At 46.1% G+C, this 67,858-nt stretch overlaps 2 protein-coding genes across 2 annotated transcripts in view; one reads left to right on the top strand and one right to left on the bottom strand.

Annotated features, from left to right (window-relative positions):
• Positions 1-8,951: 8,951 nt before the first annotated feature.
• Positions 8,952-18,962, top strand: si:dkey-175g6.2 (neurosecretory protein VGF). The gene is made up of 2 exons (XM_031808704.1): positions 8,952-9,187; positions 14,672-18,962. Exon 2 carries the CDS (start codon positions 14,703-14,705, stop codon positions 16,659-16,661), a length of 1,959 nt encoding a protein of 652 aa, XP_031664564.1. The 5' UTR covers positions 8,952-9,187; positions 14,672-14,702; the 3' UTR covers positions 16,662-18,962.
• Positions 18,963-43,822: 24,860 nt separating this feature from the next.
• inpp5kb (inositol polyphosphate-5-phosphatase Kb) overlaps positions 43,823-67,858 on the bottom strand; it is a 60,611-nt gene continuing 36,575 nt past the window's right edge. Inside the window, exons 8-12 of the mRNA XM_031809090.1 lie at positions 49,772-49,997; positions 49,482-49,619; positions 48,673-48,753; positions 48,402-48,506; positions 43,823-43,963 (exon numbers count right to left, since the gene is read on the bottom strand). Coding sequence (XP_031664950.1) covers positions 43,895-43,963; positions 48,402-48,506; positions 48,673-48,753; positions 49,482-49,619; positions 49,772-49,997 — 619 coding nt within the window. The 3' untranslated portion in view covers positions 43,823-43,894. The remainder of the gene's footprint in view (positions 43,964-48,401; positions 48,507-48,672; positions 48,754-49,481; positions 49,620-49,771; positions 49,998-67,858) is intronic.

Below are 67,858 nucleotides of genomic sequence, written 5' to 3'. Positions count from 1 at the left end.
AGTGGAATATTTTAATTTATCCCGGGAGAATAAGTATCTTTCCTACCCAGAGGTTCATTTTAAACATTTCCCTCACCCCTGAATCCCATGGCAGACAGATCAGCGCGTCATCAACACGGCACAGTGCATCGTCAGTAGAGATGTGGGCGCTTTCCTTCTTTAGATTATAGATCTCTCTTTGATAGAACATTTCCTTATCTAACTACCCACCGAGGCCTTCAAATGATACTTCACTGTGACATCAGCGAAACTGTTTCTTCCTGGATTGAAACTAATCGGATGTTTAAAACGGTCCAATCTTAAAGTCACATCGGCGCATGAGGCCACTCCATATTTAGAGGCGCATGAGGCCACTCCATATTTAGAGGCGCATGAGGCCACTCCATATTTAGAGGCGCATGTAAAAGTGTTTAATGTTCCTCGTGGGACCAGCCTATTGAAGCAGTCAGGAAATGTGATTGGGTGAGATTGTTGTCGGCTCAATGAGATGTTTAATGAAAGGGGAATTGTGAATCAACTATAATGGTATAGAAAATTATTTTGTTATCAAAAATAACATTTATAAAAAATATCTTGTTCAAAAAATATAGTGGTGTAGTTCAGCCCATTGTATAACAAAATACTCAGAAGTAATTAAAATAATTAATTTATTAATTAAATTTAAATTGTATTTTCCAAATAATTGTAATAGAAATTCTGCCCATCTCTGATCGTAGATCCATAACTCAGCATCAACAACCCAACCTGGCTCTGGCAAGCAACACTGAGGCATGCATGAGAGCACCAGCTGTTCTGGATGACTGTGTGATCACGCTCTCCGTAGCCGATTGTGAGCAAGACCTTTAAACAGGTCAACATTCACAAAGCCGCGAGGCCAGACAAATCACCAGGACGTATAACTCAGAGCAGGCAAGCTACTTCACTGACATTTTCAAACTCTCCCTGGCTGTTCATTGACTACAGCTCAGCGTTCAACACCATAGTGCCCTCAAAGCTCATCACTAAGCTAATGACCCTGGGACTAAACACCTCCCTCTGCAACTGGATCCTGGACTTCCTGACGGGCCGCCCCCAGGTGGTAAGGGTAGGCAACAACACATCTGCAATGCTTATCCTCAACACTGGGGCCCCTCAGTGGTGTGTGCTTAGTCCCCTCCTGTACTACCTGTTCACCCACGACTGCATGGCCAAGCATGACTCCAACACCATCATTAAGTTAGCTATCGACACAACAGTGGTAGGCCTGATCACCAACAACGATGAGACAGCCTATAGGGAGGAGGTCAGAGACCTGGCAGTGTGGTGCCAGGATACCAACCTCTCCCTCAACGATGAGACAGCCTATAGGGAGGAGGTCAGAGACCTGGCAGTGTGATGCCAGGAGAACAACCTCTCCCTCAACGATGAGACAGCCTATAGGGAGGAGGTCAGAGAGCTGGCAGTGTGGTGCCAGGACAACAACCTCTCCCTCAACGATGAGACAGCCTATAGGGAGGAGGTCAGAGAGCTGGCAGTGTGGTGCCAAGACAACAACCTCTCCCTCAATGATGAGACAGCCTATAGGGAGGAGGTCAGAGAACTGGCAGTGTGGTGCCAGGACAACAACCTCTCCCTCAATGTGAGAAAGACAAAGGAGCTGATCGTAGACTACAGGAAAACGAGGGCCGAACAGGCCCCCATTAACATCGACGGGACTGTAGTGGAGCGGGTCGAGAGTTTCAAGTTCCTTGGTGTCCACATCTATCATGATCCAAAACCACCAAGACAGTCGTGAAGAGGCCATTTCCCCTTAAGGAGACTGAAAAGTTCTGGCATGGGACCCCAGAGCCTCAAAAAGTTCTACAGCTGCACCATTGAGAGCATCCTGACCGGTTGCATCACCGCCTGGTATGGCAACTGCTCGGCATCTGAGCCTAAGGAACTACAGAGGGTAATGCGTACGGCCCAGTACATCACTGGGGCCAAGCTTCCTGCCATCCAGGACCTCTATACTAGGCGGTGTCAGAGGAAAGTCCAAAAAATGGTCAAAGACTCCAGCCACCCAAGTCATAGACTGTTCTCTCTACTACCACACGGCAAGCAGTACAGGGGCGCCAAGTCTAGGTCCAAGAGGCTTCTAAACAGCTTCTACCCCCAAGCCATAAGACTGCTGAACAACTAATCAAATGGCCACCGGACGTTCTGCCCCTGAACAGGCAGTTAACCCACTGTTCCTAGGCCGTCATTGATTCGATTTATTTACTTTAGTTTATTTAGTCAATATTTTATTACCTCTATTTATTGAACTGCATTGTGGGTTAAGGGCTTGTAAGTAAGAATTTCACTGTAAGGTCTACTACACCTGTTGTATTCAGCATTTCACTGTAAGGTCTACTACACCTGTTGTATTCAGCATTTCACTGTGAGGTCTACTACACCTGTTGTATTCAGCATTTCACTGTGAGGTCTACTACACCTGTTGTATTCAGCATTTCACTGTAAGGTCTAATACACCTGTTGTATTCAGCATTTCACTGTAAGGTCTACAACACCTGTTGTATTCAGCATTTCACTGTAAGGTCTACTACACCTGTTGTATTCAGCATTTCACTGTAAGGTCTACTACACCTGTTGTATTCAGCATTTCACTGTCAGGTTTACTACAACTGTTGTATTCAGCATTTCACTGTAAGGTCTACTACACCTGTTGTATTCAGCATTTCACTGTAAGGTCTACTACACCTGTTGTATTTGACGCATGTGACAAATAACCTAATGTGTTCTGTCTACCCACAGGCTCCACAATATCGCCTAAACACTACAAATTAAAAACAGATGTGTTTGGAGGAACTGCATTTGGAGTCAAATCCACCCTCCTGGCATTACACCTAAATCCACCATGGCCTCCTGGCATTACACCTAAATCCACCATGGCCTCCTGGCATTACACCTAAATCCACCATGGCCTCCTGGGTATTACACCTAAATCCACCATGGCCTCCTGGCATTACACCTAAATCCACCATGGCCTCCTGGCATTACACCTAAATCCACCATGGCCTCCTGGCATTACACCTAAATCCACCATGGCCTCCTGGCATTACACCTAAATCCACCATGGCCTCCTGGCATTACACCTAAATCCACCATGGCCTCCTGGCATTACACCTAAATCCACCATGGCCTCCTGGCATTACACCTAAATCCACCATGGCCTCCTGGCATTACACCTAAATCCACCATGGCCTCCTGGCATTACACCTAAATCCACCATGGCCTCCTGGCATTACACCTAAATCCACCATGGCCTCCTGGCATTACACCTAAATCCACCATGGCCTCCTGGCATTACACCTAAATCCACCATGGCCTCCTGGCATTACACCTAAATCCACCATGGCCTCCTGGCATTACACCTAAATCCACCATGGCCTCCTGGCATTACACCTAAATCCACCATGGCCTCCTGGCATTACACCTAAATCCACCATGGCCTCCTGGCATTACACCTAAATCCACCATGGCCTCCTGGCATTACACCTAAATCCACCATGGCCTCCTGGCATTACACCTAAATCCACCATGGCCTCCTGGCATTACACCTAAATCCACCATGGCCTCCTGGCATTACACCTAAATCCACCATGGCCTCCTGGCATTACACCTAAATCCACCATGGCCTCCTGGCATTACACCTAAATCCACCATGGCCTCCTGGCATTACACCTAAATCCACCATGGCCTCCTGGCATTACACCTAAATCCACCATGGCCTCCTGGCATTACACCTAAATCCACCATGGCCTCCTGGCATTACACCTAAATCCACCATGGCCTCCTGGCATTACACCTAAATCCACCATGGCCTCCTGGCATTACACCTAAATCCACCATGGCCTCCTGGCATTACACCTAAATCCACCATGGCCTCCTGGCATTACACCTAAATCCACCATGGCCTCCTGGCATTACACCTAAATCCACCATGGCCTCCTGGCATTACACCTAAATCCACCATGGCCTCCTGGCATTACACCTAAATCCACCATGGCCTCCTGGCATTACACCTAAATCCACCATGGCCTCCTGGCATTACACCTAAATCCACCATGGCCTCCTGGCATTACACCTAAATCCACCATGGCCTCCTGGCATTACACCTAAATCCACCATGGCCTCCTGGCATTACACCTAAATCCACCATGGCCTCCTGGCATTACACCTAAATCCACCATGGCCTCCTGGCATTACACCTAAATCCACCATGGCCTCCTGGCATTACACCTAAAGCGGACATCGCCATTGGCTGCACGGAGTCGCATTAACAGAAATGTTGTGCAGCTTTGTTTACATCTCGATTAGGATGATAGAAAACCGTCTCGTTATTTATTTTAATGATGTTTCAAATCGTCATTATTTCTATAAAGCAAATGGCCACCCAGACTATTTACACTTTCTCATTCTGAACTTCTACCGCGAGTGAGGCAGGTGTGGCTTTGTGGCAATGATCACAAGAGCAGCTGCTCACCAATTTGACAACCACCAAAACATCCGCTATGGGGGTTTTCTGCTAACACTTGATCTGATTGAATCTCGGTCTTAATCAAGACTGGAAGTATGTACACACACACACACACACACGTACACACACACACGTATACACACACACACACACACGTACGTACACACACACACACGTACGTACACACACACACACGCACGTACACACACGTACACACACACACACACGTATACACACACACACACACACACGTATACACACACACACACACGTACGTACACACACGTACACACACACACACACCTATACACACACACACACACACACACGTATACACACACACACACACGTACGTACACACACACACATAAGGAACGTTCACACACACACGCACACACACGCACGTACACACACACACACACACACGTACACACACACACGCACGTACACACACACACACACACACACACACACGTACACACACACACACGTATACACACACACACACGTACGTACACACACACACACACGCACATACACACACACACACACACGCGCGCGCACACGCACGCACGTACACACACACACACACGCACATACACACACACACACGCACACACACAAACACACACACACACACGTACACATACACGCGCACATACACACACACACACACACACACGTACACACACACACACACCTATACACACACACACACACACACACGTATACACACACACACACACGTACGTACACACACACACATAAGGAACGTTCACACACACACGCACACACACGCACGTACACACACACACACACACACACGTACACACACACACGCACGTACACACACACACACACACACACACACACGTACACACACACACGTATACACACACACACACGTACGTACACACACACACACACACGCACATACACACACACACACACACGCGCGCGCACACGCACGCACGTACACACACACACACACGCACATACACACACACACGCACACACACAAACACACACACACACACGTACACATACACGCGCACATACACACACACACACACACGCACGTACACACACATACACGCACGCACATGCATTAAATACACACTTAGTGGACAAAACATTAAGAACACCTGCAGTAATAATAGTATTGTAATATTACACTGAGTGGACAAAACATTAAGAACACCTGCAGTAATAACAGTATTGTAATATTACATTGAGTGGACAAAACATTAAGAACACCTGCAGTAATAATAGTAGTGTAATATTACATTGAGTGGACAAAACATTAAGAACACCTGCAGTATTAATAGTATTGTAATATTACATTGAGTGGACAAAACATTAAGAACACCTGCAGTATTAATAGTATTGTAATGTTACATTGAGTGGACAAAACATTAAGAACACCTGCAGTAATAATAGTAGTGTAATATTACGCTGAGCTGCTCTTTCCATCACATAGACTGACCAGGTGAATCCAGGTGAAAGCTGTGATCCCTTATCGATGTCACCTATTAAATCCACTTCAATCAATGTATATGAAGGGGAGGAGACGGGTTTAAAGATGAAGGGGAGGAGACAGGTTTAAAGATGAAGGGGAGGAGACGGGTTTAAAGATGAAGGGGAGGAGACAGGTTAAAGATGAAGGGGAGGAGACAGGTTAAAGATGAAGGGGGGGAGACGGGTTTAAAGATGAAGGGGAGGAGACGGGTTTAAAGATGAAGGGGAGGAGACGGGTTTAAAGATGAAGGGGAGGAGACGGATTTAAAGATGAAGGGGAGGAGACAGGTTAAAGATGAAGGGGCGGAGACGGGTTTAAAGATGAAGGGGAGGAGACAGGTTAAAGATGAAGGGGAGGAGACGGGTTTAAAGATGAAGGGGAGGAGACAGGTTAAAGATGAAGGGGAGGAGACGGGTTTAAAGAAGGATTTTTAAGCCTTGAGACATGGTGTGTGCCATTCAGAGGGTGAATTGGCAAGACAAAGTATTTAAGTGCCTTTGAACGGGGTATGGTAGTAGGTGCCAAGCGCACCAGTTTGAGTCAAGAACTGCAACGATGCTGGATTTTTCACACTCAACAGTCCCTTTGTGTATCAAGAATGGTCCACCACCCAATGGGCGTCCAGCCAACTTGACACAACTGTGGGAAACATTGGGGTCAACATGTGCCAGCATCCCTGTAGAACGCTATCGACACAAGGTAGAGTCCATGCCCTTATCGAACTGAGGCAGTTCTGAGGTAAAAATGGAAGGGAGGGGTGCAACTCAATATTAGGAATGTGGTCCTAACATTATACTCTGAATATATATAGTGTCACTGTGGTTTCCATTTGAACTAATGCACTTCTCCATCGTTTTAACAATAAAGACACTTTTTTAATGTAATTGTTAATGTAAACTGAGAAATTATAGAGTATCTCTTCCACCTCAAATTGGTTGTTTCTGTTGTGGTGTGTTTTCTAACAGCAGAATTCATTATATTCCATTGACACCATTTGCTGTCTCTCATCAGTAGACTAACACTGTGTAACTTGCCCTTTAGCCAATCACAATTTTAAATGTGGTTATATTTATTATTATTATTATTTTATAGTGCTATTTACAATTGACCTAACTACCAAAGAACAACAATTTTCTTTAATTGCACTATGACCTTTTCAAGTAGTTACCAAATGTGTGTTTTATTGTTTTTTAACACACACATTTGATAACTAATTAAAAATGAATTAATTTAATGTCTTCATAAATGATCACCTGAAATAGTATAAAATAGTATTAGGAAATATATACTGTTATTATAAAATGTCTGATAATTATTAAGTTATAGAAGAAAGCAAATGAATCAAACATAAATTTGTGGTGTGGTAAGCAAGATTGAACAAATACATAAATAACCACGATATGTTTCCCACTATAATACATTATATGATGTAGAATAAAATGCAGAACAGAGTAGAAAATAATAGAATGAAATAGAATTGAATAAAATAGAACAGAATAGAACAGATTAAAACAGAATAGAACAGAATAGAACAGATTAAAACAGAATAGAACAGATTAAAACAGAATAGAACAGAATAGAACAGATTAAAACAGAATAGAACAGATTAAAACAGAATAGAACAGAATAGAACAGATTAAAACAGAATAGAACAGAATAGAACAGATTAAAACAGAATAGAACAGATTAAAACAGAATAGAACATAATAGAACAGAATAGAACATAATAGAACAGATTAAAACAGAATAGAACATAACAGAACATAATAGAACAGATTAAAACAGAATTGATCAGATTAAAACAGAATAGAACAGAATAAAACAGAATACAACAGAATAGAACAGAATAGAATACAACAGAATAGAACAGAATAGAATAAAACAGAATAGAATAGAATAGAACAGAATAAAACAGAATAGAACAGAATAAAACAGAATAGAACAGAATAAAACAGAATAGAACAGAATAAAACAGAATAGAACAGAATAAAACAGAATAGTAAAGACCGTTCCCAGTTGGGTTAGTGTGTTTTTCAGTGAGAGCACCGTTAACACATTAACATCTGAATCAGAAAGGAAAATAGACACACATTCAACTCACTGATCCGCTCAGAGCCGGGGTTAATCACCCTCCATTCACTGCACCACGCATGTGTGTGTGTGTGTGTGTGTGTGTGTGTGTGTGTGTGTGTGTGTGTGTGTGTGTGTGTGTGTGTGTGTGTGTGTGTGTGTGTGTGTTTGCGTGTGTGAGGGAGGGAGATAACTGGTGATCAGAAGACCCGTCAGAAGTAGAAAGGGTGGCTGACAGATGGGAGGAGAGCCAGAGACAGTGCGAGACAAAGAGCAGAAAATTGAGCGAGCCCAGAAAATTGAGAGGAACAGAGCTGAACCGTGTGCAGCCCGCGCGGCCCTTCCACGGAGGATCAGTGACATATATATATAAAAAGAACCGTTAGGCCGCACAGGAGAGGAGAAGCGGCTCGGGAAATAGCGCTGCACGAGCCCGGGAATGGAGATGCTCAAGTAATTCGGTCTCTGGTGCAGGTTATCAAATCACCCTAATTAATAAGCTACCAGAAAGGTAAGAGTCACTGTGCCTTTCCCTGCTCCTCCTTAACTCCACACGTATGTCTGGGGAGGAGGGGTATCTATAACCCAACCTAACCTAACAACAACATCCTAGTCACAAAATGGCTGCCGCCCCTCAATCTTTCCACAGCTTCAATGTTCTCCTTGCTTTCATTGAAGGAAAAGTACTATTTCATTCATGCCATTTCCGTTCATTCATCAGCGCGCAGGCCAGCATACCCTCCGAGTTCCATCTCCTCTTATCAATGGAGCTGACGTCAGTCGCGCCGCATCACGAGGTCAGGGGGGGAATATAAAGGAAAGTTGCGCTGGCCGTGGTGCTGAAAACTCTCCTCACGACGCACAGATGCGACAAAACTAAAAGTGTTTTTGACAGTTGTTCGTTGAGAAACAAACACATCATATAAACTGTTGACCCAAAATAAAACACCAATATCACTTTTCCACATAGTTGATAGTCCAGTCGCCCGAGAGAAGAGGTTGAAGACGTTGAAACTGTTTATTAATCATTTATAAAGTGTAGGCTGAGAGACTACCAGAGGCACAAGATACAGCACTTCTCCCTCGCAGGAATACAGGTGAGTTACAACATCTTTTTCTCTCTCTTTCCTTTTCTCTGTTTCTCTCCCACACCAGGCGCGGTAACGGTTGCCTGTTGATATTATAACTAAACTCTCTGGGGAATGAACACGTCAGGAGTATTAAAGGACTCTCCATAGTTGGGAACTATAATAATGTTGGGTTGATTTATCTAAAAGGAGCCGTTTACAGAACAGAGTGACTTGAAGGCATCTAAAGGAGTGCGTAAAGACGGGGGGAGTCAGTGTGGGAATGTTCTGCTGGAACTACGTCAACGATACTGTGTTTTAATACATTCATAATTAGGTTGTCAGAAAACAACTCTCGGTTTGTCTCCTGCTGTGTATTTGTTTGCAATTAAAGGAACGTTTTATTGTATCTTGAACAATCTGGATAGACTGTACGGTTGAAGAAGTTCTGTTTTCATTTGGTTGGAAACTCTGAAGAAGCGCAGCGACGGTGTGGCAAAGGACATGTACAATTATAGGTAATATCGCCTGTAATGGGCTAGACACCTTCAAATGTACAATTATAGTTCTAATATTAAAGGCTATAGGTTAGGCTAAAGACACTCCACATTTTAAAGCGGTCTAGCGAATTAATAGGCTATTGTAAAAGAAAAGAAAAAAATATTAAACTTAAAAATCCCGACCTAAATATTTTGCCATAGCAAATGAACAAATGATTAAATGTGTGTCTCCTTGCTGCTGTTGGTGTGTAGTGCCTTATTTCACAATATCACCATATTTGGGTATAGGATATTTATTATTTGCTTTCCTCACAAGAACGAAATTCTCTCGCAATTGGTGCCCAACTCGTCATGGTTAGTTTGAAAATTCAAATGCGCATTTATAGCGTTGGCTATATAGACACATTTATCCGTCACCATTTTGGCTACGTGGTGAATATATCAGATTTGCTCTTTTTTAAATAGGCGGAAAAAATCTAGATGCATTCTTCTCTCGCTCCTCGACTGAATGTGACCACCCCCCAAAAAAACAGCACAGACATCATTTCACACACAGATCCGGAAAAAATTGAGAGAGACCGTTCTTTCTGACGATCTACATACCATTAACGCTCTTTCTGACATTCTACATACGTTACCGTACGACTTCGGACAGCGACGTGAGGTGTCATAATAACGAACTCAGCGGTGAATAGTTGAACGGAACCAGAGAGCGGGTTAACATTAACAACGTGGCTCGCGGTTTTACGCATGGCTGTCCTGGTGCGCAGCGCAGGCAGACGAGTCGGGCTCGTGTCCATATGGAAGCATCGGAATGCAGCTGCGCGTGTTGCTGCCGCTAGACAAAATAAACAGAGCACGAACAGCTTCATAATGTCGGTGTTGTACGGTCGCTGTCATTATTCCGCATGTATGACGCTTTGAAGCCGGTAATCCGTATGTCTTGTTTTGGTGGATGAGTTGAGGACGGTGCTTTTTTTTCCGGGAAAATATGGGAGAATAATGTCAATGCAATTTAGATACCAACTTTGACCGTTTTGAATTTACAATTTTGTACTCCAAAAATGTATAGATTTGAAGCACATAGGCGACATGGCTACACATACCCATTTTGCCATCTGTTTCTCCGGCTGTACCAAAACCAGTACAGAGTATTGATTTAAAGGCTCCTTTAACATCTGTTACAAATCAACAGAAGCCTCCTGTGGAATTGCGTCTGATGTCATCATATAATGTCACATAGAACTCGATAGAAACGGCTGGTCGTCAGATAGAATTCGGTAGAAACGGCTGGTCGTCAGATAGGATTTGGTAGAAACGGCTGGTCGTCAGATAGGATTCGGTAGAAACGGCTGGTCGTCAGATAGGATTTGGTAGAAACGGCTGGTCGTCAGATAGGATTCGGTAGAAACGGCTGGTCGTCAGATAGGATTCGGTAGAAAACGGTTGTTCGTCAGATAATCTCTCGTGGACAGATTCTGTGTGTAAACAGCTCACCTAGAATTATTGGTTTTCATCATTGATTATTTGTAGCCTATGAACCAGGATTCGGCGACGGCTATGCTAAAAACTGGGGAGGTGATTTCAAGCCCGTGTGCGGATGATAAACGGTTTCCACTAGATTCCACAGCCACAATGTCGAAATTGGCAACATTGTAGGGTTAATGAAAACAACAATTATTTTTTTGGGGGGGGGCATGATAAACACGGTGAAATTAGTGGAAGGGATGGGTTTGGCCGAGAGTTTCCCTTTGCGAGGGAGGGAGACTTCGCTTCCACAATTGTTAGCAGCACCCCCCCCCCCCCCCACACACACACAAAAAAAATGACACATTATCATTTTACTCCTGGGTAGCCAATATTAGTCATCAGATAATGTCCTTTAGAGTGGGGTAATTATATGTGTCCTTTTTCACACATGTAAAATGTCCCCTGAGACAGGTTCGGAGATTGGGGTCATTATGGAGCGTTTACATTTCAGTCATTGAGCAGATGCATATATTGTCACATTGGTCCCCCATGGGAATCAAACCCACAACCCTGGCCAACTGATCCACACGGAACCAATTAGGGTGAAGTTCCTTGTTTAAAAGGTACAGATTATTCACCTTGTTGGCTTGGGGATTTGAACTGGCGACCTTGACGAGTTACTGGTCCAACGCTCTTACCGCTAGGCTATCTGCCTCTTACCGCTAGGCTATCTGCCTCTTACCGCTAGGCTATCTGCCTCTTACCGCTAGGCTATCTGCCTCTTACCGCTAGGCTATCTGCCTCTTACCGCGAGGCTATCTGCTGAATGTGACAGCCAGTAGGAAGCAGATATAAGGCTAATAGCTGCCGACAGCTGCTCTCCGCAGGGTTAACGCTGCTGCTGCTACGGCCTGTATACAAATCGAATCAAATTTATTTAGAAAGCCTTTCTTTACATCAGCTGATGTCACAAAGTGCTGTACAGAAACCCAGCCTAAAACCCTAAACAGCAAGCAATGCAGGTGTAGAAACACCTACACAGCTTCTACACCACAGAATACATCTCTCTACTCTTTATATTTTTCACATGCATTGTTCATTTGTTATTTTTTTATATATATAGATATTTATCAAATCATGATTTATTTGTGCATTTTACATGTCTCAACACACTTTGCAGAAAAAAATAATTAAAAAGAAGAAAAAAATAAAAAATAAAAACCATGATTGTGGTAATAAATGAAAAAACAGGAACCAACAAAAAAGAACAGAGAAACACACGCGGGACAGAAACACGCACAACACGCGGGAATCCAATAGGACAGCGTGACAGGGAGTCCAAGAGAGAGGGAGGTTCTATACAAACGGCATCTATACCAAAATATATGATAAAACATTTAAAAAAAAAAATATGTTTATTTATTATTTTATCTGTAATCAATAACGCTATAGAAATTAAATTATTATTATTATTATTTGTAGTGCTACTGTGTCTTTACAACATCTACACCATTAATTAGAGAACAGACACAGTGGAATACACAGAACTATATTGACAGTGTTAAATGGGATGTGATTTCCTGCTTTTCTGATGCCATTAATTAGAGAACAGACACAGTGGAATACACAGAACTATATTGACAGTGTTAAATGGGATGTGATTTCCTGCTTTTCTGATGTCATTAATTAGAGAACAGACACAGTGGAATACACAGTACTATATTGACAGTGTTAAATGGGATGTGATTTCCTGCTTTTCTGATGCCATTAATTAGAGAACAGACACAGTGGAATACACAGAACTATATTGACAGTGTTAAATGGGATGTGATTTCCTGCTTTTCTGATGCCATTTTATTCATCCATCATTTAAATGGACCTACCCATTTAAACAGATACGGTGAGATTCTGGCAATTACAATAATACATAATAACATTTAATTTGTATAGTGCTTTTCCTTACAGTGTTTCTCAAAGCTCTACATTAAAAATACTAAAATAAATCAATCATGATAACAAAATAAAAAATGCAATATAAACATTATTATACATCTTAAAATTACTTTACAGATTAGGACTTGAAGAAAGACCGTCTGTAGAACTGAGTTTTATGGCCCGTTTTTTAAAAGGTCCTTGTGATGGAGCGCCTCTTAGATGGTCAGGGAGAGCCATTCCATAGGCGAGGGGCAAGAGAGCAGAAGGCCTCATAGTACGAAGATGTGTCATGGGGACTTGAAGCAGTGGGGCGTTGCTGGAACGGAGAGCGTGTCATTCTGGAGACGTTGTAGGGATTTGGCCGGAAGGCCCCCGAACAGAGCGTTTGCCGTTGTCAATCCGGGAGAAGATGAAGGCATGGACGAGTTTCTCTGCATCTGGCTGGGAGAACGATGCTTTGAGCCTGGGCAATGTTTCTTAGATGGAAAAATGATATCAAACTTGACTCCCGGGTTGGGGTGGACAGTGACTTGATCGTCAATTTTAGGCCAGAAGTTTCCAGCAGTACTGACCTACTTGACCCAATAAGCATAGTCACAGTCGTGCTGCTGTTCAGCTGGAAGAGGTTCTCTTACATCCATGCCCTGATGTCATCTAGGCAGCTGCCAAGTTTAGCTGAGATGCTGTCTGGCTGGGTGTACATGTAGACCTGGGGATCATCAGCGTAGCAGTGGAAGTTAATATTATTGTCTCTGAGGATTTGGCTGAGATGGAGCAATGCACTGGACTAGGAACAGAATAGATCCCATATTCTGTATATTCAGAGTCAGAAGAACTCGTTAAGTAAGTATTGGCTTGGAAAGCTACCTCTAACTTCTTTAACACTGGACACAGAGACATACGAATGGTATTCACAAGTTCATCTGATTCTGGGGAAGTGGAAAATTGCCCAAATTTCTCAGTATCCCTTTTAAACAAGTTGGCAATAGTCCAAATTATAGAAACAGTTTATATACAACCACCCTGCTCCCTCCCTCCCTGTCCCTCCCTTCCTGGTCCCTCCCTCCCTGTCCCTCCCTTCCTGGTCCCTCCCTCCATGGTCTCCTCCTCCCTCCCAACCACCCTCCCTCCATCCCTCCATCCCTTCCTTCCTTTCTTCTTCCCTCCCTCCCTGTACCATCCAACCTAATTCCCTCCCGTCCGCCCACCCTCCCTGCTCCCTTCCTTCCTGCTTCCTCCTTCCCTCCCTCCCTCCTTAATCCTTCTCTCTCCCCCCACTTCCGTCCCACCCTTCTCCCTCCCTGCTCCTCCCTCCCTCCCTGCTCCCTCCCTCCCTGCTCCCTCCCTCCATTCCCCCTCCCTTCATGCTCCCTCCCTCCCTGCTCCCTCCCTCCTTGTTCCCTCCCTCCTTGTTTCCCTCACTCCCTACTCCATCTCTCCCCCCTCCCTCCTCCCTCCCTGCTCCCTCCCTCCCTACTCCATCTCTCCCCCCTCCCTGCTCCCTCCCTTCTCAGATTATGACGACAATACAGCATGGTAAATGTCACCATCTTCTTAACAATGATTTTTCAACAGTCTGCTCAATGTCCCCCCCCCCCCTCCCCTACAGGTGCTCGGACCCCCCCTCCTGCCCGTTCTGCATGGTCATGACCAGTCACTACGCACCCTCCACAGCCCGACTCATCCTATTGGTCCTGCTCACTGTCACTCCACGGCTGACCGCCACCCCTGTGGGTGGGGATGGGCAGAGGGAAGGGCACTCTAGGACACACCTTAAAGAGGACAGCCTCAACCCCTTCCATAGCCCTCTAGAAATCAGCCCCAGCCCCCTCCGCTACCCTTTGGACCAGACCCAGGACCGGATAGAGGACCAGGAACAGAGCTATGGTGGCCCTACAAACATGGACCCTGCCCAGGCTCTAGCCGCTATGCTACTGGAGGCCCTGGACCACACTGGGAGAGGAGAGGGGGATCCAGTCCCTTTGGAGGAAAGAAGGGATGAGGAGACAAGGAGAGAGGAGGAGGAGGAGGAGAGGAGGGTGGGGGAGAGAAGGATGGAACAGCTAGGACCAGCACTAGTGGCAGCAGCTCTGGGAGAGGAGTTAAGAGAGATAGAAGAAGAGGAGGAGAGGGAGGAGAGGAAGAGGTCAGAGGACAGAAGCTGGCTTCTAAAGGAAGACGGGGACAGAGCTGGTGGTGGCGGTGAGGAGGGAGGACAGCAGAAGGAAGAGGAGGAGGAGGAAGGTGAAGCAGGGAGATGGGGAGGTGAAAAGGAGAAAAGAGCAGAGGGGAGTAGGATAGGAGAGGAGGGGAGGCCTATTGACCTCCAGCGGAAGGCTCGGGGCTACTTCCAGAACATAGACCTCGGTCTCCAAGACAACGAGATTCTTCCCCCTCTGAAGGGGTATAAGGCCTACAACACCCAGCTGGCACAAGCTGGGAAAAAGCTGCACTGGGAGGAGGAGCGGGCACGCAACACACCCCTGGGGGGCAACTTCATGGACGACTTTGAGAATGAAGCAGAGGAGGAGGCGGCTTTGTCGATGGTGGAGGAAGAGGAGGCTCGTGCGCGTGCAGAGCAGCAGGAGGTGCAACGGCAGCAGGAGGAGGCAGAGAGGGCTAGAGAGGAGGAGCAGAGGCTGGCAGACATCGCCTCGGACATGTTGCTGCAGTACATGGGGAGACAGAAGCAGCAGGGGGCGCCCTACCTCATGGCCAGACAGAAGGCCGGCGCCAACGCTGCTGAAGACAAGCGCTCCGAGGAGGTGGTAACCGACGGCGACGACCTGGATCAGCAGATGATTGACAGGCTGATCGAGATCAGCAGCAAGCTGCACCTGCCGGCCGACGACGTGGTCCAGATCATCTCCAACGTAGAGGAGAAGAAGAAGAGGAAGGAGCTGACGTCGCTTAGCAACCCAGTCGCCCCGCGTTACCGGCCCCTAGTTCCCCCTCCCCTAGTGACGGGCCCCATGTACCACTACACAGCCTCCTCCAACCCCAAGAAGGACCCTTACTACCAGCCCTACAAGAACAAGTGGAACAAGGACAGAGCCAAGGCCAAGGCCTACAAGCAGGACGTCTGGTTCAAACCCCAGAAACAGTTCCTAGCCTTCCCGTCCTACCCCTACTACCAGAAACCCTACCGTGCCTACTACCCTGTGTTCTTCCCCTACCCCAAACCCCAGTACTACGACAATACTCCCATGGGGGAGGAGCTACCCCACAGCCCGCCCTTGGACTATGAGCTCCGGCCTACCAGGCGCAGACACAGGGCCGGGGGCAGGGCCAGAGGTGGAGGTAGGCATGGCTGGAGACAGCAGCCCCTCCCACCCCGTCTTCCCTCCTCTCCCTACATCTCCAATTACATCCTGCCACACCCCCGGACATATCAGCCACTGCCTAAACCCCTCTCCCCCCAGAACAGGGGCAGGCAACCCCCGTTCTACTACCCACCTGGGCCTGGGGGCTTGGGTGTAGCTGGGGGGAGGGTGGGAGGGGACTATGAAGATGACGATGGGCTGGTTCCTCAGCTGGACAGTCAAGAAGAACTGGAAAACTTTATATCCAAAATATACATGAAACGCAGAATGTACTAGAGACAGAAGGACAGACAGACACTACCGCAGGACAAAGGGACCAAACAGGGGGAGGGATGAGAGGGAGGAAATAGGCTGGTTGAGAGAGAAGGATAGGATTGGAGGAGAGAGAAGGATAGGATTGGAGGAGAGAGAAGGATAGGATTGGAGGAGAGAGAAGGGTAGGATTGGAGGAGAGAGAAGGATAGGATTGGAGGAGAGAGAAGGATAGGATTGGAGGAGAGAGAAGGGTAGGATTGGAGGAGAGAGAAGGATAGGATTGGAGGAGAGAGAAGGATAGGATTGGAGGAGAGAGAAGGATAGGATTGGAGGAGAGAGAAGGATAGGATTGGAGGAGAGAGAAGGGTAGGATTGGAGGAGAGAGAAGGATAGGATTGGAGGAGAGAGAAGAAAGAAAGAAAGAGAGGGTGGTGGTGAAAGATTGCTTGTCTGTTGTTTTTCACATTTGTTTTGTTTGTTTATTTGTGACCAGGGGAAGGGAGGAGGAGAGAGACGAGGGGAGGGGAGAGAGACGAGGGGAGGGGAGAGGAGAGGAGGAGGAGGAGGGGAGATGTTGATGTTGTGAGTCAGAACTTCCGGTCGATCCTGATCAGGGGAGTTGCTCGCTGTCTGCTTTTATTCAGGTCTGTCTCTGACGTTGGGGCACATCCAGAGAGTTTCGGAGGGGAGTTTAGAACCAACAACATGGTGCCGACAACAGGAGACTCATGTTTACAGAATCATCTGTAGACGGGTTAGCTGACAACGTCATCAAAAGGATGTGCTTCAATGGGACCAGAAATACACGTTTTGTTGTGAAACGATGACAAGAATCTGACATGTGGGGAAACGCAGGTCGTTTCAGCTCGTAGTATCATGTTGTTGATACCATGTTTTGTTTGACTGATTTCAAGTCAATGCTAATATGGCAACAAACAAAATAGCTAGCTAGCTAACCAACAACTGCAACAATATATTTGCGAGACAACAAGTGCTCATTGTACAAATGTATTAATGTTTTCAGTAAACATTTGAGACTTGACATGTTGTCCACAATTTATGCCAACCCCGTCTGTGTTACCCCAGAGATGCGCACGCCTCGGTTTTGTCGCTAAACAACCAACCCGTCTACAGTGTCTTTTCTTTCAGAGATTCAGGAGTTGTGTTTTTCTGTTAAACATCAGTTAATCTTTTACTAAGGTACGAAACACAGTCATCAATTCCAGGACTCTTTAGAAAGAGGTGTTATGATTCTACCTGTTCTAATACCAATATAATACTGACACAGGAAATAGACTTGAACTTCCTGTTTAGGACTGCGTTCATTCCGCGTGTTTACAGGTTTTGAAATAGGGTTTAAACAAAAAACCCTTGACAGTTAACAGTTAAGAAATTAATTCAGACTGGTTAGAATAGGACTAAGGTTTGTGTTAAAACAAGAAAACAATAACAGAGCTATTTAACATAAACTAGGCACTGAAGTTGTTGATGGTGGACTCAGTAGTAGGCAGTCTGTTGTGGGCCCATAGCAGTCTGTTGTGGGTCCATAGCAGTCTGTTGTGGGCCCATAGCAGTCTGTTGTGGGCCCATAGCAGTCTGTTGTGGGTCCATAGCAGTCTGTTGTGGGCCCATAGCAGTCTGTTGTGGGCCCATAGCAGTCTGTTGTGGGTCCATAGCAGTCTGTTGTGGGCCCATAGCAGTCTGTTGTGGGTCCATAGCAGTCTGTTGTGGGTCCATAGCAGTCTGTTGTGGGCCCATAGCAGTCTGTTGTGGGTCCATAGCAGTCTGTTGTGGGCCCATAGCAGTCTGTTGTGGGTCCATAGCAGTCTGTTGTGGGTCCATAGCAGTCTGTTGTGGGCCCATAGCAGTCTGTTGTGGGCCCATAGCAGTCTGTTGTGGGTCCATAAGCAGTCTGTTGTGGGTCCATAGCAGTCTGTTGTGGGTCCATAGCAGTCTGTTGTGGGTCCATAGCAGTCTGTTGTGGGTCCATAGCAGTCTGTTGTGGGCCCATAGCAGTCTGTTGTGGGTCCATAGCAGTCTGTTGTGGGTCCATAGCAGTCTGTTGTGGGTCCATAGCAGTCTGTTGTGGGTCCATAGCAGTCTGTTGTGGGCCCATAGCAGTCTGTTGTGGGTCCATAGCAGTCTGTTGTGGGTCCATAGCAGTCTGTTGTGGGTCCATAGTGATGTGAGCACAGAGAGACAGCATGACTCTGTTATGTGGCCTCCTTAGTTACAACCTGATAGATTTTCATAGAGGGACCAGTTATTCACTACTCAGGAGCTATAAGGCAGGTCACACACACACACACACACACACACACACACACACACACACACACACACACACACACACACACACACACACACACACACACACACACACACACACACACACACACACACACACACACCCCTCCATCTCACAACTACTAGGAGTCACTATGTCATATCATTTCCAAAGGATATTGAGAAAGAGGGGGGAGGATTTTTTTATTTATTTAACCTTTATTTAACTAGGCAAGTCAGTTAAAGACAGACTACACCGGCCAAACCCGGACGACGCCGGAGCAATTGTGCGCTGCCCTATGGGACTTCCAATGACAGCCGGAATGATACAGCCTCGATTCAAACCAGGGTGTCTGGAGTGACACCTCAAGCACTGAGATGCAGTGCCTTAGACCGCTGCGCCACTCGGGAGCCCTGAAGAAGAGGGAAGAGGGGAGAGGAGAGGAGAGGAAGAGAGGAAGAGAGGAAGAGGGGAGAGGAGGAGAGGAGGAGAGGAAGAGGGGAGAGGAGGAGGGGAGAGGAAGGAGAGGAAGAGGAGAGAGGAGGAGAGGAGGAGAGGAAGAGGGGAGAGGAGGAAAGGAAGAGGAGAGGAGAGGAAGAGGGGAGAGGAGGAGGGAGGGAGAACTAGGAGATGAGGAGAGGAAGAGGGGAGAGGAGGAGGAGAGAGAGCTAGGAGAGGAGGAGGGAGGGAGAGGAGGGGAGGAAGAGGGGAGAGGAGGAGGGAGGGAGAGGAGGAGAGGAAGAGGGGAGAGGAGGAGGGAGGGTGAGCTAGGAGAGGAGGAGAGGAAGAGGGGAGAGGAGGAGGGAGGGTGAACTAGGAGAGGAAGAGGGGAGAGGAGGAGAGGAAGAGGGGAGAGGAGGAGGGAGGGTGAGCTAGGAGAGGAGGAGAGGAAGAGGGAAGAGGAGGAGAGGAAGAGGGGAGAGGAGCAGGGAGGGTGAGCCAGGAGAGGATGAGGGGAGAGGAGGAGAGGAAGAGAGGAAGAGAGGAGAGGAGGAGGGAGGGTGAGCTAGGAGAGGAAGATGGGAGAGGAGGAGGGAGGGTGAGCTAGGAGAGGAAGAGGGGAGAGGAGGAGAGGAAGAGGGGAGAGGAGGAGGGAGGGTGAGCTAGGAGAGGAGGAGAGGAAGAGGGAAGAGGAGGAGAGGAAGAGGGTAGAGGAGGAGAGGAAGAGAGGAAGAGGGGAGAGGAGGAGGGAGGGTGAGCTAGGAAAGAAGGAGAGGAAGAGGGAAGAGGAGGAGAGGAAGAGGGGAGAGGAGCAGGGAGGGTGAGCTAGGAGAGGATGAGGGGAGAGGAGGAGAGGAAGAGAGGAAGAGGGGAGAGGAGGAGGGAGGGTGAGCTAGGAGAGGAAGATGGGAGAGGAGGAGGGAGGGTGAGCTAGGAGAGGAAGAGGGGAGAGGAGGAGAGGAAGAGGGGAGAGGAGGAGGGAGGGTGAGCTAGGAGAGGAGGAGAGGAAGAGGGAAGAGGAGGAGAGGAAGAGGGTAGAGGAGGAGAGGAAGAGAGGAAGAGGGGAGAGGAGGAGGGAGGGTGAGCTAGGAGAGGAGGAGAGGAAGAGGGGAGAGGAGGAGAGGAGGAGAGGAAGAGGGGAGAGGAGGAGAGGAGGGTGAGCTAGGAGAGGAAGAGGGGAGAGGAGGAGAGGATGAGTGAGAACTTGACCTGATAAATCTGCACGTCTTTCTACTTAAAAAATAAAAAATAAAAATTCATTTTTACAAAAAAAACTTTAAAAAATCCAGTGAGGAGAAATACGTGTTCGTTTCTCTGATTCAATTGTGATCTAAAAAAAGTGAGAATGTAAAACTCGGGGGCCAGAGAAAGGCTCCGTCCTGTGAAAGGACTGTTGTGTTGTCGTGACCATATCTCCTTCGGGCTTGTAAGATGTACAGTTCATGTGAAATAAATGCCCTTCTGTGCAACGTGTACATAACAGCATGACCCATGACTAGTTTTGCTTTAAGAAGAAAAAATAAAAGCAACTATTTTATTAAAGTTCTGTTTTTTAATGCATTTTTGGACAGTTTGATGCACATTAGAGTTTTGTATTGCACAGTAAAGTTCAATATGTGTGTGTGAGTGTGTGTGTGTGTATGTGTGTGTGTGTGTGTGTGTGTGTGTGTGTGTGTGTGTGTGTGTGTGTGTGTGTGTGTGTGCGTGCGTGTGTGTGTGTGTGTGTGTGTGTGTGTGTGTGTGTGTGTGTGTGTGTGTGTGTGTGAGTGTGTGTGTGTATGTGTGTGAGGCCCTCTGCAGTTAAGTGTAGAGATGTATGACTCATCCCCCAATCATGTGACTAAGGACTGTTCTTGCGCACGATGCAATGTATATTGGCCACAAACCACAAACCCCCGAGGTGCCTTATTGCTATTATAAACTGGTTACCAACACTTTCGTCTTTGTTCAAAAGACAAATTAGTGGAAGAGAGAGATCAGAAATGGGCTGCCCCGTTTAAACACAGCTGTGGTGTATCAGGTCTGAATCAGTCCCTGATTAGAGACGAAGAATGACAACCATCCGTCCCGCAGACCTCTGGGAACTGAGAACAGAGGATCTGTATACCTATGCAACACTATATGAACGGAGTTCTTCTGGCTTCCAGAACAGGGCTGCCCGTGTAAAGGCAGTCTAAGTAGGGGTTGTCATAATCTATCCTCAGAAAGAATATGCGAATCTGAAGAAGAAAAAAACTGGAGAAAAGACAATATTAAAGAAGGAGGAAGAAAACGAGGTAGAGGGAAAGAGAACATCAGAACCAATCAGAGCCAACCAATCAGAGCCAACCAATCAGAGCCAACCAATCAGCTAATGGAAAAAGGTTTGAGTGACAGCAGCTGTTTTATATTGATTCTATGTCCAGAGAGAACATCAGAAAGAGACAACAAATCAATTCAAAACAAATCTTATTGGTCACATACACACGGTTAGCAGATGCTATTGGTCACATACACATGGTTAGCAGATGTTATTGGTCACATACACATGGTTAGTAGATGTTATTGGTCACATACACATGGTTAGTAGATGTTATTGGTCACATGGTTAGCAGATGTTATTGGTCACACGGTTAGCAGATGTTATTGGTCACATACACATGGTTAGTAGATGTTATTGGTCACATACACATGGTTAGTAGATGTTATTGGTCACATACACACGGTTAGTAGATGTTATTGGTCACATACACATGGTTAGTAGATGTTATTGGTCACATACACACGGTTAGTAGATGTTATTGGTCACATACACATGGTTAGCAGATGTTATTGGTCACATACACATGGTTAGTAGATGTTATTGGTCACATACACATGGTTAGCAGATGTTATTGGTCACATACACATGGTTAGTAGATGTTATTGGTCACATACACATGGTTAGCAGATGTTATTGGTCACATACACATGGTTAGCAGATGTTATTGGTCACATACACATGGTTAGCAGATGTTATTGGTCACATACACATGGTTAGCAGATGTTATTGGTCACATGGTTAGCAGATGTTATTGGTCACATGGTTAGCAGATGTTATTGATCACATACACATGGTTAGCAGATGTTATTGGTCACATACACATGGTTAGCAGATGTTATTGGTCACATACACATGGTTAGCAGATGTTATTGGTCACATACACATGGTTAGCAATGTTATTGGTCACATACACACGGTTAGCAGATGTTATTGCGAGTGTAGCGAAATGCTTGTGCTTCTAGTTCCGACAATGCAGTAATAACCAACAAGTAATCTAACATAACAATTTCACAACAACTACCTTATAGACAGTGTAAAGGGATGAATGAGAATATGTACATAAAATACAAATATATGAATGAGTGATGGCCGAACGGCATAGGCAAGATGCAGTAGATGGTATAGAGTACAGTATATACATATGAGATGAGTAATGTAGGGTATGTAAACAAGATGCACTAGATGGTATAGAGTACAGTATATACATATGAGATGAATAATGTAGGGGATGTAAACAAGATGCAGTAGATGGTATAGAGTACAGTGTATACATATGAGATGAGTAATGTAGGGTATGTAAACAAGATGCAGTAGATGGTATAGAGTACAGTATATACATATGAGATGAGTAATGTAGGGTATGTAAACAAGATGCAATAGATGGTATAGAGTACAGTATATACATATGAGATGAGTAATGTAGGGTATGTAAACATTATATAAAGGGAGGAAGAAAAACAAAAAACAGAGTGGGGAAAAGAGAGAGAACGAGGGAGAGAGAAGTCAGAAAGATAGTGAGGGAAAGAGAGAGAGAACGAGGGAGAGAGAATTAAGAAAGATAGGGAGGGAAAGAGAGAGAGAACGAGGGAGAGAGAAGTCAGAAAGATAGGGAGGGAAAGAGAGAGAGAATGAGGGAGAGAGAAGTCAGAAAGATAGGGAGGAAAAGAGAGAGAGAAAGAGGGAGAGAGAAGTCAGAAAGATAGTGAGGGAAAAGAGAGAGAACGAGGGAGAGAGAAGTCAGAAAGATAGTGAGGGAAAAGAGAGAGAACGAGGGAGAGAGAAGTCAGAAAGATAGGGAGGGAAAGAGAGAGAGAACGAGGGAGAGAGAAGTCAGAAAGATAGTGAGGGAAAGAGAGAGAACGAGGGAGAGAGAAGTCAGAAAGATAGGGAGGGAAAGAGAGAGAGAACGAGGGAGAGAGAAGTCAGAAAGATAGTGAGGGAAAGAGAGAGAACGAGGGAGAGAGAAGTCAGAAAGATAGGGAGGGAAAGAGAGAGAGAACGAGGGAGAGAGAAGTAAGAAAGATAGGGAGGGAAAGAGAGAGAGAACGAGAGAGTTTGGGCAAACGACAGGAACTGCAGTGATTGATGAGTCACATGATTGGGGGATGAGTCATACATCTCTACACTAAACTGCACACACACGCACGAATGCACACACACAAACACATACACACTCTTTCAGCTTTATAATTTGGCGGCTGGCATTGAAGATATTGATTAACTCATAATTGAGCCCACCTTGATTGATGCTGTCAGTGACCAGAGCCTTGATTGATGCTGACCAGAGCCTTGATTGATGCTGTCAGTGACCAGAGCCTTGATTGATGCTGTCAGTGACCAGAGCCTTGATTGATGCTGTCAGTGACCAGAACCTTGATTGATGCTGTCAGTGACCAGAGCCTTGATTGATGCTATCAGTGACCAGAACCTTGATTGATGCTGTCAGTGACCAGAGTCTTGATTGATGCTGTCAGTGACCAGAGCCTTGATTGATTCTGTCAGTGACCAGAGCCTTGATTGATGCTGTCAGTGACCAGAGCCTTGATTGATGCTGTCAGTGACCAGAGCCTTGATTGATGCTGTCAGGGACCAGAGCCTTGATTGATGCTGTCAGTGACCAGAGCCTTGATTGATGCTGACCAGAGCCTTGGTTGATGCTGTCAGTGACCAGAGCCTTGATTGATGCTGTCAGTGACCAGAGCCTTGATTGATGCTGTCAGACCCTAGAGCCAACCAATCAGCTAATGGAAAAAGGTTTGAGTGACAGCAGCGGTTTTATATTGATTCTATGTCCTGCCATATACCCTTTATAACACACCATATACCCTCTATAACACACCATATACCCTATATAACACACCATATACCCTATATAACACACCATATACCCTCTATAACACACCAGATACCCTGTATAACACACCATATACCCTTTATAACACACCATATACCCTATTAACACACCATATACCCTGTATAACACACCATATACCCTGTATAACACACCATATACCCTTTATAACACACCATATACCCTATATAACACACCATATACCCTCTATAACACACCATATACCCTATATAACACACCATATACCCTGTATAACACACCATATACCCTTTATAACACACCATATACCCTATATAACACACCATATACCCTCTATAACACACCATATACCCTATATAACACACCATATACCCTATATAACACACCATATACCCTATACAACACACCATATACCCTTTATAACACACCATATACCCTTTATAACACACCATATACCTATTAACACACCATATACCCGCTATAACACACCATATACCCGATATAACACACCATATACCCTTTATAACACACCATATACCCTTTATAACACACCATATACCCTATATAACACACCATATACCCTGTATAACACACCATATACCCTGTATAACACACCATATACCCTGTATAACACACCATATACCCTGTATAACACACCATATACCCTCTATAACACACCATATACCCTCTATAACACACCAGATACCCTGTATAACACACCATATACCCTTTATAACACACCATATACCCTTTATAACACACCATATACCCTGTATAACACACCATATACCCTATATAACACACCATATACACGATTAACACACCATATACCCTGTATAACACACCATATACCCTTTATAACACACCATATACCCTCTATAACACACCATATACCCTCTATAACACACCAGATACCCTGTATAACACACCATATACCCTTTATAACACACCATATACCCTATATAACACACCATATACCCTGTATAACACACCATATACCCTATATAACACACCATATACCCTATTAACACACCATATACCCTGTATAACACACCATATACCCTTTATAACACACCATATACCCTATATAACACACCATATACCCTTTATAACACACCATATACCCTATATAACACACCATATACCCTTTATAACACACCATATACCCTATATAACACACCATATACCCTATTAACACACCATATACCCTGTATAACACACCATATACCCTGTATAACACACCATATACCCTATATAACACACCATATACCCTGTATAACACACCATATACCCTATATAACACACCATATACCCTATTAACACACCATATACCCTGTATAACACACCATATACCCTCTATAACACACCATATACTGTCACGGCTTTCTTCCTGTGAAGGAGAGGCGGACCAAAACGCAGCGTGGTTGAAGTTCATGGTTCTTTAATAAGAGACACTAAACATGAACACAACTACAAAACAAGAACCGTGAAAACCCGAAACAGTCCCGTGTGGCACAAACACTGACACAGGAAACAATCACCCACAAAATACCCAAAGAACATGGCTGCCTAAATATGGCTCCCAATCAGAGACAACGATAAACACCTGCCTCTAATTGAGAACCAATCCAGGCAACCATAGACCTACATAAACACCTAGAAGAACACAACCCCATAAATCTACAAAAACCCTAGAGAAGGCGAAACGCATAAATCCCCCATGTCACACCCTGGCCTAACCAACATAATAAAGAAAGGCCAGGGCATGACACATACCGTGTATAAACCATATTATATCCTATATAATACATTACCATATAAAATAACCCACATGCCCTATATAATACACAATATACATTATATATACATATGCCATCTACCATATAAACACTATATATTACAATATATAACTTATACACACTATGGAATGCACCGTATACCCAATAATCACTATATAATAACCCACATGCCCTATATAATACACAATATACATTATATATACATATGCCATCTACCATATAAACACTATATAACTTATACACACTATGGAATGCACCGTATACCCAATAATCACTATATAATATCAAATCAAATCAAATCAAATTTATTTATATAGCCCTTCGTACATCAGCTGATATCTCAAAGTGCTGTACAGAAACCCAGCCTAAAACCCCAAACAGCAAGCAATGCAGGTGTAGAAGCACGGTGGCTAGGAAAAACTCCCTAGAAAGGCCAATACCTAGGAAGAAACCTAGAGAGGAACCAGGCTATGTGGGGTGGCCAGTCCTCTTCTGGCTGTGCCGGGTGGAGATTATAACAGAACATGGTCAAGATGTTCAATGTTCATAAATGACCAGCATGGTCGAATAATAATAAGGCAGAACAGTTGAAACTAGAGCAGCAGCACAGTCAGGTGGAAGTTGAAACTGGAGCAGCAGCATGTACACCATATACCCTATATAATACATTTTATACCCTAAATAACACGCTATATACCCTATAAACACTTTAAAATGCACTATATACCAAATACACACTCTATAATACTGTTGTTAATTCGACATTGTCTACATCTGGGTCTTACCTTGAAACTTGATGGTATGAACTGGCCATTACTGACCCAGCAGACCCGGGCGAGCTGCCCAAGCCATCTCCTCCCAAGTAGCCACCATTGGTAGGCACGAGGAATTGCTTCGTGTTCTTATGGAGGGGGTTGAAACGCTGGCTGAGCGCCATGACCGGGGTTGTCTGGGAGCCCCTCAGTAACTCAGCTGTTAGCAGTGCCGATTTCACACGCACGTCCAGGGATACCACCTGGCCTCCGTATCATCCAGTCCCGTTGCGGAGAGAACCCGAGGTTTCCTGACCTCCCCTGAGAGTCACCGCTTCCCGAGCCTTTGCAACTTTGGCAGAGCTGGGCTGTTGCCAGTGGAACGGCAATACAGGATTAACACGAAGAGTTGTTTGTATTGCGGGACTCTTGGTCCATTTTGTGTCCTCTTGTCCTTTAAAAGACCAGGCTCAATGGTAGGAGCGAATACTCTGGTGGGCCATATGGTGAACTTTTCTGCTTCCCTTGCTCGCACCCCTTTTCATGTCAATCTGCTGTGGGGAAACCAGTCCAAATCTCTCCGGGTCCTCATTGAATCTGGGGCTGATGAGAGCTTTTAGGACGCGACACTGGCATCCGAGCTGAACATCCCCACTCAGGCCCTCTCCTTTCCCATGGATGTTAGAGCGCTGTACGGGGGCTCTATAGGCCGGGTCACTCATAATACCACTCCCATCAACCCACAAGGGTCAGGGAATCACAGCGTGACTATTTAATTTTTGCTCATCAAATCTCCTCAAAATTCGTGGTTTTGGGATTCTCCTGGCTCCAGTGACACAATCCCCTCATCAACTGGTCTACGGGTGGCATCATGGGCTGCAGTCCGTTCTGCCTTGCCCATTGTATGAAATCAGCGCAACCTGCCCCGGGATGTCTTCCTGGGGGCTCGGAAGGTGCCCCGGACCTCTCTGCCACCCCCACGGAGTATCAGGCCCTCCGGGAGGTGTTCAGCAAGGCCCAGGCAACATCGCTTCTGACGCACCAACCCTATGACTGCGGGATTGACCTTCTCCCTAGCAACACACTGCCCCAGGGATGTCTGTACTCTCTGTCGGGACCGGAGACCAAGGCTATGGAGACCTACATTGGGGACTCCATAGCTTCAGGATTTATCCGTGACTCTTCTTCTCCCGTCGGTGCAGGGATCTTCTTTGTAGGAGAAAAAGGACAAGACCTTGCGCCCGTGCATTGACTACTGGGGACTCAACGGCATTACTGTTAAGAACCGTTACCCGCTACCACTCATTTCCTTGGCCTTCGAGCCACTGCAGGGGGCCACTGTGTTTTCCAAGCTGGATCTACGGAATGCTTACCACGTGGTGCGGATGTGAGAGGGGGACGAGTGGATGACCGCCTTCAAAATGGTCAGTGGCTACTATGAGTATCTGGTCATGCTTTTTGGCCTCACCATGCCCCTGCCGTGTTCCAGGCTCTGGTAAATTATGTTCCCATTTCTGGTCTGCAGAGTAGAAGAAGAGGACGAGTCGGAGGGGGTCACAGAGGCATGGAAAGGACAAGCACAAGTCATACTGGCTCACTTGGAAGAATACAAGCAAGATGAGCTGAAGCAGCAGTTTGGCAAGTATCCGGCCCTCTTCAGGAAGAACCAAAGTCCTGGAACATGTCATCTGTTTTAAGCCTGACCAGAACCCTTTCTGCCATCATCCTTACCATGTGCCTGAGAGGCTGGTGGTAGCCCTCAAGGAAGAGGTCCACACCATGATAGAGATGGATGTTGTTGAGCCATCTTCAAGTGAATGGAGCAGCCCTATTGTCATTGTCCTAAAGAAGGATGGCTCTTTGCGTGTCTGCATGGACTTCCAGGACTGTGATGATTGCTGTGCTGCTTACTTGGACAACGTGATGATCTACAGCCACTCCTGGGAGGAGCACATACAGCATCTTAGCAGTCCTGGGGAAGATCCATGATGCAGGTCTCACGCTTAACCTCCTGAAGTGTGAGTGGGCGAAACAGGAGACAAAGTACCTGGGTTACCAGCTGGGTAAAGGTGAAGTTCGGACATTGTGGAGTCCATCCTAGGTCTGGCAGGTTGGTACCGGAGATTCAGTCCGCAGTTTTCAACCATCGCTGTCCCTCTGACCAACCTCACTTCAAAGGTGGCCAGCAACCCTGTGAAGTGGACTGAGGAGTGTGAGGAAGCCTTCATGAAACTGAAAAAAAACCTGTGCTCCTTCCCTGTTCTCCAACCCCTGATTTTCAGAAGCGGTTTCTCGTACAGGTGGACACTTCAGCTGTGGGAATTGGAGCTGTACTGGCCCAAGGGGAGCCAGGAGAAGAGCGTCCCCTGCTGTACCTGAGTCGGAAGCTGTTGTCCAGGGAAACCAGGTATTCAACAATCGAGAAGGAGTGCCTGCTATAAAGTGGGCACTAACTTACTAACTTCTTGGGAGAGAATTTGATCTGCACACGGATCACACGGAGCCTTGACCATGAAGGACCGTAATTCTCGCGTGACCAGGTGGTATCTGGAGCTCCAGCCCTTCAGGTTCTGTGTCCGTCACAAGGCAGGAAAAGAAAACGTCACGGACGACTACCTGTCCCGGCTCACCTGGATGCTTCAGGAGAGGAGGAAGGTAATGTGATGGAGTAGTCACTGGCTGCTGGCTGCGTTTGGTACACTAACTAATCGCGCCTCCCTGCTCCTTTATCAGCTACGTTAACAATGACGGGTCGACACACAAGGTCCCTATCTTAGTACATACATGACTCACTTTATTCTCACCTTCAGTCAGTAACAGGTTATGGTATAAAGAATATACAGACAAGCGTGCAAGTTTAATTTAAACAACATTTATTGTACTTATCAATGTTATGGATGAGCTGATGTTTGTCTGGTTCTGTTCCTCTCTCTCTCCGTCTCTGTAGCTTCCGGGTATGCTGGGATAAGGACCAGAGCTACGGTAATCGGGCTGGCTTTGTAGACTACAAAACATAGAATGCCCACCCCAACTCACACTCTGACCAAACTAAAACTGTCACGCCCTGGCCTTAGTATTCTGTGTTTTCTTTATTATGTTGGTTAGGCCAGGGTGTGACATGGGTGATTTATGTGTCTTGTTTTGTCTAGGGGTTTTTGTAGTCTATGGGGTTGTGTTCAGTTGAGTGTTCTAAGTAAGTCTATGGTTGCCTGGAGTGGTTCTCAAAACCGTGACAGAATCCCCCACCACAACAGGACCAAGTGGTGTGGTGACAGGCAGCGGTAGCAGGAGCAGCGCAAGGAGGAATGGACATGGGATGATGTGTTGGACGGCAAGGGTTGCTACACTTGGGAGGAGATCCTGGTGGGAAAGGATCGCCTCCATGGGAACAGGCGGAGGCAGCTAGGAGAGCAGAGGCAGCTAGAGAGAGGAGCCAGCGATACGAGGGAACACGGCTGGCAAGGAAACCCGAGAGTCAGCCCCAAAAATGTCTTGGGGGGAGGCACACAGGAAGTATGGTGAAGCCAGGTATGAGACCTGCGCCAACTTCCTGTGCTTACCAGAGGGCGAGAGAGACCGGGCAGGCACCGTGTTATGCTGTGGAGCGCACGGTGTCCCCAGTATGGGTGTATAGCCCGGTGCGGTACATACCAGCTCCTCGGATCGGCCGGGCTAGAGTGGGCATCGAGCCAGGTGTCATGAAGCCGGCTCTACACATCTGATCTCCAGTGCGTCTCCTTGGGCCGGGGTACATGGCACCAGCCTTACGCATGGTGTCCCCGGTTCGCCTGCACAGCCCAGTGCAGGCTATTCCACCTCGCCGCACTGGCAGGGTGACCGGGAGCATTCAACCGGGTAAGGTTGGGAATGCTCGGTGCTCAAGAGCTCCAGTGTGCCTGCACGGTCCGGTCTATCCAGTACCACCTCCACGCACCAGCCCTCCGGTGGCAGCTCCCCGCACTCGCCCTGAGGTGCGTGTCCTCGGCCCAGTACCACCAGTGCCGGCACCACGCACCAGGCCTACAGTGCGCCTCGCCTGTCCAGCGCTGCCAGAGCCTTCCTCCTCTCCAGTGTCGCCTAAGCTGACCATCTGCCCAGCGCCGCCTGAGCTGCCCGTCTGTCATGAGCCGCCAGAGTCTCCCGTCTGTCATGAGCCACCAGAGTTTCCCGTCTGCAAGGAGCCGCCAGAGCCGCCAGTCTGCAAGGAGCCGCCAGAGCCGCCAGTCTGCAAGGAGCCGCCAGAGCCGCCAGTCAGCATGGAGCAGCCAGAGCCGCCAGTCAGCATGGAGCAGCCAGAGCCGCCAGTCAGCCATGATCTGCCAGAGCCGCCAGTCAGCCAGGATCTGCCAGAGCCGCCAGTCTGCCAAGATCCGCCAGAGCCGCCATTCAGCCAGGATCTGCCAGAGCCGTCAACCTGCCTATCTCTTAGTCTTGGGCTACCTCTCAGTCTTGAGCTACCCCTCAGTCTTGAGCTACCCCTCAGTCTTGAGCTACCCCTCAGTCTTGAGCTACCCCTCAGTCCCGAGCTACCCCTCAGTCCCGAGCTTTCCCTCAGTCCCGAGCTGTCCCTCAGTCCGGAGCTGCCCCTCAGTCCAGTGGGGCCCTTTGTTAAGGTTACTAGGCCAAGGTCGGCGGCGAGGGTCGCCACTCAAGGGATGCTAAGTAAGCGGACTAAGACTGTGTTGGAGTGGGGCCCACGTCCCGCGCCAGAGCCGCCACCGTGGACAGACGCCCACCCAGACCCTCCCCTATGGGTTTAGGTGTGCGGCCAGGAGTCCGCACCTTTGGGGGTGGGGGGGGGGGGGGGGGGTACTGTCACGCCATGGCCTTAGTATTCTGTGTTTTCTTTATTATGTTGGTTAGGCCAGGGTGTGACATGGGTGATTTATGTGTCTTGTTTTGTCTAGGGGTTTTGTAGTCTATGGGGTTGTGTTCAGTTGAGTGTTCTAGGTAAGTCTATGGTTGCCTGGAGTGGTTCTCAATCAGAGGCAGGTGTTTATCGTTGTCTCTGATTGGGAACCATATTTAGGCAGCCATATTCTTTAGGTATCTTGTGGGTGATTGTTCCTGTCTCTGTGTTTTACACCAGTTAGGACTGTTTCGGTTGTTCCTGTCTCTGTGTTTTGCACCAGTTAGGACTGGTTTGGTTGTTCCTGTCTCTGTGTTTTGCACCAGTTAGGACTGGTTCGGTTGTTCCTGTCTCTGTGTTTTGCACCAGTTAGGACTGGTTCGGTTGTTCCTGTCTCTGTGTTTTACACCAGTTAGGACTGGTTCGGTTGTTCCTGTCTCTGTGTTTTGCACCAGTTAGGACTGGTTCGGTTGTTCCTGTCTCTGTGTTTTGCACCAGTTAGGACTGGTTCGGTTGTTCCTGTCTCTGTGTTTTGCACCAGTTAGGACTGGTTCGGTTGTTCCTATCTCTGTGTTTTACACCAGTTAGGACTGTTTCGGTTGTTCCTGTCTCTGTGTTTTGCACCAGTTAGGACTGTTTCGGTTGTTCCTGTCTCTGTGTTTTACACCAGTTAGGACTGGTTCGGTTGTTCCTGTCTCTGTGTTTTGCACCAGTTAGGACTGTTTCGGTTGTTCCTGTCTCTGTGTTTTACACCAGTTAGGACTGTTTCGGTTGTTCCTGTCTCTGTGTTTTGCACCAGTTAGGACTGGTTCGGTTGTTCCTGTCTCTGTGTTTTACACCAGTTAGGACTGTTTCGGTTGTTCCTGTCTCTGTGTTTTGCACCAGTTAGGACTGTTTCGGTTGTTCCTGTCTCTGTGTTTTACACCAGTTAGGACTGGTTCGGTTGTTCCTGTCTCTGTGTTTTGCACCAGTTAGGACTGTTTCGGTTGTTCCTGTCTCTGTGTTTTGCACCAGTTAGGACTGTTTCGGTTGTTCCTGTCTCTGTGTTTTGCACCAGTTAGGACTGGTTCGGTTGTTCCTGTCTCTGTGTTTTGCACCAGTTAGGACTGGTTCGGTTGTTCCTGTCTCTGTGTTTTGCACCAGTTAGGACTGGTTCGGTTGTTCCTGTCTCTGTGTTTTACACCAGTTAGGACTGGTTCGGTTGTTCCTGTCTCTGTGTTTTGCACCAGTTAGGACTGTTTCGGTTGTTCCTGTCTCTGTGTTTTACACCAGTTAGGACTGTTTCGGTTGTTCCTGTCTCTGTGTTTTGCACCAGTTAGGACTGTTTCGGTTGTTCCTGTCTCTGTGTTTTGCACCAGTTAGGACTGTTTCGGTTGTTCCTGTCTCTGTGTTTTGCACCAGTTAGGACTGGTTCGGTTGTTCCTGTCTCTGTGTTTTGCACCAGTTAGGACTGGTTCGGTTGTTCCTGTCTCTGTGTTTTGCACCAGTTAGGACTGGTTCGGTTGTTCCTGTCTCTGTGTTTGCACCAGTTAGGACTGGTTCGGTTGTTCCTGTCTCTGTGTTTTGCACCAGTTAGGACTGGTTCGGTTGTTCCTGTCTCTGTGTTTTACACCAGTTAGGACTGGTTCGGTTGTTCCTGTCTCTGTGTTTTGCACCAGTTAGGACTGGTTCGGTTGTTCCTGTCTCTGTGTTTTGCACCAGTTAGGACTGGTTCGGTTGTTCCTGTCTCTGTGTTTTGCACCAGTTAGGACTGGTTCGGTTGTTCCTGTCTCTGTGTTTTGCACCAGTTAGGACTGGTTCGGTTGTTCCTGTCTCTGTGTTTTACACCAGTTAGGACTGGTTCGGTTGTTCCTGTCTCTGTGTTTTGCACCAGTTAGGACTGGTTCGGTTGTTCCTGTCTCTGTGTTTTACACCAGTTAGGACTGGTTCGGTTGTTCCTGTCTCTGTGTTTTACACCAGTTAGGACTGGTTCGGTTGTTCCTGTCTCTGTGTTTTGCACCAGTTAGGACTGGTTCGGTTGTTCCTGTCTCTGTGTTTTGCACCAGTTAGGACTGGTTCGGTTGTTCCTGTCTCTGTGTTTTGCACCAGTTAGGACTGGTTCGGTTGTTCCTGTCTCTGTGTTTTGCACCAGTTAGGACTGGTTCGGTTGTTCCTGTCTCTGTGTTTTGCACCAGTTAGGACTGGTTCGGTTGTTCCTGTCTCTGTGTTTTGCACCAGTTAGGACTGGTTCGGTTGTTCCTGTCTCTGTGTTTTACACCAGTTAGGACTGGTTCGGTTGTTCCTGTCTCTGTGTTTTGCACCAGTTAGGACTGGTTCGGTTGTTCCTGTCTCTGTGTTTTACACCAGTTAGGACTGGTTCGGTTGTTCCTGTCTCTGTGTTTTGCACCAGTTAGGACTGGTTCGGTTGTTCCTGTCTCTGTGTTTTACACCAGTTAGGACTGGTTCGGTTGTTCCTGTCTCTGTGTTTTGCACCAGTTAGGACTGGTTCGGTTGTTCCTGTCTCTGTGTTTTACACCAGTTAGGACTGGTTCGGTTGTTCCTGTCTCTGTGTTTTGCACCAGTTAGGACTGGTTCGGTTGTTCCTGTCTCTGTGTTTTGCACCAGTTAGGGCTGGTTCGGTTGTTCCTGTCTCTGTGTTTTGCACCAGTTAGGACTGGTTCGGTTGTTCCTGTCTCTGTGTTTTGCACCAGTTAGGACTGGTTCGGTTGTTCCTGTCTCTGTGTTTTGCACCAGTTAGGACTGGTTCGGTTGTTCCTGTCTCTGTGTTTTGCACCAGTTAGGACTGGTTCGGTTGTTCCTGTCTCTGTGTTTTGCACCAGTTAGGACTGGTTCGGTTGTTCCTGTCTCTGTGTTTTGCACCAGTTAGGACTGGTTCGGTTGTTCCTGTCTCTGTGTTTTGCACCAGTTAGGACTGGTTCGGTTGTTCCCGTCTCTGTGTTTTGCACCAGTTAGGACTGGTTCGGTTGTTCCTGTCTCTGTGTTTTGCACCAGTTAGGACTGGTTCGGTTGTTCCTGTCTCTGTGTTTTGCACCAGTTAGGACTGGTTCGGTTGTTCCTGTCTCTGTGTTTTACACCAGTTAGGACTGGTTCGGTTGTTCCTGTCTCTGTGTTTTACACCAGTTAGGACTGGTTCGGTTGTTCCTGTCTCTGTGTTTTGCACCAGTTAGGACTGGTTCGGTTGTTCCTGTCTCTGTGTTTTGCACCAGTTAGGACTGGTTCGGTTGTTCCTGTCTCTGTGTTTTGCACCAGTTAGGACTGGTTCGGTTGTTCCTGTCTCTGTGTTTTACACCAGTTAGGACTGGTTCGGTTGTTCCTGTCTCTGTGTTTTACACCAGTTAGGACTGGTTCGGTTTAACCAGGTTTTCTTATTTTGTATAGTGTTCACGGTTTCATCTTTCATTAAAGATGTTTATAAATAACCACGCTGCATTTTGGTCCGCCTCTCCTTCCCAGAAAGAAAATCGTTACAACAACAGAGACGTAAAAAAGGAACTAAGGTCAGGACGTGACACTGGGTATGTTCTGATGGGAGGGGCTTCCCCTAAAAAAGGAGCCTCTCTTTCAGTTCAAGGGGGAAACCATATTGGATTGAGCTGTTGATGTGGCAGCATTGTTTTTAGTTGTCCCATAATGAATACTTTGGATGGCAGTACTGTTTTTCCTCCGGATTCACTATATAAATAAACACCCAGAAGCACAGAAGTGCTTTGAGGCTCCGCCATCTTTTTGAGGTTTTTCAGTTTAGCCTTCTACTCTACGTGACAGACCAGACAATCTCATCAGTGTTATGAGACCTAGTTAACAATTTCATCAGTGTTATGAGAGCCAGTTAACAATGTCATCAGTGTTATGAGAGCCAGTTAACAATATCATCAGTGTTATGAGAGCCAGTTAACAATGTCATCAGTGTTATGAGAGCCAGTTAACAATATCATCAGTGTTATGAGAGCCAGTTAACAATATCATCAGTGTTATGAGACTAGTTAACAATATCATCAGTGTTATGAGACTAGTTAACAATGTCATCAGTGTTATGAGACTAGTTAACAATATCATCAGTGTTATGAGACTAGTTAACAATGTCATCAGTGTTATGAGAGCCAGTTAACAATATCATCAGTGATCTAGTTTACTGACCCATCAGTTCTCACCTGATCTAGTTTACTGACCCATCAGTTCTCACCTGATCTAGTTTACTGACCCATCTGTTCTCACCTGATCTAGTTTACTGACCCATCAGTTCTCACCTGATCTAGTTTACTGACCCATCAGTTCTCACCTGATCTAGTTTACTGACCCATCAGTTCTCACCTGATCTAGTTTACTGACCCATCAGTTCTCACCTGATCTAGTTTACTGACCCATCAGTTTATAACTGATCTAGTTCACCCACCAATCTGTTCTTACCTGATCTAGTTTACCGACCCATCCGTTTTTAACTGATCTAGTTCACCCACCAATCTGTTCTTACCTGATCTAGTTTACTGACCCATCAGTTCTCACCTGATCTAGTTTACTGACCCATCTGTTCTCACCTGATCTAGTTTACTGACCCATCAGTTCTCACCTGATCTAGTTTACTGACCCATCAGTTCTCACCTGATCTAGTTTACTGACCCATCAGTTCTCACCTGATCTAGTTTACTGACCCATCAGTTCTCACCTGATCTAGTTTACTGACCCATCAGTTTATAACTGATCTAGTTCACCCACCAATCTGTTCTTACCTGATCTAGTTTACCGACCCATCAGTTTTTAACTGATCTAGTTTACCGACCCATCAGTTTTTAACTGATGTGGTTTACCGACCCATCAGTTTTTAACTGATGTGGTTTACCGACCCATCTAATAATTGCCTCAAAATGAAATGTATTTATTTATTTATATTTATTTATTTATTATTTATTTATTATTTATTTGTTATTTATTTATTTCTAAACAGTTTTAATAAGATTTCCTACAATAAAAAATGTGCATGTAAATATATTTGCTACATTAGCGTCCATCAGTAAGAAAATGCAGCCATTGTTTCTCTTCATGAGTAGTGGAAGGTAGTTCAATCCCAAATCAACAACATACTAGAGGCATGATTTCAGAGACACATTCATGTAGAGATCTGTTACATACTGTATTTAGACATATATAGATATTCATACACGATTTAAAGAACGGAACTGTTATAACAAAGATAGATGATTGGTCCAGCCAGTATGTTGTTGTAAAGAACCCACAGTAAACGTAAACAGATGCCACTGCCCATGGTGGAGTGGTCAACACACGCCACGTCATTAACATATCTAAGTCCAGAGGACTATATGCATAGTCACTTCTACATGTACATACTACCTCAATCAGCCTGACTAACCGCTGTCTGTATATAGCCTCTCTACTGTATATAGCCTCTCTACTGTATATAACCTCTCTACTGTATATAGTCTCTCTACTGTATATAGCCTCTCTACTGTATATAACCTCTCTACTGTATATAGTCTCTCTACTGTATATAGCCTCTCTACTGTATATAACCTCTCTACTGTATATAGTCTCTCTACTGTATATAGCCTCTCTACTGTATACAGTCTCTCTTCTGTATATAGCCTCTCTACTGTATATAGCCTCTCTACTGTATATCGCCTCTCTACTGTTATAGCCTCTCTACTGTATATAGCCTCTCTACTGTATATAGCCTCTCTACTGTATATAGCCTCTCTACTGTATATACACCCGTGTACCGTATATAGCATGTGTACTGTATATAGCCTCTCTACTGTATATAGTCTCTCTACTGTATATAGCCTCTCTACTGTATATAGCCTCTCTACTGTATATAGCCTCTCTACTGTATATAACCTCTCAACTGCATATAGCCTCTCTACTGTATATAGCCTCTCTACTGTATATAACCTGTCTACTGTATATAACCTCTCTACTGTATATATCCTCTCTACTGTATATAGCCTCTCTACTGTATATAGCCTCTCTACTGTATAGAGCATCTCTAGCATTTCACTGTAAGGTCTACTACACCTGTTGTATTCAGCATTTCACTGTGAGGTCTACTACACCTGTTGTATTCAGCATTTCACTGTAAGGTCTACTACACCTGTTGTATTCAGCATTTCACTGTAAGGTCTACTACACCTGTTGTATTCCGCATTTCACTGTAAGGTCTACTACACCTGTTGTATTCCGCATTTCACTGTAAGGTCTACTACACCTGTTGTATTCAGCATTTCACTGTAAGGTCTACTACACCTGTTGTATTCAGCATTTCACTGTGAGGTCTACTACACCTGTTGTATTCAGCATTTCACTGTAAGGTCTACTACACCTGTTGTATTCAGCATTTCACTGTAAGGTCTACTACACCTGTTGTATTCAGCATTTCACTGTAAGGTCTACTACACCTGTTGTATTCAGCATTTCACTGTAAGGTCTACTACACCTGTTGTATTCAGCATTTCACTGTGAGGTCTACTACACCTTTTGTATTCAGCATTTCACTGTGAGGTCTACTACACCTGTTGTATTCAGCATTTCACTGTAAGGTCTACTACACCTGTTGTATTCAGCATTTCACTGTAAGGTCTACTACACCTGTTGTATTCAGCATTTCACTGTAAGGTCTACTACACCTGTTGTATTCAGCATTTCACTGTAAGGTCTACTACACCTGTTGTATTCAGCATTTCACTGTGAGGTCTACTACACCTGTTGTATTCAGCGCACGTGACAAATAAACTTTAGATTTGGTTTAATTTGACTACCTTCTATATGATGATAGCATTAACATCAACGTATAGTCCAGAGGTACAATACCTGCCGACTAGTATCGAATCAGACAAATATTGTGGAAAAAATACGCACTCACAAGTAAACACGCAAATAAACAAACAAATTATACAATGCCACACAGACAGAATACAACACATCAGACCCATACAGCATCCTGGAGTCACCCTGATCACAGAGGTAAACATTACAGACAGAATACAACACATCAGACCCATACAGCATCCTGGAGTCACCCTGATCACAGAGGTAAACATTACAGACAGAATACAACACATCAGACCCATACAGCATCCTGGAGTCACCCTGATCACAGAGGTAAACATTACAGACAGAATACAACACATCAGACCCATACAGCATCCTGGAGTCACCCTGATCACAGAGGTAAACATTACAGACAGAATACAACACATCAGACCCATACAGCATCCTGGAGTCACCCTGATCACAGAGGTAAACATTACAGACAGAATACAACACATCAGACCCATACAGCATCCTGGAGTCACCCTGATCACAGAGGTAAACATTACAGACAGAATACAACACATCAGACCCATACAGCATCCTGGAGTCACCCTGATCACAGAGGTAAACATTACAGACAGAATACAACACATCAGACCCATACAGCATCCTGGAGTCACCCTGATCACAGAGGTAAACATTACAGACAGAATACAACACATCAGACCCATACAGCATCCTGGAGTCACCCTGATCACAGAGGTAAACATTACAGACAGAATACAACACATCAGACCCATACAGCATCCTGGAGTCACCCTGATCACAGAGGTAAACATTACAGACAGAATACAACACATCAGACCCATACAGCATCCTGGAGTCACCCTGATCACAGAGGTAAACATTACAGACAGAATACAACACATCAGACCCATACAGCATCCTGGAGTCACCCTGATCACAGAGGTAAACATTACAGACAGAATACAACACATCAGACCCATACAGCATCCTGGAGTCACCCTGATCACAGAGGTAAACATTACAGACAGAATACAACACATCAGACCCATACAGCATCCTGGAGTCACCCTGATCACAGAGGTAAACATTACAGACAGAATACAACACATCAGACCCATACAGCATCCTGGAGTCACCCTGATCACAGAGGTAAACATTACAGACAGAATACAACACATCAGACCCATACAGCATCCTGGAGTCACCCTGATCACAGAGGGAACCATTACAGACAGAATACAACACATCAGACCCATACAGCATCCTGGAGTCACCCTGATCACAGAGGGGGACATTACAGACAGAATACAACACATCAGACCCATACAGCATCCTGGAGTCACCCTGATCACAGAGGTAAACATTACAGACAGAATACAACACATCAGACCCATACAGCATCCTGGAGTCACCCTGATCACAGAGGGGGACATTACAGACAGAATACAACACATCAGACCCATACAGCATCCTGGAGTCACCCTGATCACAGAGGTAAACATTACAGACAGAATACAACACATCAGACCCATACAGCATCCTGGAGTCACCCTGATCACAGAGGTAAACATTACAGACAGAATACAACACATCAGACCCATACAGCATCCTGGAGTCACCCTGATCACAGAGGGGGACATTACAGACAGAATACAACACATCAGACCCATACAGCATCCTGGAGTCACCCTGATCACAGAGGTAAACATTACAGACAGAATACAACACATCAGACCCATACAGCATCCTGGAGTCACCCTGATCACAGAGGTAAACATTACAGACAGAATACAACACATCAGACCCATACAGCATCCTGGAGTCACCCTGATCACAGAGGGGGACATTACAGACAGAATACAACACATCAGACCCATACAGCATCCTGGAGTCACCCTGATCACAGAGGGAACCATTACAGACAGAATACAACACATCAGACCCATACAGCATCCTGGAGTCACCCTGATCACAGAGGGGGACATTACAGACAGAATACAACACATCAGACCCATACAGCATCCTGGAGTCACCCTGATCACAGAGGGGGACATTACAGACAGAATACAACACATCAGATTCAAATATACGATTCATTCATATTCAAAAATAAGATTTTTATTCATATTCAAATATACGATTCATTCATATTCAAATATAAGATGTATTCACGATCTAATATACTATTCATTCATATTCAAATATACTATTCATATTCAAATATATTATTCATATTCAAATATATTATTCATTCATATTCAAAAATAAGATTTATTCATATTCAAATATACTATTCATTCATATTCAAATATAATATGTATTCATATTCAAATATACTATTCACATTTAAATATACTATTCATATTCAAATATACTATTCATTCATATTCAAATATATTCAAATGTACTAATCATTTAGAAAGTCTCATTGTCGATTTATGTACCCATGTATAATTATGATAAGAATAAAACTCTCTCTCTCTCTCTTCAACCCAGGTATACTACCACCTGTTCTGTCTCTCTTCAACCCAGGTATATTACCACCTGTTCTGTCTCTCTTCAACCCAGGTATACTACCACCTGTTCTGTCTCTCTTCAACCCAGGTATACTACCACCTGTTCTGTCTCTCTTCAACCCAGGTATACTACCACCTGTTCTGTCTCTCTTCAACCCAGGTATACTACCACCTGTTCTGTCTCTCTCTCTTCAACCCAGGTATACTACCACCTGTTCTGTCTCTCTTCAACCCAGGTATATTACCACCTGTTCTGTCTCTCTTCAACCCAGGTATACTACCACCTGTTCTGTCTCTCTTCAACCCAGGTATACTACCACCTGTTCTGTCTCTCTTCAACCCAGGTATATTACCACCTGTTCTGTCTCTCTTCAACCCAGGTATACTACCACCTGTTCTGTCTCTCTTCAACCCAGGTATACTACCACCTGTTCTGTCTCTCTCTCTTCAACCCAGGTATACTACCACCTGTTCTGTCTCTCTTCAACCCAGGTATATTACCACCTGTTCTGTCTCTCTTCAACCCAGGTATACTACCACCTGTTCTGTCTGTCTCTCTTCAACCCAGGTATACTACCACCTGTTCTGTCTCTCTTCAACCCAGGTATATTACCACCTGTTCTGTCTCTCTTCAACCCAGGTATATTACCACCTGTTCTGTCTCTCTTCAACCCAGGTATACTACCACCTGTTCTGTCTCTCTTCAACCCAGGTATACTACCACCTGTTCTGTCTCTCTTCAACCCAGGTATATTACCACCTGTTCTGTCTCTCTTCAACCCAGGTATACTACCACCTGTTCTGTCTCTCTTCAACCCAGGTATATTACCACCTGTTCTGTCTCTCTTCAACCCAGGTATATTACCACCTGTTCTGTCTCTCTTCAACCCAGGTATACTACCACCTGTTCTGTCTCTCTCTCTTCAACCCAGGTATACTACCACCTGTTCTGTCTCTCTTCAACCCAGGTATATTACCACCTGTTCTGTCTCTCTTCAACCCAGGTATACTACCACCTGTTCTGTCTCTCTTCAACCCAGGTATACTACCACCTGTTCTGTCTCTCTCTCTTCAACCCAGGTATACTACCACCTGTTCTGTCTCTCTTCAACCCAGGTATATTACCACCTGTTCTGTCTCTCTTCAACCCAGGTATACTACCACCTGTTCTGTCTCTCTTCAACCCAGGTATACTACCACCTGTTCTGTCTCTCTTCAACCCAGGTATATTACCACCTGTTCTGTCTCTCTTCAACCCAGGTATACTACCACCTGTTCTGTCTCTCTTCAACCCAGGTATACTACCACCTGTTCTGTCTCTCTCTCTTCAACCCAGGTATATTACCACCTGTTCTGTCGCTCTTCAACCCAGGTATACTACCACCTGTTCTGTCTCTCTTCAACCCAGGTATACTACCACCTGTTCTGTCTCTCTTCAACCCAGGTATATTACCACCTGTTCTGTCTCTCTTCAACCCAGGTATACTACCACCTGTTCTGTCTCTCTTCAACCCAGGTATATTACCACCTGTTCTGTCTCTCTTCAACCCAGGTATATTACCACCTGTTCTGTCTCTCTTCAACCCAGGTATATTACCACCTGTTCTGTCTCTCTTCAACCCAGGTATATTACCACCTGTTTCTGTCTCTCTTCAACCCAGGTATATTACCACCTGTTCTGTCTCTCTTCAACCCAGGTATATTACCACCTGTTCTGTCTCTCTTCAACCCAGGTATACTACCACCTGTTCTGTCTCTCTTCAACCCAGGTATATTACCACCTGTTCTGTCTCTCTTCAACCCAGGTATACTACCACCTGTTCTGTCTCTCTCTCTTCAACCCAGGTATACTACCACCTGTTCTGTCTCTCTTCAACTCAGGTATACTACCACCTGTTCTGTCTCTCTCTCTTCAACCCAGGTATATTACCACCTGTTCTGTCTCTCTTCAACTCAGGTATACTACCACCTGTTCTGTCTCTCTCTCTTCAACCCAGGTATACTACCACCTGTTCGATCTCTCTTCAACCCAGGTATATTACCACCTGTTCTGTCTCTCTCTCTTCAACCCAGGTATATTACCACCTGTTCTGTCTCTCTTCAACCCAGGTATACTACCACCTGTTCTGTCTCTCTTCAACCCAGGTATATTACCACCTGTTCTGTCTCTCTCTCTTCAACCCAGGTATACTACCACCTGTTCTGTCTCCCTCTCTTCAACCCAGGTATACTACCACCTGTTCTGTCTCTCTATACTACAAAGCAGGATTAATCAGTAAGCCAGCTGTTTTGCCTAAATATGATGAAATAACAATTTTTATTTTAAGAATGAGAAGCTTGAAATGGGCATGGTCTTATTGACTCAAATAATCTGTTTAAAACAGTTTAGCATTCTTAATTAACCAGCAAATCAATAGTTATTTCTGATTGTTTATAAAAGTTAACTGCCAACTCATTGATCTTGCCTTGCAGTATACCCCTCTGTCTCAGGGGGGCACAGGGGCAAGGAGGTGTGTGTGTGTGTGTGTGTGTGTGTGTGTGTGTGTGTGTGTGTGTGTGTGTGTGTGTGTGTGTGTGTGTGTGTGTGTGGTGTGTGTGTGTGTGTGTGTGTGTGTGTGTGTGTGTGTGTGTGTGTGTGTGTGTGTGTGTGTGTGTGTGTTGCCAATGAGGTGTTAAGATAATGTGGGGTTTATTTGTTCAACCCGTTGACATCCTGTGGAACCATCCCCTCCATAACAGCCCTCTTAGACTCCACAATCTAGATGGGGAGAGAGAGAGAGAGAGAGAGAGAGGGAGAGAGAGAGAGAGAGAGAGAGAGAGAGAGAGAGAGAGAGAGAGAGAGAGAGAGAGAGACAGAGAGAGAGAGAGAGAGAGAGAGAGAGAGAGAGAGAGAGACAGAGAGAGAGAGAGACAGAGAGACAGAGAGACAGAGAGAGAGAGAGAGAGAGAGAGAGAGAGAGGGAGATAGAGAGAGAGAGAGAGAGAGAGAGAGAGAGAGAGAGAGGAGAGAGAGAGAGAGAGAGAGAGAGAGAGACAGAGAGAGAGAGAGACAGAGAGACAGAGAGACAGAGAGAGAGAGAGAGAGGGAGAGAGAGAGAGAGAGAGAGAGAGAGAGAGAGAGAGAGAGAGAGACAGAGAGACAGAGAGACAGAGAGAGAGAGAGAGAGAGAGAGAGCAACACAGTTAGACACTACCAAATAATGAGAAAACAAAAAGATAATTACTTGACACATTGGAAAGAATTAACAAAAAAATAGAGCAAACTAGAATGCTATTTGTCCCTACACCGAGAGTCCACAGTGGCAGAATACCTGACCACTGTGACTGACCCAAACTTAAGGAAAGCTTTGACTATGTACAGACTCAGTGAGCATAGCCTTGCTATTGAGAAAGGCCGCCGTTGGCAGGCCTGGCTCTCAAGAGAAGACAGGCTATGTGCACTCTGCCCACAAAATGAGGTGGAAACTGAGCTGCACTTCCTAACCTCCTGCCCAAAGTATGACCATATTAGAGACACATATTTCCCTCAGATTACACAGACCCACAAAGAATTCGAAAACTAACCCAAATTTGATAAACTCCCATATCTACTGGGTGAAATACCACAGTGTGACATCACAGCAGCAGGATTTGTGACCTGTTGCCACAAGCGTGGCATAGGGGTCTAAGTGGCACAGTGGTCTCAGTCACTGCTTCTCAGTGCTAGAGGTGTCACTAACCCTAACCCAAATTTTGACAGAAAGTGGTCTCATTTCAAGCTAAAGTGTACTGTTAGCTAGCTAGCTAACGTTAGCTTGCTGGCTCCCTAGCTAAAGTTACGTGTATGACGTTATTATTCGTCTCCCAGAACCGTTTGCTTTGCTAGTTAGAGCCTAATGTTAGCTAGCTAACATTGAATCTGTTTGGTTAGCTCCCAGCAGATTCATGCAGGGTAGTAATGACATGATTTGGCACTATGTTCATTATTGTTTAACTAGCTAATGTTATCTGGCTGGTTCGTTAGGTAACGTTACATGACATGTGTGATCTTACACGTTGTTTACCTAGCCTGGTTCATTGTTTACCAAGCTAGGTTCATTGTTTACCTAGCTAGGTTCATTGTTTACCTATCTAGCTAGGTTCATTGTTTACCTATCTAGGATCATTGTTTACCTAGCTAGGTTCATTGTTTACCTAGCAAGCTAGTTTCATTGTTTACCTAGCTAGCTAGGTTCATTGTTTACCTAGCTAGCTAGGTTCACCTAGCTTGGTAAACAATGACCCTAGATAGGTAAACAATGAACCTAGCTAGGTAAACAATGAACCTAGCTAGCTAGGTAAACAATGAACCTAGCTGGGTAAACAATGAACCTAGCTAGGTAAACAATGAACCAGGCTAGGTAAACAATGAACCTAGCTAGGTTCATTGTTTACCCAGCTAGGTTCATTGTTTACCTATCTAGGGTCGTTGTTTACCTAGCTAGGTTCATTGTTTACCTAGCTAGCTAGGTTCATTGTTTACCTAGCTAGGTTCATTGTTTACCTATCTAGGGTCATTGTTTACCAAGCTAGGTTCATTGTTTACCTAGCCTGGTTCATTGTTTACCTAGCCTGGTTCATTGTTTACCTATCTAGGGTCATTGTTTACCAAGCTAAGTTCATTGTTTACCCAGCTAGCTAGGTTCATTGTTTACCTAGCTAGGGTCATTGTTTACCAAGCTAGGTTCATTGTTTACCAAGCTAGGTTCATTGTTTACCAAGCTAGGCTCATTGTTTACCAAGCTAGGTTCATTGTTTACCCAGCTAGCTAGGTTCATTGTTTACCTAGCTAGGGTCATTGTTTACCCAGCTAGGCTCATTGTTTACCTACCCTGGTTCATTGTTTACTTAGCTAGGTTCATTGTTTACCTAGCCTGGTTCATTGTTTACCTAGCTAGGGTCATTGTTTACCTAGCTAGGTTCATTGTTTACCCAGCTAGGTTCATTGTTTACCTATCTAGGGTCGTTGTTTACCTAGCTAGGTTCATTGTTTACCTAGCTAGCTAGGTTCATTGTTTACCTAGCTAGGTTCATTGTTTACCTATCTAGGGTCATTGTTTACCAAGCTAGGTTCATTGTTTACCTAGCCTGGTTCATTGTTTACCTAGCCTGGTTCATTGTTTACCTATCTAGGGTCATTGTTTACCAAGCTAAGTTCATTGTTTACCCAGCTAGCTAGGTTCATTGTTTACCTAGCTAGGGTCATTGTTTACCAAGCTAGGCTCATTGTTTACCAAGCTAGGTTCATTGTTTACCAAGCTAGGCTCATTGTTTACCAAGCTAGGTTCATTGTTTACCCAGCTAGCTAGGTTCATTGTTTACCTAGCTAGGGTCATTGTTTACCCAGCTAGGCTCATTGTTTACCTACCCTGGTTCATTGTTTACTTAGCTAGGTTCATTGTTTACCTAGCCTGGTTCATTGTTTACCTAGCTAGGGTCATTGTTTACCTAGCCTGGTTCATTGTTTACCCAGCTAGGGTCATTGTTTACCTAGCTAGGGTCATTGTTTACCTAGCTAGGGTCATTGTTTACCTAGCTAGGGTCATTGTTTACCCAGCTAGGGTCATTGTTTACCTAGCTAGGGTCATTGATTACCCAGCTAGGGTCATTGTTTACCCAGCTAGGGTCATTGTTTACCTAGCTAGGGTCATTGTTTACCTAGCTAGGGTCATTGTTTACCTAGCTAGCTAGCTTCATGTCTTAAGGTAAAGTGTACAACACACGTTGAATATGGCCGGTGTTAGTAAGCATCTACAAAAAAGCGTAATGAAATTGTTGCCAGCAGAGCTGGTTAGGCTGTTTCATGTTATCCAGAGGTAAACAAATCATTGTCCAGAGTATCAACTGTGTGCTCTGAACGCTCTGAGAGGGAAACGAGATGGTCGGGGCTAGGGAGTCAACTGTGTGCTCTGAACGCTCTGAGAGGGAAACGAGATGGTCGGGGCTAGGGAGTCAACTGTGTGCTCTGAACGCTCTGAGAGGGAAACGAGATGGGCGGGGCTAAAGCTTAAGAGGGTGTGAACAATGCTGAGTGGGCGGAGCTAAAGTTTAAGAGGGTGTGAACAATGCCGAATGGGCGGGGCTAAATCGTAAGAGGGGGTGAACAATGCCGAATGGGCGGGGCTAAATGCTTAAGAGTATGTGAACGATGCTGAATGGGCGGGGCTAAATGCTTAAGAGGGTGTGAACGATGCTGAATGGGTGGAGACAAAAAGAGCTCTTCATTAAAAACCAAATCATTCAAAGGCCATTTTCTCAAAAGTGGGGTTACAAGTTTATCAACTTTCTAAGCAGAATGACTTTCCCATTGTTCCTCAACTGTAGTGTATGACGTACCATTTTTTTTTTAGCTCTAAGTCTCTACTTTTTAACCACTGTAAAAAACACAATTTCACATTTTGCTACATAAGACCAAATCCAGGTGCTGAGTCAAAAATTGGGTGGATTTGACCTGGCAGGGCTAAAAGAAAAGAAAATCATTTTAGTCCAGAAAAATAATATTTACTGGGAGAAAAAAGTATAGAAAAAAGTATAGAAAATCTACATACAGAATTCTGCAGAATTATCCTAAATCTCCAAAAGAAAACACCAAATAATGCAGAGCGGAACTCTGACGAATCCCTTTAATTGTAAATATTAAAGAAAAGGACATTAAGCCCTAAAACATCCTAAAACATCCTTACAATTCAGAGCCCAAGAGCTGAACCTTGAAAAGAGTCCCCTATGTCAGCTGTTAAAAACACTAAACAACTATTATCCAAACACACAAGGAAATCAACCAAATTGTTACAGAAATTAAAACCTCCTATTTTACAAATTGGGGAAATGAAACACACACAGAATAAACTAGATTGCTATTTGTCCTGAAAAGAGAATACAAACTGGCATGTACTCTGTCAGAGATACAAATCAGAGAAAGATCCCGACCACACAGCCTCAGCGACCACCAATTAGAAAAAGGGAGACTCAAACAGACATGGCCACCCAAAGAGGAGTGTCTACCTGGTCGCCGAACGACAGGGGAGGTAGAGAAAGAGATGCACTGCCTCCTCTACAACCATATAAGATTTTCAAGAAAATATCTCAATCGATTCTCTGAGGGTGAAACCGCTGGTATTAGTGCCAGATATGTGAATGATTGCCAATAGCCTGAGGGTTTAATACCCAGAATGACTCACCTGGAAGTTGTGGCTGAATCCTACGATGCTCTGCATGTTGTAACTGTAGTAGCCCAGAACATACTCTCCTGCCACTAGTGGGACATCATCCTTATTCACACACACCTACACACACACACACACACACACACACACACACACACACACACACACACACACACACACACACACACACACACACACACGTTAATACAGGAAACATGTTAATACAGGATATTAGGACATGAGACAATATCCTGAACAATACTCAATAACACACTTTATTCTGTACCTGCATGACCTCGTTGACCTCTGCTAGTTCACCTTTGACCCAGACGAAGGTAGCGTAATCCGACGCAGTCTTAAAACCCACCTGCAGAGGGAGAAACACATAAACAGTTCATACCTCTCACACACACACACACACACACACACACACACACACACACACACACACACACACACACACACACACACACACACACACACACACACACACACACAGTTCATACCACACACACACACACACACACACACACACACACACACACATAGTTCATACCAAACACACACACACAGTTCATACCACCCACCCACACACACACACACACACACACACACACACGGTTACAGATCAGAAACATCAGAGCATGAAAGATAGGATGGTGTCCATCAGACCTTTCTCTCCCTCACATGTTTACAAAGCAAATCTGTCTGTCTGTCTGTTTATCTCTCTCCCCCTCGCTCCACCTCCTCTACCTCTCTCTCTCCCCCACCTCTCTCTCTATTTCTCTCCCACTCGCTCCCCTTCCTCCACCTCTCTCTCTCTCTCTCTCCCCCACCTCTATATCTCTCTCTCTCTCTCTCCCACCTCTGTCTCCCCCACCTCTCTCTCTCTCTCTCTCTCTCTCTCTCTCCCCCACCCCTCTCTCCCCCACCTCTCTCTCTCCCCCACCTCTCTCTCTCCCCCACCTCTCTCTCTCTCCTCCACCTCTCTCTCTCTCCCACCTCTGTCCCTCCCACCTCCCTCTCTCTCTCTACCCCACCTCTCTCTCTCTTACTCCTCAATGTCTCCCACACTAACTCTTTCGTCCCCCTCACCTTGTAAAGTCCTACCCAGTCCCAGGTAGAGGACATGAAGTCTTCAAGGATGGTGTAGGACAGCACAGCATCCTGGTCAGCGCTCCACTGACCCTCTGGACACACACTGACCAGCGCACTGTCACAACGCTTCCTCATCTACAGGGAGAGGACAGGGGTTATGTGTGTCTCTCTGTGTGTGTGTGTGTCTCGGTGTGTATCTGTGTGTGTGTGTGTCACTCTCTCTCTGTGTGTGTGTGTCTCTCTGTGTGTGTGTGTGTGTCTCGGTGTGTATCTGTGTGTGTTCCTACCTCCAGGTTAAAGATTCCTATGACAGGTTTGTGGTCGCTGACCCCGTAGCTGGGGTCGCAGGTGTAGGTGTCCTGGAGCACTTTGATTGGATACTCCTCCTGTCCGTCATCCGAGTGCTGTGTGGAGGTCGACGCCCTCTCCGCCTCGTCATCCTCAGGGGGCGGGGATTTGGGTTTGATGCGCCACAGAATGCGGTCGGTCCATGCTGGCTTCCTCTTCTTACCACTGGCCAATCAAAGAATACAGGAAGTGATGTCACTATGGGATAAGGAGACTCCTTCTCCCTCTCTCTAGTTACAGTGATCAGACTCTACTCACTAAGTTCTGGGGCTCAAGGGGATGGGGGGGTGAAGAGGATGGAGGGGTGAAGGGGATGGGGGGGTGAAGGGGTGAAGGGGTTGGGGGGGTGAAGGGGTTGGGGGGTGAAGAGGATGGAGGGGTGAAGGGGATGGGGGGGTGAAGGGGATGGGGGGTGAAGAGGATGGAGGGGTGAAGGGGTTGGGGGGTGAAGAGGATGGAGGGGTGAAGGGGATGGGGGGTAAAGAGGATGGAGGGGTGAAGGGGTTGGGGGGGTGAAGAGGATGGAGGGGTGAAGGGGTTGGGGGGGTGAAGAGGATGGAGGGGTGAAGGGGATGGGGGGTGAAGGGGTTGGGGGGGTGAAGGGGTTGGGGGGGTGAATAGGATGGAGGGGTGAAGGGGATGGGGGGGTGAAGAGGATGGAGGGGTGAAGGGGATGGGGGGTGAAGGGGATGGGGGGTGAAGGGAATGGGGGGTTGAAGGGGCTGGGGAGGTGAAGGGGCTGGGGGGGTGAAGGGGCTGGGGGGGTAAATGGGCTGGGGGGGTAAAGGGGCTGGGGGTGAAGGGGCTGGGGGGGTAAATGGGCTGGGGGGGTAAAGGGGCTGGGGAGTGAAGGGGCTGGGGAGTGTAGGGGCTGGGGGGGTGAAGGGGCTGGGGGGTATGAAGGGGCTGGGGGGGGTGAAGGGGCTGGGGGGTGAAGGGGCTGGGAGGGGTGAAGGGGCTGGGGGGTGAAGGGGCTGGGGGGTGTAGGGCTGGGGGGTAAAGGGGCTGGGGTGAAGGGGCTGGGGGGGGTGAAGGGGCTGGGAGGGTGAAGGGGCTGGGGTGTATGAAGGGGCTGGGGGGGGTGAAGGGGCTGGGGGGTGAAGGGGCTGGGGGGGTGAAGGGGCTGGGAGGGTGAAGGGGCTGGGGAGGTGAAGGGGCTGGGGGGGGTGAAGGGGCTGGGTGGGGTGAAGGGGCTGGGGGGGTGAAGGGGCTGCCCTCCCTCAGCCTCAACATATGCTCTTAGCAAATTGTCTGACCTGATGTCTAACTATGCTCAATCTGAATGACTGATAGTGGGGGTTCTTTATCTATTTTGGTTGATGCCAGGATCTGATGTGCGGAAAGATATTTGTGCTGAGCTAAAGGTAACTCAGTTGATAACTAAACCAATTCTCCCCAACTTCAAACACCCTGAAACATCTTCTCCAGTAGATATTGTTCAAATGCCCCTCATCAATTTACAGCCAATGGGATATTTGCCAATGAGTTCAGTGACCATTGTCCGATTGCCCGTATAAGAGATAATAAACTACCTAAATCTCACTCACACATTACTATAAAGATACATTTGATTAGTCTGAGCTGGGTTTAAGTGACTGGGGGGTTGTGTCAACAATCAGCGACTCAAATTAGGCTCTTAATGGTGTTATGTTCCTGTTTAACACTGTTGCAGATTAACATGTGCCATACAAAAGACTAGACAGATCTAAGGTTCACGTATGAATTGGAAAGAAATGTTGTACTAAGGCTAGACAGACCGATTCTACGTCCGGCAGTCCTTCAGACATTTGAGAAAAAAAATGAAATCAACATGTTTCTTGAATTGTGGTAATCTAGCAAAATTCGGAGGAAATTGTCAAATCTTTAAAACAAAACTCCACCCCCTCGTTACCCCAGCAGGTTCTGACAGCCTCTGGCCCCATTCTAGACAAAAATGACTCCACCCCCTCATTACCCCAGCAGGTTCTGACAGCCTCTGGTCCCATTCTAGACTAAATGACTCCACCCCCTCATTACCCCAGCAGGTTCTGACAGCCTCTGGTCCCATTCTAGACTAAATGACTCCACCCCCTCGTTACCCCATGAGGTTCTGACAGCCTCTGGTCCCATTCTAGACTAAATGACTCCACCCCCTCGTTACCCCAGCAGGTTCTGACATCCTCTGGTCCCATTCTAGACTAAATGACTCCACCCCCTCGTTACCCCATGAGGTTCTGACAGCCTCTGGTCCCATTCTAGACTAAATGACTCCACCCCCTCGTTACCCTAGCAGGTTCTGACAGCCTCTGGTCCCATTCTAGACTAAATGACTTCACCCCCTCGTTACCCCAGCAGGTTCTATACCTATGTGAGAATGCTGTTCATCGACTACAGCTCGGCATTCAACACCATAGTACCCTCCAAGCTCGTCATCAAGCTCGAGACCCTGGGTCTCAACCCCGCCCTGTGCAACTGGGTACTGGACTTCCTGACGGGCCGCCCCCAGGTGGTGAGGGTAGGCAACAACATCTCCTCCCCGCTGATCCTCAACACTGGGGCCCCACAAGGGTGCGTTCTGAGCCCTCTCCTGTACTCCCTGTTCACCCATGACTGCGTGGCCACGCACGCCTCCAACTCAATCATCAAGTTTGCGGATGACACAACAGTGGAAGGCTTGATTACCAACAACGACGAGACGGCCTACAGGGAGGAGGTGAGGGCCCTCGGAGTGTGGTGTCAGGAAAATAACCTCACACTCAACGTCAACAAAACTAAGGAGATGATTGTGGACTTCAGGAAACAGCAGAGGGAACACCCCCCTATCCACATCGATGGAACAGTAGTGGAGAGGGTAGCAAGTTTTAAGTTCCTCGGCATACACATCACAGACAAACTGAATTGGTCCACTCACACAGACAGCATCGTGAAGAAGGCGCAGCAGCGCCTCTTCAACCTCAGGAGGCTGAAGAAATTCGGCTTGTCACCAAAAGCACTCACAAACTTCTACAGATGCACAATCGAGAGCATCCTGGCGGGCTGTATCACCGCCTGGTACGGCAACTGCTCCGCCCTCAACCGTAAGGCTCTCCAGAGGGTAGTGAGGTCTGCACAACGCATCACCGGGGGCAAACTACCTGCCCTCCAGGACACCTACACCACCCGATGTTACAGGAAGGCCATAAAGATCATCAAGGACATCAACCACCCGAGCCACTACCTGTTCACCCCGCTATCATCCAGAAGGCGAGGTCAGTACAGGTGCATGAAAGCTGGGACCGAGAGACTGAAAAACAGCTTCTATCTCAAGGCTATCAGACTGTTAAACAGCCACCACTAACATTGAGTGGCTGCTGCCAACACACTGACACTGACACTGACTCAACTCCAGCCACTTTAATAATGGGAATTGATGGGAAATGATGTAAATATATCACTAGCCACTTTAAACAATGCTACCTTATATAATGTTACTTACCCTACATTATTCATCTCATATGCATACGTATATACTGTACTCTATATCATCGACTGCATCCTTATGTAATACATGTATCACTAGCCACTTTAACTATGCCACTTTGTTTACATAGTCATCTCATATGTATATACTGTACTCGATACCATCTACTGTATCTTGCCTATGCTGCTCTGTACCATCACTCATTCATATATCCTTATGTACATATTCTTTATCCCCTTACACTGTGTATAAGACAGTAGTTTTGGAATTGTTAGTTAGATTACTTGTTGGTTATTACTGCATTGTCGGAACTAGAAGCACAAGCATTTCGCAACACTCGCATTAACATCTGCTAACCATGTGTATGTGACAAATAAAATTTGATTTGATTTGATTTCTGACAGCCTCTGGCCCATTCTAGACTAAATGACTCCACCCCCTCCTTACCCCAGCAGGTTCTCACAGCCTCTGGTCCCATTCTAGACTAAATGACTCCACCCCCTCGTTACTCCAGCAGGTTCTGACAGCCTCTGGTCCCATTCTGGACTAAATTACTCCACCCCCTCGTTACCCTAGCAGGTTCTGACAGCCTCTGGTCCCATTCTAGACTAAATGACTCCACCCCTCGTTACCCCAGCAGGTTCTGACAGCCTCTGGTCCCATTCTAGACTAAATAACTCCACCCCCTCGTTACCCCAGCGGGTTCTGACAGCCTCTGGTCCCAATCTAGACTAAATGACTCCACCCCTCATTACCCCAGCAGGGTCTGACAGCCTCTAGTCCCATTCTAGACTAAATGACTCCACCCCTCGTTACCCCAGCAGGTTCTGACAGCCTCTGGTCCCATTCTAGACTAAATGACTCCACCCCCTCGTTACCCCAGCAGGTTCTGACAGCCTCTGGTCTCATTCTAGACTAAATGACTCCACCCCCTCGTTACCCCAGCAGGGTCTGACAGCCTCTGGTACCATTCTAGACTAAAGGACTCCACCCCCTCGTTACCCCAGCAGGTTCTGACAGCCTCTGGTCCCATTCTAGACTAAATGACTCCACCCCCTCGTTAACCCATGAGGTTCTGACAGCCTCTGGTCCCATTCTAGACTAAATGACTCCACCCCCTCGTTACCCCAGCAGGTTCTGACAGCCTCTGGTCCCATTCTAGACTAAATGACTCCACCCCCTCGTTACCCCCAGCAGGTTCTGACAGCCTCTGGTCCCATTCTAGACTAAATGACTCCACCCCTCGTTACCCCAGCAGGTTCTGACAGCCTCTGGACCCATTCTAGACTAAATGACTCCACCCCCTCGTTACCCCAGCAGGTTCTGACAGCCTCTGGTCCCATTCTAGACTAAATGACTCCACCCCTCATTACCCCAGCAGGTTCTGACAGCCTCTGGTCCCATTCTAGACTAAATGACTCCACCCCCTCGTTACCCCATGAGGTTCTGACAGCCTCTGGTCCCATTCTAGACTAAATGACTCCACCCCCTCGTTACCCCAGCAGGTTCTGACAGCCTCTGGTCCCATTCTAGACTAAATGACTCCTCCCCTCGTTACCCCCAGCAGGTTCTGACAGCCTCTGGTCCCATTCTAGACTAAATGACTCCACCCCCTCGTTACCCAAGCAGGTTCTGACAGCCTCTGGTCCCATTCTAGACTAAATGACTCCACCCCCTCGTTACCCCAGCAGGTTCTGACAGCCTCTGGTCCCATTCTAGACTAAATGACTCCACCCCTCATTACCCCAGCAGGTTCTGACAGCCTCTGGTCCCATTCTAGACTAAATGACTCCACCCCCTCGTTACCCCAGCAGATTCTGACAGCCTCTGGTCCCATTCTAGACTAAATGACTCCACCCCTCGTTACCCCAGCAGGTTCTGACAGCCACTGGACCCATTCTAGACTAAATGACTCCACCCCCTCGTTACCCCAGCAGGTTCTGACAGCCTCTGGTCCCATTCTAGACTAAATGACTCCACCCTCTCGTTACCCCAGCAGGTTCTGACAGCCTCTGGTCCTATTCTAGACTAAATGACTCTACCCCCTCGTTACCCCAGCAGGTTCTGACAGCCTCTGTTCCCATTCTAGACTAAATTACATTTTTGGTTCAGCCGGTAAACTGTTTTAAAGGATCATCTCTGAAAATGATCTCATCCCACTAGAGGGAGTCCTTTAGTCACCTCAGAACAGATTGTAGAGAATGACCAACAGAACAGATTGTAGAGAATGATAGACCAACAGAACAGATTGTAGAGAATGATAGACCAACAGAACAGATTGTAGAGAATGACCAACAGAACAGATTGTAGAGAATGATAGACCAACAGAACAGATTGTAGAGAATGACCAACAGAACAGATTGTAGAGAATGACCAACAGAACAGATTGTAGAGAATGACCAACAGAACAGATTGTAGAGAATGACCAACAGAACAGATTGTAGAGAATGACCAACAGAACAGATTGTAGAGAATGATAGACCAACAGAACAGATTGTAGAGAATGACCAACAGAACAGATTGTAGAGAATGATAGACCAACAGAACAGATTGTAGAGAATGACCAACAGAACAGATTGTAGAGAATGACCAACAGAACAGATTGTAGAGAATGATAGACCAACAGAACAGATTGTAGAGAATGACCAACAGAATAGATTGTAGAGAATGATAGACCAACAGAACAGATTGTAGAGAATGATAGACCAACAGAACAGATTGTAGAGAATGATAGACCAACAGAACAGATTGTAGAGAATGACCAACAGAACAGATTGTAGAGAATGACCAACAGAACAGATTGTAGAGAATGACCAACAGAACAGATTGTAGAGAATGACCAACAGAACAGATTGTAGAGAATGACCAACAGAACAGATTGTAGAGAATGACCAACAGAACAGATTGTAGAGAATGACCAACAGAACAGATTGTAGAGAATGACCAACAGAACAGATTGTAGAGAATGACCAACAGAACAGATTGTAGAGAATGACCAACAGAACAGATTGTAGAGAATGACCAACAGAACAGATTGTAGAGAATGACCAACAGAACAGATTGTAGAGAATGATAGACCAACAGAACAGATTGTAGAGAATGACCAACAGAATAGATTGTAGAGAATGATAGACCAACAGAACAGATTGTAGAGAATGATAGACCAACAGAACAGATTGTAGAGAATGATAGACCAACAGAACAGATTGTAGAGAATGACCAACAGAACAGATTGTAGAGAATGACCAACAGAACAGATTGTAGAGAATGACCAACAGAACAGATTGTAGAGAATGACCAACAGAACAGATTGTAGAGAATGACCAACAGAACAGATTGTAGAGAATGACCAACAGAACAGATTGTAGAGAATGACCAACAGAACAGATTGTAGAGAATGACCAACAGAACAGATTGTAGAGAATGATAGACCAACAGAACAGATTGTAGAGAATGACCAACAGAACAGATTGTAGAGAATGACCAACAGAACAGATTGTAGAGAATGACCAACAGAACAGATTGTAGAGAATGACCAACAGAACAGATTGTAGAGAATGATAGACCAACAGAACAGATTGTAGAGAATGACCAACAGAACAGATTGTAGAGAATGACCAACAGAACAGATTGTAGAGAATGACCAACAGAACAGATTGTAGAGAATGACCAAAAGAACAGATTGTAGAGAATGACCAACAGAACAGATTGTAGAGAATGACCAACAGAACAGATTGTAGAGAATGACCAACAGAACAGATTGTAGAGAATGATAGACCAACAGAACAGATTGTAGAGAATGACCAACAGAACAGATTGTAGAGAATGACCAACAGAACAGATTGTAGAGAATGACCAACAGAACAGATTGTAGAGAATGATAGACCAACAGAACAGATTGTAGAGAATGATAGACCAACAGAACAGATTGTAGAGAATGATAGACCAACAGAACAGATTGTAGAGAATGACCAACAGAACAGATTGTAGAGAATGACCAACAGAACAGATTGTAGAGAATGTAGACCAACAGAACAGATTGTAGAGAATGACCAACAGAACAGATTGTAGAGAATGACCAACAGAACAGATTGTAGAGAATGACCAACAGAACAGATTGTAGAGAATGACCAACAGAACAGATTGTAGAGAATGACCAACAGAACAGATTGTAGAGAATGATAGACCAACAGAACAGATTGTAGAGAATGACCAACAGAACAGATTGTAGAGAATGACCAACAGAACAGATTGTAGAGAATGATAGACCAACAGAACAGATTGTAGAGAATGACCAACAGAACAGATTGTAGAGAATGACCAACAGAACAGATTGTAGAGAATGACCAACAGAACAGATTGTAGAGAATGACCAACAGAACAGATTGTAGAGAATGACCAACAGAACAGATTGTAGAGAATGACCAACAGAACAGATTGTAGAGAATGATAGACCAACAGAACAGATTGTAGAGAATGATAGACCAACAGAACAGATTGTAGAGAATGACCAACAGAACAGATTGTAGAGAATGACCAACAGAACAGATTGTAGAGAATGACCAACAGAACAGATTGTAGAGAATGACCAACAGAATAGATTGTAGAGAATGATAGACCAACAGAACAGATTGTAGAGAATGATAGACCAACAGAACAGATTGTAGAGAATGATAGACCAACAGAACAGATTGTAGAGAATGACCAACAGAACAGATTGTAGAGAATGACCAACAGAACAGATTGTAGAGAATGACCAACAGAACAGATTGTAGAGAATGACCAACAGAACAGATTGTAGAGAATGACCAACAGAACAGATTGTAGAGAATGACCAACAGAACAGATTGTAGAGAATGACCAACAGAACAGATTGTAGAGAATGACCAACAGAACAGATTGTAGAGAATGATAGACCAACAGAACAGATTGTAGAGAATGACCAACAGAACAGATTGTAGAGAATGACCAACAGAACAGATTGTAGAGAATGATAGACCAACAGAACAGATTGTAGAGAATGACCAACAGAACAGATTGTAGAGAATGACCAACAGAACAGATTGTAGAGAATGACCAACAGAACAGATTGTAGAGAATGATAGACCAACAGAACAGATTGTAGAGAATGATAGACCAACAGAACAGATTGTAGAGAATGACCAACAGAACAGATTGTAGAGAATGACCCAACAGAACAGATTGTAGAGAATGACCAACAGAACAGATTGTAGAGAATGACCAACAGAACTAGATTGTAGAGAATGATAGACCACAGAACAGATTGTAGAGAATGATTGACCAACAGAACCAGATGTCGTAGAGAATAGACCAACAGAACAGATTGTAGAGAATGACCAAACAGAACAGATTGTAGAGAATGACCAACAGAACAGATTGTAGAGAATGACAACAGAACAGATTGTAGAGAATGACCAACAGAACAGATTGTAGAGAATGACCAACAGAACAGATTGTAGAGAATGACCAAACAGAACAGATTGTAGAGAATGACCAACAGAACAGATTGTAGAGAATGACCACAGAACAGATTGTAGAGAATGATAGACCAACAGAACAGATTGTAGAGAATGACCAACAGAACAGATTGTAGAGAATGATAGACCAACAGAACAGATTGTAGAGAATGACCAACAGAACAGATTGTAGCGAATGACCAACAGAAAGATTGTCGAGAAGTAGACCAACAGAAACAGATTGTAGAGAATGACCAACAGAACAGATTGTAGAGAATGACCAACAGAACAGATTGTAGAGAATGACCAACAGAACAGATTGTAGAGAATGATAGACCAACAGAACAGATTGTAGAGAATGACCAACAGAACAGATTGTAGAGAATGACCAACAGAACAGATTGTAGAAGAATGACCAACAGAACAGATTGTAGAGAATGACCAAAAGAACAGATTGTAGAGAATGACCAACAGAACAGATTGTAGAGAATGACCAACAGAACAGATTGTAGAGAATGACAAACAGAACAGATTGTAGAGAATGACCAACAGAAAAGATTGTAGAGAATGACCAACAGAACAGATTGTAGAGAATGACCAACAGAACAGATTGTAGAGAATGACCAACAGAACAGATTGTAGAGAATGATAGACCAACAGAACAGATTGTAGAGAATGACCAACAGAACAGATTGTAGAGAATGACCAACAGAACAGATTGTAGAGAATGACCAACAGAACAGATTGTAGAGAATGATAGACCAACAGAACAGATTGTAGAGAATGACCAACAGAACAGATTGTAGAGAATGATAGACCAACAGAACAGATTGTAGAGAATGATAGACCAACAGAACAGATTGTAGAGAATGATAGACCAACAGAACAGATTGTAGAGAATGACCAACAGAACAGATTGTAGAGAATGACAGACCAACAGACTTTAACCCTTTGATGTCTATGATGTACTAAGTGCTTTGATAAATATTGATGTTAAAAAAATCCATAGGAGTTGATTCACTTGATTCACTTCTTACTGCAGTACAAAACCATAGGAGCTGATTCACTTCTAACTGCAGTATAAAACCATAGGAGCTGATTCACTTCTAACTGCAGTACAAAACCATAGGAGCTGATTCACTTCTAACTGCAGTATAAAACCATAGGAGCTGATTCACTTGATTCACTTCTAACTGCAGTATAAAACCATAGGAGCTGATTCACTTGATTCACTTTTAACTGCAGTATTAAACCATAGGAGCTGATTCACTTGATTCACTTCTAACTGCAGTATTAAACCATAGGAGCTGATTCACTTGATTCACTTCTAACTGCAGTATAAAACCATAGGTGCCACACTCTGACCATTATTTGTGTTGTTTGTTTCTATGTTTTGTTTGTTCAGGGTGTGATATGAGTGGGCATTCTATGTTGCATGTCTAGTTAGTCTATTTCTATGTGTTTTGGCCTGATATGGTTCTCAATCAGTGGCAGGTGTTTGTCGTTGTCTCTGATTGGGAACCATATTTAGGTAGCATGTTTTGTATTGTGGTTGGTGGGTTATTGTCTATGTTATGTTGAACATTAGCACAGTGTTTCGTTAGCAGTCACGTTTGTCTAGTAAGTTTGTCTAGTAAGTTTGTCTTGTTCGTTTGTCTTGTTCGTTTGTCTTGTTCGTTTGTCTTGTTCGTTTGTCTTGTTAGTTTGTCTTGTTAGTTTGTCTTGTTAGTTAGTTTGTTTTGTTTTAGTGTACTTCGTGATTTTTTCTGTCTTTCATTAAAGTATGCATTCACACCACGCTGCGCTTTGGTCTCCTCCATATGACGATCGTGACAGAATAACCCACCAACAATGGACCAAGCAGCGTGGTAACGGACAGCAGCAGCAATGTCAGGACTTCTGGACTTGGGAGGAGATTCTGGACGGCAAAGGACCCTGGGCACAGAGTTCTCAACACACCCACCTTGTGGGGTAGAGTTCTCAACACACCCACCTTGTGAGGTAGAGTTCTCAAGACACCCACCTTGTGAGGTAGAGTTCTAAACACACCCACCGTGTGAGGTAGAGTTCTCAAGACACCCACCTTGTGAGGTAGAGTTCTCAAGACACCCACCTTGTGAGGTAGAGTTGTAAAGACACCCACCTTGTGAGGTAGAGTTCTCAAGACACCCACCGTGTGAGGTAGAGTTGTAAAGACACCCACTTTGTGGGGTAGAGTTGTAAAGACACCCACCTTGTGAGGTAGAGTTGTAAAGACACCCACCTTGTGAGGTAGAGTTCTCAAGACACCCACCTTGTGAGGTAGAGTTCTCAAGACACCCACCTTGTGAGGTAGAGTTGTAAAGACACCCACCTTGTGGGGTAGAGTTGTAAAGACACCCACCTTGTGAGGTAGAGTTCTCAAGACACCCACCTTGTGAGGTAGAGTTCTCAAGACACCCACCTTGTGAGGTAGAGTTGTAAAGACACCCACCTTGTGAGGTAAAGTTCTCAAGACACCCACCTTGTGAGGTAGAGTTGTAAAGACACCCACCTTGTGAGGTAGAGTTCTCAACACACCCACCTTGTGGGGTAGAGTTCTCAACACACCCACCTTGTGAGGTAGAGTTCTCAAGACACCCACCTTGTGGGATAGAGTTCTCAAGACACCCACCTTGTGAGGTAGAGTTCTCAAGACACCCACCTTGTGAGGTAGAGTTCTCAAGACACCCACCTTGTGAGGTAGAGTTGTAAAGACACCCACCTTGTGAGGTAAAGTTCTCAAGACACCCACCTTGTGAGGTAGAGTTGTAAAGACACCCACCTTGTGAGGTAGAGTTCTCAACACACCCACCTTGTGGGGTAGAGTTCTCAACACACCCACCTTGTGAGGTAGAGTTCTCAAGACACCCACCTTGTGAGGTAGAGTTGTAAAGACACCCACCTTGTGGGGTAGAGTTGTAAAGACACCCACCTTGTGAGGTAGAGTTCTCAAGACACCCACCTTGTGAGGTAGAGTTCTCAAGACACCCACCTTGTGAGGTAGAGTTGTAAAGACACCCACCTTGTGAGGTAGAGTTCTCAAGACACCCACCTTGTGGGATAGAGTTCTCAAGACACCCACCTTGTGAGGTAGAGTTCTCAAGACACCCACCTTGTGGGGTAGAGTTCTCAAGACACCCACCTTGTGGGGTAGAGTTCTCAAGACACCCACCTTGTGAGGTAGAGTTCTCAAGACACCCAACTTGTGGAGTAGAGTTCTCAAGACACCCACCTTGTGAGGTAGAGTTCTAAACACACCCACCTTGTGAGGTAGAGTTGTAAAGACACCCACCTTGTGGGGTAGAGTTGTAAAGACACCCACCTTGTGAGGTAGAGTTCTCAAGACACCCACCTTGTGAGGTAGAGTTCTCAAGACACCCACCTTGTGAGGTAGAGTTGTAAAGACACCCACCTTGTGAGGTAGAGTTCTCAAGACACCCACCTTGTGGGATAGAGTTCTCAAGACACCCACCTTGTGAGGTAGAGTTCTCAAGACACCCACCTTGTGGGGTAGAGTTCTCAAGACACCCACCTTGTGGGGTAGAGTTCTCAAGACACCCACCTTGTGAGGTAGAGTTCTCAAGACACCCAACTTGTGGAGTAGAGTTCTCAAGACACCCACCTTGTGAGGTAGAGTTCTAAACACACCCACCTTGTGAGGTAGAGTTCTAAACACACCCACCTTGTGAAGTAGGGTTCTAAACACACCCACCTTGTGGGGTAGAGTTCTCAACACACCCACCTTGTGGGGTAGAGTTCTCAAGACACCCACCTTGTGGGGTAGAGTTGTAAATACACCCACCTTGTGAGGTAGAGTTCTCAAGACACCCACCTTGTGGGGTAGAGTTGTAAAGACACCCACCTTGTGGGGTAGAGTTGTAAAGACACCCACCTTGTGAGGTAGAGTTCTCAAGACACCCACCTTGTGAGGTAGAGTTGTAAAGACACCCACCTTGTGAGGTAGAGTTCTCAAGACACCCACCTTGTGGGATAGAGTTCTCAAGACACCCACCTTGTGAGGTAGAGTTCTCAAGACACCCACCTTGTGGGGTAGAGTTCTCAAGACACCCACCTTGTGGGGTAGAGTTCTCAAGACACCCACCTTGTGAGGTAGAGTTCTCAAGACACCCACCTTGTGGGGTAGAGTTGTAAAGACACCCACCTTGTGAGGTAGAGTTCTCAAGACACCCACCTTGTGGGGTAGAGTTCTCAAGACACCCACCTTGTGGGGTAGAGTTCTCAAGACACCCACCTTGTGGGGTAGAGTTCTCAAGACACCCACCTTGTGAGGTAGAGTTGTAAAGACACCCACCTTGTGAGGTAGAGTTCTCAAGACACCCACCTTGTGAGGTAGAGTTCTCAACACACCCACCTTGTGGGGTAGAGTTCTCAACACACCCACCTTGTGAGGTAGAGTTCTAAACACACCCACCTTGTGAGGTAGAGTTCTCAAGACACCCACCTTGTGGGGTAGAGGAAGAGTGGTGGAGCACTGTTGGAGGGGTCGGGCAGTACATGGTTAGAGGCAGCACCAGGGATGGCCTTCTGCTGGGACACACAGGGTGCCACGGGTTAGAGTCAGGGGTTAAGGTATGGGACGGTGTTCCACTGGTACACAGGGTGCCACGGGTTAGGGTCAGGGGTTAAGGTATGGGACGGTGTTCCACTGGTACACAGGGTGCCACGGGTTAGGGGTCAGGGGTTAAGGTCAGGGACGGTGTTCCACTGGAACACAGGGTGCCACTGGTTAGGGTCAGGGGTTAAGGTCTGGGACGGGTGGGGTAGGAGGCTTCTTTAATTGTACTGTGGTTGTACCAGCATTCTAGATGTGTTCACTGACACAGTGGTGAGGCAGGTGCTGGTTAAGCTAGGTGTGTACCCTCTACCCAGAGAACAGCAGGCTGGTCACATGATGTGGGACTGCCCCAGTGTGAAGACCTCCTGGTCACATGATGTGGGACTGCCCCAGTGTGAAGACCTCCTGGTCACATGATGTGGGACTGCCCCAGTGTGAAGACCTCCTGGTCACATGATGTGGGACTGCCCCAGTGGGAAGACCTCCTGGTCACATGATGTGGGACTGCCCCAGTGGGAAGACCTCCTGGTCACATGATGTGGGACTGCCACAGCGTGAAGACCTCCTGGTCACAGGTTGCCAGGCCTGTGTCCAGTGTGAAGACCTCCTGGTCACAGGTTGCAAGGTCTGTGTCCAGCGTGAAGACCTCCTGGTCACAGGCTGCCAGGTCTGTGTCCAGCGTGAAGACCTCCTGGTCATAGGTTGCCAGGTCTGTGTCCAGCGTGAAGACCTCCTGGTCACAGGCTGCCAGGTCTGTGTCCAGCGTGAAGACCTCCTGGTCACAGGCTGCCAGGTCTGTGTCCAGCGTGAAGACCTCCTGGTCACAGGTTGCCAGGTCTCTGTCCAGTGTGAAGACCTCCTGGTCACAGGTTGCCAGGTCTGTGTCCAGCGCGAAGACCTCCTGGTCACAGGTTGCCAGGTCTATGTCCAGTGTAAATGGTGCTAGCATTCCCTATTTTCCCAATATACTATTGTTGAAAGATGACTCTTCACTGATTCGCGCAGTTCCCCAACAACGAGTATGGTTGTTTGGACTGACTGGCATCAAAAATAATGTTGGTGCCGAGATGGAAACCTCCACATAAAGCTCAGTTTAACTCAATGGCTACAACACTTCCTTGACGTCCTTTCACACAGGTCTCCATAGCTTGGTGAACGGCGCCAAGGAGACGACATTAGATACTCTTTATATAGCAGTCAAAAAGGTCAACAGCTTATTAAGAGTTAACGTAACGCAATCATTTTTGAAGTCCTTAATTGTATTTTGTATATCTGTATCGTATGTCGATGTTGATTCTTTCCATGTGTGCCTTGTTCCCACAAATAATTTTACAAACTGAAGATTAGTTATCCATGATGTTTTGTTCTGTGCATAGACATATCCACAATGTTCCTGACGCTAACAGAGGTTCAGGGTCAGGAATGGGGTAAGGGTCAGGGGTTAGGGTCAGGGGTTAGGGTCAGACCCGGTGGGTTAGGGTCAGGGGTCTAGGGTCAGGGGTTAGGGTCAGGAATGGGGTAAGTGTCAGGGGGTAGGGTCAGAGGTTAGGTTCAGGGGTTAGGGTCAGACCCGTGGGGTTAGGGTCAGGGACAGTTGGGGTTAGGGACGGTTGGCGTGGGGTTAGAGACGGTTGGGGTGGAGTTAGGGACGGTTAGGGACGGTTGGGGTGGAGTTAGGGACGGTTGGGGTGGGGTGGGGTTAGGGACGGTTGGGGTGCGGTGGGGTGGGGTTAGGAATGGTTGGGGTTAGGGACGGTTGGCGTGGGGTTAGGGACGGTTGGGGTGGGGTGGGATTAGGGACGGTTGGGCTGGGGTGGGGTGGGGTTAGGGATGGTTGGGGTTAGGGACGGGTGGGGTAGGGTTAGGGACGGTTGGCGTGGGGTGGGGTGGGGTTAGGAATGGTTGGGGTTAGGGACGGTTGGCGTGGGGTTAGGGACGGTTGGGGTGGGGTGGGATTAGGGACGGTTGGGCTGGGGTGGGGTGGGGTTAGGGATGGTTGGGGTTAGGGACGGGTGGGGTAGGGTTAGGGACGGTTGGCGTGGGGTTACGGACGGTTGGGGTGGGGTTAGGGACGGTTGGCGTGGGGTTAGGGACGGTTGGGGTGGGGTTAGGGACGGTTGGGGTGGGGTTAGGGACGGTTGGCGTGGGGTTAGGGACGGTTGGGGTGGGGTTAGGGACGGTTGGCGTGGGGCTAGGGACGGTTGGCGTGGGGCTAGGGACGGTTGGCGTGGGGTTAGGGACGGTTGGGGTGGGGTTAGGGACGGTTGGGGTGGGGTTAGGGACGGTTGGGGTGGGGCTAGGGACGGTTGGCGTGGGGCTAGGGACGGTTGGCGTGGGGTTAGGGACGGTTGGCGTGGGGTTAGGGACGGTTGGGGTGGGGCTAGGGACGGTTGGCGTGGGGTTAGGGACGGTTGGCGTGGGGTTAGGGACGGTTGGCGTGGGGTTAGGGACGGTTGGGGTGGGGTTAGGGACGGTTGGCGTGGGGTTAGGGACGGTTGGGGTGGGGTTAGGGACGGTTGGTGTGGTGTTAGGGACGGTTGGCGTGGGGTTAGGGACGGTTGGCGTGGGGCTGGGGTCAGGGACTGTTTGGGGTGGGGTCTTGCAGTAAAACAGACACTAATCAGCTCTTACTTAAAGCCCAACCATGTCTTCTGAGTGCTGTGGAGTACAAAGAGAAGAGAGCACATGTCTTAACAGAGAGAAGGAAAGAGAGAGGTAGAGAGAGAGTTAGAGAGAGAGAGAGAGAGAGGTGGAGAGAGAGAGATTGTTGCAACACTGTACACAGACAATAATATACAGTGCCTTGCGAAAGTATTCGGCCCCATTGAACTTTGCGACCTTTTGCCACATTTCAGGCTTCAAACATAAAGATATAAAACTGTACTGGAAAGAGAATAAAACACATTAGATCTGGTAAAAGATAATACAAAGAAAAAAACAACCATTCTTTTGTAATTTTTTTTGTACCTTCGTCTTTGAAATGCAAGAGAAAGGCCATAATGTATTAATCCATCCCCGGTGCAGTATACATTCTGACCACTAGATGGCAGTATGTGCAACATGTTAGACTGATCCAATGAACTATTGTATTTCTGTTCAAAGTTTTGTATCAAGACTGCCCAAATATGCCTAATTTGTTTATTAATAACTTTTTATGTTCAAAATCGAAGAGGCCTGCTGCTCCAACCTAATTGAGGAGAATAACAACAATCCCGCATTTCCTTTTGATACTGTCGCAAAGCTCACTAAAAAGCAGCATTCCCCAAGAGAGGATGGCTTTCACTTTAGCAGTGATGAATTCATGAACTTCTTCGACGACGAAAAGATCATGAACTTTAGAAAACAAATTACGGACTGTTCTTTGAATATGCATATTGTCCCGAGTCTGAAAAGAACGGCCAAGACCTTGGATCAATGGAGACTGTATGGACTGACGTCGGAGATGAGAAGTAGGTACGGGGAGTTGACATTTAATATGGAACAGACAAGCAACAAAACAGGAACAGCGTCAGCACACAGGTAAACAAGGACATATGAAAACCAATGCTGCACCCGGGAATAGAGTAGGGAACCAGACAGATATAGGGAGGTAATGATAGAGGTGATGGAGTCCAGGTGAGTCCAATAATCGCCGATGCGCGTGACTGGGAAAGGCAGGTGTGCGTACTGATTGTGGCAGGAGTACATAATGCTGGGGGCCCTGAGGGAGAGCGGGAGCAGGCGTGACAGCGACACGGAAGTTTTTTTATCCTATATCTCTCGACACATTCACAAAGAAATTGTGATGGCCTATAAACCTTGCAGCTGTCTACTGGACCCTATTCTAACTAAACTACTGAAGGAGCTACTTCCTGTCCTTGACCTTCCTATGTTGAACATAATAAACGGCCCTCTAACCTCCGGATGTGTACCAAACTCACTAAAAGTGGCCTCTCCAGAAAAACCCAAACCTTGTCCCGGAAAATCTTTCAGTAACTCATCGCTTTCCGGAAGACCAATAATGAATAGGAAATGCTAGTCTGGTTTTAGACCCCATCATACTACTGAGACTGCACTCGTGAAGGTGGTAAATTACCTTCTAATGACATCAGACCAAACCTCTGTCTGTCTTCACGATGCTAGACCTTTGTGCAGCGTTCAACACCATCGATCACCGCATTCTTTGGAGAGATTGGAAACCCTAATTGGACAGACAAGTTCTGCAGATCAGATCTTATCTGTCGTAAAGATTTGTCTCTGTGGATGCTTTGTCCTCCGACAAATTAATGGTACGCTTCGGTGTTCCTCAAGGTTCTGTTCTAGGACCACAATTGTTTTCACAATACCCTCAGTGGCCAGTTTATTAAGTACACCACACTGTTCACAAAAATGTCTGTAACTTGGTATATAAAGCAGGCAGACAGGCATCGAGGCATTCAGTTACTGTTCGATTAGAATGGGCAAAACGAGTGTCCTAAGCAACTTTGAACATTGTATGATTGTCGGTGGCAGATTCGCGCCTGTACCTTAAAAA

The sequence above is a fragment of the Oncorhynchus kisutch genome, linkage group LG29, assembly GCF_002021735.2.
Source record: "Oncorhynchus kisutch isolate 150728-3 linkage group LG29, Okis_V2, whole genome shotgun sequence".
NCBI classification, from domain to species: Eukaryota; Metazoa; Chordata; class Actinopteri; order Salmoniformes; family Salmonidae; genus Oncorhynchus; species Oncorhynchus kisutch.
Note: the sequence above shows the minus strand (reverse complement) of the source record. Positions and strands in the feature narration are given on the sequence as shown.

Coding starts and splice junctions, on each gene's coding strand:
- si:dkey-175g6.2 (XM_031808704.1), top strand. CDS start 14,703: ATGGTCATGACCAGTCACTACGCACCCTCCACAGCCCGACTCATCCTA.